At 47.8% G+C, this 70,246-nt stretch overlaps 2 protein-coding genes across 7 annotated transcripts; both read left to right on the forward strand.

Annotated features, from left to right (window-relative positions):
• The first annotated feature begins 910 nt into the window (after positions 1 to 910).
• On the forward strand, positions 911 to 37,429 carry ALKBH3 (alkB homolog 3, alpha-ketoglutaratedependent dioxygenase). Of its 6 annotated transcripts, none has more exons than XM_032840666.1 (10): positions 911 to 1,124; positions 3,730 to 3,875; positions 4,385 to 4,488; positions 5,550 to 5,584; positions 8,974 to 9,021; positions 11,175 to 11,278; positions 13,030 to 13,118; positions 18,320 to 18,529; positions 36,211 to 36,309; positions 37,071 to 37,429. In XM_032840666.1, the coding sequence occupies exons 2-10, from the start codon at positions 3,797 to 3,799 to the stop codon at positions 37,161 to 37,163; spliced, it is 861 nt and encodes a 286-aa protein (XP_032696557.1). In that variant the 5' UTR covers positions 911 to 1,124; positions 3,730 to 3,796; the 3' UTR covers positions 37,164 to 37,429. The 6 variants fall into 6 exon arrangements, 5 of the variants coding, with proteins under 5 accessions (XP_032696557.1, XP_032696559.1, XP_032696561.1 ...); XM_032840668.1 differs by lacking the exon at positions 911 to 1,124 and adding an exon at positions 2,136 to 2,168; XR_004380657.1 differs by lacking the exons at positions 911 to 1,124; positions 37,071 to 37,429 and adding exons at positions 2,182 to 2,290; positions 31,020 to 31,160 and having other exon boundaries at positions 36,211 to 36,298.
• Positions 37,430 to 52,491: 15,062 nt separating this feature from the next.
• CUNH11orf96 (chromosome unknown C11orf96 homolog) lies at positions 52,492 to 58,038 on the forward strand. The gene is made up of 2 exons (XM_032840710.1): positions 52,492 to 52,599; positions 56,308 to 58,038. Exons 1-2 carry the CDS (start codon positions 52,492 to 52,494, stop codon positions 57,460 to 57,462), a joined length of 1,263 nt encoding a protein of 420 aa, XP_032696601.1. The 3' UTR covers positions 57,463 to 58,038.
• Positions 58,039 to 70,246: the final 12,208 nt, after the last annotated feature.

Here is a 70,246-nt window from a genome sequence, read left to right on the forward strand (position 1 = left end):
CTCTCTCCCCCCCTCTCTCTTGCTCTCTGCCAAATAAATACGTAAAATCTAAAAAAAAAAGAAAGGAAGAAGAAGAAGGAAGAGGAAGGAGGAGGAAGGAGGAGGAAGGAGGAGAAGAAGGAGAAGAAGAAGAAGAGGAAGAAGAGGAAGAAGAAGAAGAAGAAGTGGAGTACCTGCCCTAGATTTTACATCCCGTAAGTGGTGTCGTCTGGCTCAGGCAACACGTGGTTAAGCACTGGAGAGCCATGGAGGAGAAGGTCCCACGCCCAGCTGTGTTGTTGATGGAAAGACGCACGGGCTGCGGTGGGAACGCAAAGGAAGTGCCTGTTACACTCTCCAGGGCTTCCAGGGTAAAATTCTAATCCTTTTACTTCGCACATCACGACCTGGTTTCCCAACCCCCTCGCCCTTCCCCCAGCCCCGCTGGGACCCAGTCACTCTTTCCGCAGAGACCAAGGTTGCGGGCACTTAGATGTCTCCGGCTTGGTTTGGGAGCGAGGGGGGTGGATTATGGCCCGAAGGACCTTGGCCTATGAAATGCGTCTTCATTCCCACCTTCGCCATGTCCCGGCTGCCGACCGGGCTCCTATCGCACCTTCAGCTCGCGCTCCGCTCCTATCCCGGCCCTTATCTGCACTTTCAGCGAGCCGGACCTCTCGCCTTAGGGAACACGTAGCTGCCCGGACTCCAGCTAAGGGCGCCGGAAGTAGTGGCGGCGGCGCGTGACGTCAGAGGAAATTCCTGACGCCGCGGCCTGTGGTTGCGAGCGGTCGGAGTCGGTGTTTCCCTGTTAAGGTTCCCCGACAGCCGGTGACGACGCGGGTCTGGGCCCGCGGGGTTCGTTCCAGGACCGGGCGGGTTTGTACCTGCGCGCCGGCTGTGGGGTCCCTGCTCCCCGCTGGGGGGCTGGGCCTTTGGGGACCGCCCCCTGAGGACCCTCCCGCGTCGACCTCCAGGACCGCGTCCCGGGGCTCCTGGAAGAGAAGACTCGAAAATAGGGCAAGTTGCTAGCGCTGCTTGAGGACCAGGCTTTTTCACCGCCGAGGACCTCCTGATCTGCGCTTCAGCCGCGAGAGAGGTCTCGGCTCCGCTCTTTACAGAGGAAGAAACTCGGGCCGGGAAAGGTGACGTCAGCGGACAGGTCATGCGGCCGGGAGCTGCCAGATTTAGATTCGGAGCGAGTCAGGCCGGCGCCCGAGCTCTCGGCGTTTGCCTCCTGCGGGGTTCTCGAGCTTTATGTGGGGGAAGAACCCCGGGGTGGAAGGTGGGCTTGCTTAGCAGTTTCTGGGCCACAACATCGGTTAGGTCTGGGGTGGGGCTCCGGAATCTCTCTTTTCAGCAGCTGGGCCCTGGCCCCTAACAGCGTACTACTCCCCTGGGAACAGAGCGAGAACTACAGCTACGGGTGTTCAGAGCTTTTGACCCTCCCGTTGAGAGAAAATAAATGTAAGCTGCCTCGACACATCTTGTGGGTGTCGAGGGTTGGCATTTGACTCTGCCATTCGCTCTTTTGGGGCAGATGGCCGTCTCCGTCATCTCCCTACCTATTAACGGAGAAGGAATGATAAGCTTATCACCTGGGGAAATTTGTTCAGTGTACCTATTCCTGGGCTCACCCCAGCTCAGAAGGTCTGGGGAAGGTCTGGACATTGGAATGCTAAATAAGCCATAAAACGAGCTTGTCACCTGCGAGGACTTGAAATGTGAAGCTTTCTTAGAGCAATAAAGAACCAGATCATAGGTTCAGAACATGTGGCTTGAACCTCCCTGTGTTGGCCTTTTTAGTAGCTGTGCTCCTGTATTTGCTGTGAGCTAAAATTTTAATGGCAGAAATGCCAAATTAGTATTGCTGAGTATTAGGAGGTGGCTTTTTTTTTTTTTTTTCAGTTGACTGAAAACTGGAAGTTAAGGGGCACCTGGGTGGCTCAGTGGGGTAAAGCCTCTGCCTTTGGCTCAGGTCATGATCCCAGGGTCCTGGGATCGAGCCCCATATCGGGCTCTCTGCTCAGCAGCGAGCCTGCTTCCCTTCCTCTCTCTCTGCCTGCCTCTCTGCCTCCTTGTGATCTCTGTCTGTCAAATAAATAAATAAAATCTTAAAAAAAAAAACCTGGAAGTTAATAAAGTTTGAATGTTAATCTATCTCCTATTGACTTCCCAAGTGTCTCTGGGTGAGCGGCTTAACCTTGTAGTCATCATCTGTGCCCCCTTAGCACCATCTCCCACGATGCTTGTCGCAAAGACGAACACTTGTATCCATCCTAAGATGGATCCATTCTGAGACAGACCATGGGTATTTTTTGTTAAGATTTATTTATTTATTTATTCAACAAGGAGAGAGAGATCACAAGTAGAGAGGCGGGCAGAGAAAGAGGGGGAGGCAGGCTCCCTGCCGAGCAGAGATCCCGATGCTGGGCTTGATCCCAGGACCCTGAGATCATGACTTGAGCCAAAGGCAGAGGCTTAACCCACTGAGCCACCCAGGTGCCCCAACCACATGGGTATTTTTTACTACGCTTCCAGGGAAGTTTGATATAGCCAGTTACAACAGAATATGGAAATGCCCTTGGAAACGGAGTCTGAGCTATTTCTCAGTATCCGTATAGGTGAGAGAATATTACAGTTTCTTTGACACTACTAAGACTAATGTCGTTTATGATAGATCTTAAGAGTTTCTTAACGTGTACTTTCTTGGGAAAGAAGCAAATGTACTGTTAGAAGCAAATGTACATTGGGACGCCTGGGTGGCTCAGTCTGACTCTCGATCTTGGCTCAGGTCATGATCTCAGGGTGGTGAGATCGAGCCCTGCATGGGTTCTGCACCAGGCGTGAAATCTGTTTAAGATTTTCTCTCTCCACGACAAACCCTCCTACATTGTTGGTGGGAATGCAAGCTTGTGCAGCCACTCAGGAAAACAGTATGGAAGTTCCTCAGAAAGTTGAAAATAGAGCTACCCTCTAACCCAGCAATCGCACTACTGGGTATTTACCCTAAAGACACAAACGTAGTGATCTGAAAGGGCCCAGGCACCCAAATGTTTATAGCAGCAATGTCCACAATAACCAAACTATGGAAAGAACCTAGATGTCCATCAAGAGATGAATGGATAAAGAAGATGTGGTGTATATATACAATGGAATATTACACAGCCATCAAAACCCCCCAAATCTTGACATTTACAACAATGTGGATGGAACTAGAGGGTATTATGCTAAGCAAAATAAGTCAATCAGGGAAAGACAATTATCATATGATCTCACTGATAGGAGGAATTTGAGAAACAAGACAGGACCATAGGGGAAGGGGGGGGAAGAATGATGATGAAACCAGAGAAGGAGACAAACCTAAGAGACCTAATCTCAGGAAACAAACTGAGGGTTGCTGGAGGGGAGGGGGGTGAGGGATGGGGTGGCTGGGTGATGGACATTGGGGAGGGTATGTGCTATGGTGAAGGAAAAAAAAAAAGAATTTCTTTTCTACCCCACCGCCAATGCACGCTCATTCTCTCTTGGGGGAAAAAAAAAAAGGTTCTATAAGATTGCAAAAATGAACGTTAAAACCTGCAGTTCTAAATGACTTAGTAGGCTCCTTGATTGAGATGTTGTGATGACAGAAATTAATTTTGTATAGAATCTCCGATTGCATCGAGCTTGAAAGGATTATAATGACTTCCTTAGGTGGTTCACACTCACAATCCTAACTAAAAGCACTTTTTTTTTTTCCCCAAACAGATACCCTCGTGTGGTTTTAATCAGGAATGAAATCTGAAAGCTAAGAGCAGAAGCGTTTTTGGTCAATATGGAGGACAAAAGACAGCGAGCCCGAGTGCAGGGAGCCTGGGCTGGTCCCCCTAAGAGCCAGGCCCCTGCTCAGCCAGGCAAGAACTCGTGGGGATCTTGTGTGGATGTACTTGCATTTCAGTTGATGTTAAGGAGTTATTTAAAGTGTAGCTGATGCCTTGATTTTCTTGATGATCATCTTTTTTTTTTTTTTTAAGATTTTATTTCTTTATTAGAGAGAGAGATCACCAGTAGGCAGAGGCAGGCAGAGTAGGGGGGAAGCAGGCTCCCTGCTGAGCAAGGAGCCCATGCAGGGCTCGATCCCAGGTTGATCCCAGGTCGATCATGACCTGGGCCAAAGGCAGGTGCTAACCGTCTGAGCCCCAGGTGCCCCACTGGTGGTCATCTTTTATTGGCGGTTGAGGTATAGTGTTCCTCGTATTTTGTCACAGCTCTCACACCTTTCATTGTGTAGTGGGATCTCCGACAGACTTTACTAATTAATTTCTAGGTGTCATATCGGTTATCTTCAACTAGATTTTATTAGCCCTTGCTCCCTAGAGCAGACTCTTTGAGTCTGGTTCACGTCTCTTCTTGCTCGTTTCAGCCACCACTGCTAAGAGCCATCTCCACCAGAGACCTGGTCAGACATGGATGAACAAGGAGCATCATCTTTCACACAGACAGTTTGTGTTCAAAGAACCCCAGCAAGTAAGATCTTAATTCTCCTACAGTACTAACAGATTTGCTTGTAAAAGCTATATTCACATAGTAGACACTCCAATAGTGACTGAATAAATTCACTAATGAAAGGAATGTGAAAGGCCTTTACTTATAATGAAATGTGGCATATCAATTCCTTATTATGTCTGAAGATTCTTTATAGTCTGCTCCCAACTGATGGGCAAGTATAATTCCCATTTTGGGGGGAAGGAGGTTATACCGTGATTAGCACTTGCATTCGTTGTCTGAGTTCTAACATGGTTCTAACAAACCATGCTGTCTTTAGTGCTAGTGTCTTTAGCAGATGTCTCCGGATTGGGTTGAAATTTTCAGCTACTACAATGCCTGATTTTTTCGCCTTCCCCCCCCCCCCCCCCGTGGGGAAAAATTGTAAGAAACAGTGAAGATTCACTGTTGTTAATAACATGGAAAAAGCTAAAAATTAGTCATCTTGCTGTAATAGTGATTGTGTAAATAATGATTAAAATTTCTTAGTTTATCTTGTATTTTATTTTTTAAAAGATTTAATTAAATTAATTTGAGAGAGAGAGCATGCATGTGCATGACTCAGCAGAGGGAGAGAGAATCTTTGAGGCCGACTCTGTGCTGAGCACGGAGCCCAAGCAGGGCTCAATCTTACAACCTGAGATCATGACCTAAGCCGAAACCAAGAGTCTGATGATCAACCAGCTGTGCCACCTGGGCATCCCAGTAGGTCTTCTATTTTAAAAAGTCTCCTGGAAAAATAATTAAAATAAATAAATAAATAGTTGCCTGGAAAGAAGGTTTTTCCAGAATTACTGGCTGCTCTGAAAGTGGATTAATTTTACTTTTATTATTTTTTCTTGCCCGTTAGTAACTGTGAAATAGTTCTAAGAAAAGCAGACAAGGGTCTCTGGTAGGATTATAAAAGCTTGAAATTTAAAAAAGGGATAGTTTTAAACTTGACTTATTTTTATCAGAAATGAGAAGATGTGGTAGTCCTGCACATAAGCCTTTCTGAGGATTAGGGATCATTCCAGAAGTAAAATCTGCCTGTTTCCTTGCAGGTAGTACGCAGAGTTCCAGAGCCACGAGTAATTGAGTAAGTAATTTGTTGCCTTTCTGTATTTGTTGCCCACAGGAAAATGGAGAGCCCAGATCTTTCCCTCACTGGGTTTTCCATCTGAAAGAGATAAGGGCCCAGTTACTGTATTAATTTTAGGCTGGGATAGTTGTATCTTAGATGTCTTTAAACTTGGTCCTTTGGGAAGCCTTGCTCAATTTGCTGATGGTGTGGAAAATGCAAGAAGATACTTGTACCTTAAACTGTGATTCTGGTGTGGATTTCCTGATCCTGATTCATTAAGATCTGCAGACAGTAAGCTAAAATATCTCCTAGGTAAAGACAGAGCGGGATTTTTCCTGAGTCATTGAAATACGGCGTTTTTTGTTTTTGTTTTTTTAAGATTTATTTATTTATTTTAGAGAGCACGCACAGGGAGGGGCAGAGGGAGAAGGAGAGAGAAACTTTAGCAGACTTCTCACTGAGCTTAGAGTTCCACACGGAGCTTGATCTCAAGACCCTGAGCTCATGACCTGAGCTAAAACTAAGAGTTGGATATTCAGCTGACTTTGCCACCTAGGTGCCCTGAAACTGGCCTTTTTTTTTTTTTAATAGATTTTATTTATTTATTTGACATAGAGATCACAAGTAGGCAGAGAGGCAGGCAGAGAGAGAGGGGGAAGCAGGCGGCTCTCCGCTGAGCAGAGCGCCTGATGCGGGGCTCAATCCCAGGACCCATGAGATCATGACCTGAGCCGAAGGCAGCAGCTTAACCCACTGAGCCACTCAGACGCCCCTGAAACTGGCCTTTTGAGAAGACTTTCATCAGGTACTATTTTACTAGCAACACTTAACGAAAGAAAGCTGCTAGAAATCTAGAGGGCCTTAAATTCTCGTATAATTGTTCCAGAGCAATTTCATTTCCTCTTAACGTTGATCTGTATATAAAAATGTCATCTTTAATTTATAATTCCTCTTACATTTATCTGTATATAAAATACTCTTTTCCAAAATTAATGAAAGATGCTTTGTGGGGTGCCTGAGTGGCTCAGTGAAGTGGCCAACTTTTGATTTCTGCTCAAGTCATGATCTTAGGGTGGTGAGATTGAGCCCCACTTCAGGGTCTGTGCTCAGTCGGGAGTTGGAGCCTGCTTGAGATTCTCTCCCTTTCTTCCTGCCCAGGAATAGTCTATTAGGCTGCTTGGCTATTTCCAGGTTGACTTGTAAGCCCAGGAAAAATTTGAAACAGGAATGTCGTCGTACTTTTTTATTTTTATTTTTATTTTTTAATTTATTTATTTGACAGACAGAGATCACAAGTAGGCAGAGAGACAGGCAGAGAGAGGGGAGGAAGCAGGCTCCCCGCTGAGCAGAGAGCCCGATGCGGGGCTCAATCCCAGGACCCTGAGATCATGACCTGAGCCGAAGGCAGAGGCTTTAACCCACTGAGCCACCCAGGCGCCCCAGGAATGTCATCGTACTTTCAAAGAGGGTATATAGTTGTGGCCTGGCCACTATTTAGCTATGTAACTAGTCCTTAGGTACATGAAGGCCATCTCTCTGAACTTCAGTTTCTTTGTAACATTAAAGGTTTGGACGATAGGATCATTTAAGCAGAGTCTGGTGGCTCTCACAGTCTTGGATTCGTTTGTGAACACCATGTGACATTGCCTCCATTGGTGATAAAGAGAATAAAAAACCATGAAACTTATTACTAGGTACGGATGGGACATTCAGGCTGAAAAAATGGGCAGTTGTGAATATTCAGGTCAGAGCAAAATGACAGAAGTTCCTGCTTGACCCCAAGGTTTGTTAATTCTGGTTATCTCAAGTTAGCTCCTTAGATTCTTATTTAATAGCCAGAAATGTCACCCATGTTTAAAGTGAGCCAATTTCTAAACATGGCCCAAAACGTATCACACTGAAACATTGTAATTGTAATTTACAATTGCAATTAAACATTGTAATTTACACTCAGGGGTGGGGCGGGGGGGTAGACCATCTAGAGATGTGATAAATGTATATGACAATAACCCTGCCCACATTTTTTGCTCGGAGGCGCTCTCACATTTGCCCAGGAGCCCAGCTCACAGATCACGAACTACTAACGCACATGGCAGAGGGTGATGTGAAAACTGTCCCTTTATGTTCTCTGTAACTGAGCTCTGTCCAGGAAGGGTCTGTTATCCTGGTACAGGAACCTGTGCAGTCTGGATCAGTTTTCTCACTGTGGACCTGGCCATGCTGCACTTCTGGAACAGTTTTGTACTTTTTCACATTTGATTAAATTCTGAGCTTTTACTGCCCATCTACAATGTGCAAGGCACTGGGAAACAGAACAGTAACCTATTCCTTGCCCCTCAGTAGCCCACAGTTTAGTAAATGAAATAGACATGTAATAAGAAATTGCAGTCATGTGTGTTGTAAAACAGTAGAATTATAGTAAGGTCTAGTGGTAGCACAGAGGATGAGATGGTTAACATTATTTGGGCGGATTAGAGGTCAGGAAAGCATTACAGAAGGTGAGGCTGAACTGCGATGTTGAGGAATGAATTAGAATTTTCTCCCAGACTAAAGCTCAGACGGGTTGGATTGAGGGTGCTGGATGGCAGGGAAGCATTTCAGCTTGTAGGAAAGCAGGATTAGAAATACCGTGGTGTGGAGCACCGGGGTGGGCTCAGTCAGTTAAGCGTCTTCCTTGGGCTCAGGTCATGATCCTGGAGTCCTGGGATCAAGCCCTATGTTGGGCTCCCAGCTCAGAGTGAGTCTGTTTCTCTCTTTGCCTCTTCCCCTGCTAGTGCTTGCTTGCTTTCGAATAAATAAAATAAAATAAAGGAAAAAAAAATACTGTGGTGTATTTAGGAGATTCCAAACAGCAGTGGAGGATCATGAGTGAGTGGAGCTGTCAGGAAGTGGAGCTACATCATGGGGACCTTGAATACAATGCTGAAAAGTTGGTGGGGAGCCTTTGAAGGATGTTAATCAGAGTGGGAACCTCATTAGACATGTATCTGAAAGCAGCAGAAGCTCAGAGCTCTGAGATGTATTTGCCTTCTGTAAATGCACCTATTCCAGAGTCTCCAAAGAGATGCTCTCTTTGGTACCCTTTATGATAGATCTCTGGACCCTATCAGCCTAAATTATGGGTGAAATATAAAGGGGTAGAATCGGAATTTATTTTATCCCTGTCTTTGTTTCCATGGCCTGATCCCCTCAGGATTCAGTTCCCAGTGACATCGGTAATCTGCCACCATCTTGCCTTTCATCTCAGTAGTGGAAGAGGTGGGGATGTGCGTCCCTCACAGTGCGTGCTCATTCTGAAATGGTGTAGGTGACCGGAAGTTGGGGAGCTGCAAAGCACAACTCTCCCACTGGGGGAGTTTATTATTTGCCTGATACTAATGAGTCTGTTTTCTTAATTTCTGTAGCAAAGAGGGTGTGTATGAAATCAGCATGTCACCCACAGGCATATCTAGGTAAGTGCATCCTCCCTAGAAAGGGACTATAATTATAGTTGAGTTATAGTCTCTTAAAATATTCTGTTTCCTGACTTGAAATAGGTAACTTCTGCCTCTGAAATTCTTGGGTGTGTAATATCTCTTTTTATATAGCATTTCTAACTTCAGAACATTTTCTTAGCCTCTCCGTCAGGTATGGTAACTGTTACTTCTGTAATTTTTAGATGAGGAAATGCAGGCCAAGGAGATTGAGGACTTTTTCCTAGTGCCACATAGTAACTTAAAATTCGAGTTGATCTAGCCTTCACTTCTATGCTCTGGGTGCTACATTTTATTATGTTACATTATATGTATTACTACATTCATTATCGTATTAATCATATTACTGCATATATTTATATGCAACATATTAAGTTATGTTAACCCTTAATCTGCATGAGTGGATCAGTATCTTAATCTGCATTAAGATAAGTTTTAGTAAAGGTAAAGCATATACAACTTAGGGTATCGATGGCATTAATCATTATTAAAAGCATTTTGAGGCGTACCTGGGTGGCTCAGTTGGTTAAGTGTCCACCTCTTGGTTTTGGCTCGGATCGTGATCTCAGGATTGCTGGGTCAGGTTCAGCATGTAGTCGGCTTGAGCTTCTTTCTCCCTCCCCCTCTGCTCTTTCCTCTGCTTGCACACGCTCTCTCTCTCTCTCTCTCAAATAAGTAGATATAATCTTAAAAAATTTTTTTTAAAACATCTCCTTAATTCAAGAATATACTTATTGTCACTATAAAATAATGAAGCATTTAAAATAAATGTATCTGAACTTGCATATCCGAATGCACTGCTTACGAAGAGCTTCAGAACCTCCCTTTCAAAGCCAGTTTAACAGTCACACAAGAAACCCAGTTGCATTATTTTGGTCGCATCTCATTGTTAACCAGACATGGCTTCAGGTGAGCTTTGGCTCTTTCAAAAACTCAGACACACCCTCAGAGTGAAGTTCAGCAGAATGTTCCAAGGGCTTTGAGAACATTTCTTTTTTTTTTTTTTTTTTTTAAGATTTTATTTATTTATTTGACAGAGATCACAAGTAGGCAAAGAGGCAGGCAGAGAGAGAGGAGGAAGCAGGCTCCCTGCCAAGCAGAGAGCCCGATTCGGGGCTTGATCCCGGGACCCTGGGATCATGACCTGAGTTGAAGGCAGAGGCTTTAACCCACTGAGCCACTCAGGCGCCCTGAGAACATTTCTTAAGAAGGATATCCAAAATGATTTTGAGCTGACTTGGCATTACTGAAGTAAGTGTATATTCAGTGAGAGAAAGAACCCTCATTTGGAAATGTTTATTTTGATAGAGTCATAAATGATCCTTTTCCCTACTTGGCTTAGTCTCAGAAGACAACCAATTGTTAAAATAACACAGGGCCAGGCATTTTATTAATTACTCTACGTTCCATAGTGAGCCTATGAGGCAGATATCATTTTTGTGTTACAGATAAGAAAAACCAAAGTTCAGAGAGGTTAAATAATTTGCCCAAGGTTTCACAGCAGGTGGTGGTAGAACAGTATTTGAATCATGTCTCCAAAAGCCCTCATGCATTATTTTTCCTTTATTGCCTTTTTTATTTGTCCTAACGTGAATGTTTATTTCACATGTGGAACATCATGACCTGGTGATAATTAGGTTCTGCCATGAGAGATGTAAGATGATTTCACCTACCCATGAGGAAACATCCAGATTAACTTCCTTCACTAATGGTTAGAGACTAGCTCATCTTCTCTGTGTGTGTTTTTTTTTAAGATTTTTATTTATTAAAAAAAAAAGATTTTTATTTATTTTGAGTGAGAGAGAGTGTGCATGAGCAGGGGGAGAAGCAGAGGGAGAGAGGGAATCTCAGGCAGACTCCACACTGAGCACTGAGCCCCTGATGGGGGTGCTGGATCCCAGAACCCCGAGATGATGACCTGAGCTGAAATCGAGACTTGGATGCTTAACTGAATGAGCCACCCAGGCTCCCCTCTTTTTTGTATTCTTCAGTTAATAATGGTTTAGTTATTTAGTTATGTTCAGTTGTAATTATTTATATATTTATATAAATATTTATATTTATTTAGTTATATTTTAGTTATATTTAGTTATAATAATGACTTAGTTAATAATGGTTCTTTCTGCATCAAGGGTGTGTTTGTATCCTGGCTTTATTAACTTAAAAGAAGCTGACTGGGTATTGGAACAGCTTTGTAAGGTCGTTCCCTGGAAACAGAGGACTGGCGTCAGAGACGGTAAGTAGATGTCTGAGATCGTACTTGTTGCTGCTGCCTGGTCTCCCTTTCTAGAATGTTTTCTGATACCGTTGCCTTTTTCACTATGCACAGTCTTACGTAAACAGATTTAAAACCTAACAGAGATCCTAAAGATGAGTAGGGATTTGCCAATCAAAAGGGACAAGGAAGAGTATTCTAGGCAGAAGAAACAGCGGACAGCAGGCTCAGAGATCAGAGTGAACAGGGCAGGAGCATGGAGATGGGATTCAAGCAACCAAAGGATGTTTGGTTTGGCTGAACTGTGGTTGATACCTCTCTTTTTAAGTTTGTTCATTACCTTTATTACTTTAAATAGTGACAGTTTTCCTCTTTCTTCATAGAAACTTCCAGAGCTTTTCTTTTTCTGATTCCATTTGGCATATGTTCTTTTATGATCCTTATTACCGGCTTTTTATTCTCATTTTCATTTCATTAGAGGAGTCCAGTGTCCTTTAGTTTCAGCATTTGTGCTCTGGGAGTTTGTAAAGATTGCCTGGCTTGGAACCTGCTCCTTTGTGGGCATCCACAAGCCAACAGTATCTGCTATACCAGAGGTGGCCACTGGAGGACGTCTGTGCTCTAACATAAAATTTCCTTTCTGGCACATGGAACGAATTCAAATTTTCTGTGAAGAAAGAGGCAAAGTATACAGACTTCATTTTTGTGACTCCGACGTCAGAATAGGAATCCACTTTTTCTCCTGACTCCCAGAGTTTCCACAGGAGGGCTTTGGTGGCCAGCTTGGCGTTGATCGCTGGCCTTGCTGTTCAAAGTAATTGTGAATTTAAGCAAGTTCTAGTTAAGTAGTTTTCCGATTCTTGGTTTTCTGATCTGTAAAATGGTCTAATAATAATACCTACCTCGTTAAGGGTGTTGTGATAATTAAATGAGATACAGCATGATAAGTGCTTAGCAGAATGACTGGTACCTAGTAAGCCTTTGGTGAATGTTAGCTGCCTTTGTCATTATTGTTCTTATTGTAGCAGTTAATTTCATTTGTGGGGAAAAACAGCAGATCTGTGAATAACTCCCTTCTCGATAAATTGGACATCAAAAACTTCTGACTACTATCAGCTTTGTGCTGTGGTTGGTCAGAACCCTTTTTTCTTAAAATCAGAAGGTGGCACGTGGATGAACAGTGTGTCGTGTTTTGTGTGGATGTTGGTGCCACAGATGCCTGCCTACAAGGGTTCAGACTCCATAACCTGCATTTTTTAGACCCTCTCTAATCTGAACTGCTCTGCAGTGTGACTCCTCTTTTTTTTTTTTTTTTAAGATTTTATTTGTTAGCGAGAGAAAGATCATGAGAAGGGAGAGGGTCAGAGGGAGAAGGAGACTCCTTGTGCAGGGAGCCCAACGTGGAACTCAGTCCTGGGGCTCCCGGATCATGACCTGGGCAAAGGCTGTTGCTTAACCAGCTGAGCCACCCGGGCGCCCCTGACTCCACTCTTACTTATGTCCTCACTGACACAAACAAGTCATATATACTCTCACCTCAGAGCTTTTGCTGCTATGCTTTGTGCCAGCGTACCTTCTGTTGTCTTCTTTGAACTCTGAGTCACTCTACTCCTGAAATCCCATGTCTTCTAAGAATGTGTGGAACCCTGAGTCAGAGCCATCTTTACTCTGCCTTTGTTTTTCTCGTAGTTTCTTGCACATTGCGTGGCACTCAGGAGGCACACCTTAAATAGCATTAAACCATTTCAAAGGCCCTGTATTTTCTTTCTTAGATGTAACTTACAAGCAACCAAGACTTACAGCATGGTATGGAGAACTTCCTTACACTTATTCAAGAATCACTATGGAACCAAATCCTCACGTATGTTGGAATATTGCTGTTGGTATGGTTTTATAGACTATGTGCTATAAATGTAGAGTACTGTAAAATAATAGTACATTATTTTGCAGAGTTGCATGATGGTTCCTAGTACCAAAAATCCTCTGGGTTCAAAGACTGAGTCTTTGTGCTTATCATTTTCCCTGTGTTTTTTGATCTAGAGATGAACTCTGACAATGAGAAAAAAATTGGAGCTAGAATAAACGGGAACCGGGCTTAAGGATTTCAGAAAAATTAGCCATTTCTTCACATCTTCCCCTTTCGCCTGCTTTTCTGGCCATAACCTTCTGTGTACACCCTGGTACACGTTTGCTCTGGAACCAGATTCTTAGGACTGGCCAGTGAGGTCCGAATATCTCTTTCCATTTCTCAAGCTCTTTTGCCACTTGTGAAAAAAATCTGGTGTTTTTCTTGTTGACTTTGTATTCATTCTGTGGCTGCAGTTCTTAGACTTCGGAAATCTTATCGTGGGTTTGGCTTATTTCTACTATTTCTTTTGTTTTTAAAAATTTCCATGACAGTAGACAAGGAGATTCTAGTATATAAATTAAGCTTGTCCAAAGGATAGAGTTAAGATCCAAGAAATAGCTCCCTGTTTAGTTCCTGGAATCTTGCCTTTGGCAAATAATCTTATGCTTTACTGAACGAGACTTTAAAGAAAATGGAGTTTTGCTTGTGACATTGGGATAAACAGAAGTGTGACACATTTTAGAGCTTCTACTAATTTGTAATAATAAACTCCCACTTGACTAAAATGTTCAGGAACAAAATATTGATGGGAGTGGGAGTGGGGACATGGCTTTTTCACGTGAAAAGATAGCTGCATGCTTTTGTTTGTCGGGCTGCGTTTAGAATGTGACCCAGGGAAGTGCTGAGACCCTTTATAGCTGAGGTTGATTTGGAAACATGAAGAGAATTGAATTAGACCAATCCAACAGATGGCTGGCCATGTTTCTGTCAGAATTAATTTACCTTCTTGTCAACAGTCATAACAGAGAAGTTGAGGATTAAACAGGCTCTAGGGAGGAAGTTCTTTCCCATCATTTTAGTTAATCTTTTAGAACAGGATTTCTCAACCTTGGTATTAATATTTTTTGGGCTGGACAATTCCTTGTTGTTGGGGCTGTCCTGTATATTATAGGATGTTTAACAGTATCCATGACTTGTACGCAGTAGATGCCAGACATTTGCTAGGGAGCAGAACTGCCCTTGGCTAAAAATCCCTGCTAAATAAATGTAAGGCACATCAGATATGCTGAGTAGTATGGCCTCTTATGCTTTGAGGACATTTTGATAACTCTTCAAAAGAATTTTTTAATGACAGTCTTTTTCTTATAATGTATGTAATATGAATTTATTTTTTAAAATTTTAGAAACTACAGATAAGCCTGAAGAATATTAAAATTTTGGGTAATTCTTCCACCTAATGTTTGGTTCTAGTCTTTTTATTTTTTAAAGCAGACTCCATGCCCTACATGGGGTTTGAACTCACAACTCTGAGATCCAGAGTCACATGCTCTACCAACTGATCCAGCCAGGCGCACCTCCCTCCCCGCCCCCCTTTTTTTCATTTTAAGGAAATAAACAGAGACTGTCTATAAAAATACCAATTATGTATACTACATTTCATTTAATTGTATCATTAACATGTCTTAGTATCATTAAGTATTCTTTTAAATCATATCTAATAGCTGCGTAGTAGTCCATAACCTGTATGTACGTAGCATAATTTATTCAAACAAGCTTTTTTGTTGGCTATTAAGGTTGTCAGAATTCTTTTATTTGAATTTGGCTGGCTCATAACTTTGTGTTCCTCAGTTAAAGATTTAGTTTGTTTTTCTGGCACTGTGAACAAAATCAAAAGAGATGCCTCTTGGACTTTTTAAAGGTATATATGCGTGTTGGGGTTCTTGTTTAATTTTAACTTGTTTAATTTTTAAATTATTACCTCAAGCTTAATAACCCAAAGCACAGGAGCAAATTCAGTCAGAGGTTATTAATCTTCTTTTAGTCTTTTTTGAACTAAATCTTCTATGAACCCAGTGTATGAAAATAAAGAAGTGCCTTGACTGGCTGGGAGTCCCACCAGCTTGACCTCTCCTTTCTCCTACTGAATTTCCAGAGACACCTTTGTGGTACCTAAGACTCTACAAAACACTTTTTGAAATCCACTGAATAGGTCCTTTTACTTCTGTGATTCATATTTTCTCATACTCTTTTCCTCAAATGTCTTTTAAGGATAGAATGTCTTCACTGAACAGTGAGATGATGCTGAACTTTAATTTAGACATTCAGTTCTGAGGGATCTGTATATAGAGTATTGGTTGGAGAGTCTAAATTAATCCTCTAGTTCATTATCCCCTTTTTTTCTCCTTACTTCACCACCAAAAATAACCAGTAAAAATATATACCCACTTAGAAACATAAAGCAAACTTGGAGTTATCACAGTACTCAGTCCCTAAGCAAGTCAGGAAAGTGCTAATTAGTTTTTCAGTCACATTGCAAAAAAGCTATCTTCCTCTTTTACATTCTTGTTTTTCTTGCTAAGTGTATAATTCTAGCATCTGATCTTTATCTCCATGAAGATAAGCTCAAAGCCATAAAATAAATAGGAAATACAGCTTGCTAACATTATTAGGAAAGTTCCCTTTGAAATTTATTCTCTAGAACATAGGTTAGTTTAATAACATTTCTGTTTTACTGATCTAAGTTTGGTTTGTTGTTGTCATTGTTTATTTTAAAAAATTCTCTGCTTAGAATGTAATGCTAGTATCCGTAATAAGGAATCCCAGCTTACCACGATTGCTACATCACAGCAAAGCTGAGTGATTCCCACATATGCTTGCTTGGCAGTTTTACCTGACAGTAGTTGTGGGATATACTTAAAATATTCTGTTTTCCTTTGATGAACATCTCTTCCTTCACTAGCATACATAGAACCTGATTTTGAAGGTGTTCTGTAAGGTAGAGTTTTTAAAATAAAATCAGTGGATACCTGGAGGGGTCCATGAAATTCTTTTGGGAAGTGCACAGGTCAAAACTATTTATATCATACTTGGCGAGTGTGACGTTTTCACTCTGTCGAATTTTCACTGATGATACGAAAGTAATGGTGGGTAAAACTTCTGGTGCTTGAGCATCAATCAGGTCATTGTCATCAAACTTTACTATCATGGTATTCTTCACCACCATTCACTTCCGGTTTAAAAAAAAAAAAGGCTGGTTTCATTTAAGAACGTTCCTCAAAGCAATAAAAGTTTTATTAAATCTCAGTGTTTGGGTTCATGTCTCTCTAATAGTTTGATGAAATGGAAAGTATGCATAAAGCAGTCCTGCTACAAGCCAAGTGTGATGGTTGTCAAGGCACAGAACACTTGTGTGATTCTTCAAGCTGTAGCTGAACTGCCCACTTCTATCGTGGACCATTTTTGTTTGGAAGAACAACTAGCAGACAAACTATAGTTATTCCAGCTTGAGTATTTGGTTGCCATTTTCTCATAAATGAGTGAAGTGAGTGTCCCTTGAAGGAAAACAATGGATAGGTTTTGTTACTTATAAAAGTTGAGTTTTCAAGAGAATTAGAGTTTTGGAAAAAGTCATACCCGCCACTTTGATCCTGACCTCTATTACTTAGTCTTTTCTGATGAGATCAGTGCTGATATTAATGGATATGATTTTTTAAGATTGTACAATGAATGTGTCAACAGTAATGTCTGTCTGTATTACTCATTGGATCAGTATTTTCCACATGACCAGTGCTTGATGTTATAGAATCATGAAAGATTAAAAGACTCATTTGAAGTGCAAGCCGGACCAGTAGATTTAAATGTAATTGTTGGTGTGGTTTCCAGTTCCACACTGCAGCCGACCTTTAGGAAATCAGTACTTGTTGAGTTTTTGTGTAATAGCAAAGAATATCCACAATTATTTGGAAAGGCTGGAAAAGACTCCTGCCCTTTTCTAACTACATATTCATGTGAAGCCAATTTTCTTCACATACTTAGCAAAAACAACATATTGTAACAGACTGAATGCAGAAGTAGATGTGAGAATCACCTCTCTTCAGTGAAGCCAAACAGCAAAGAAATTCGCAAAATAGTGCCACTCTCTTGGTGCCAATTTTTGTATTGGAAAATAGAGTTATTTTTTGTAAAATAACATTTATGTTAACATGTCATGGGTTTGTATTTTTTAAATGAATTAATCAATAGTTTAACTTTTTTAGGTTTTAATTTTTAATATGATAAACATCATAGCTGTAACCCATATAAACAGAAGTTCTTTGAGGTCCTCAATTTTTGATAGGAGTGTGAGAACAGCTGTCCTAAAAGGAAGTTTTATTTTAAAAAAAAAAAAAAAAAGGCAAGTTTTGTAAAGTACTTGAGGTTTTGTGGCAGGAAGTCAGAATTCTAACAAGAACTAATACAAGCTACGCTGATTGTAGCTCCCAGCTACAACCTAAGGTCGTGGGTTATAGCTTCCTATACTGCATGTGGCAAGACATGAGTTTCAAAGAGTGGACTGGGTGCTCAGGAGGCAGGGCTGTGGCATCTGTGTAAACTGTCTATAGCTCACGGCCCAGGTGTTTATCAAGGCCCCGTCATAATTCTATTCTGTAGAATGTTTTTTTTCCCTTTGGTTCTATTTTTAGGAAGTTAGCCACTCTGGAAATACTGAATATCTTTTTTTTAAAAGCAATTCTGTCATTCGTGATAAAATAGGAGTCGAATGAAGAGGGCCACCCAGCAGGAAAGTTGTTTCCCTCCTCAGACTTCAGTCTGTATCTGCCAATATCGTGGCAGCCCATCGGCTGTGGCGGCAAGCCGGGCTCCGCACTCCGCTTACCTCCTTACTGCGGACCGTGACGACAGTTGCTGCTTTGTGAGGGTCATGAGTTTCGCACGGACTGAAAGGATGAGATGGGAAGAGAACGTTGGTCCTCGTGACGTTGCTATGCCAAGTTTAGTACCTTAATAAAATCGTGGAGGTCAGCTTGCATCGAAGTAGAAATAATGGGCGGGAATCGACTCCTCTTGCCTGTGGCTGTCGCGTTCCCGTTCCCTGCGTTTTGCTTACTCCATGCCCCTGTTCGTAGCATGACCGATTTTACGCTGCCTCCCGTTTTACCTGTGGCTGCCACCTTGTGTCTGATGGGAACCATCTCTGCCCTTTCTCTTGGCAGTGGCATCCTGTGCTGCACACACTGAAGGACCAAATTGAAGAAGACACTGGCCACACCTTCAACTCCTTGCTCTGCAATTTGTACCGAAACGAGAAGGACAGTGTTGACTGGCACAGCGACGATGAACCTTCGCTAGGGAGATGTCCCGTCATCGCTTCACTGAGCTTTGGTGCCACACGCACTTTTGAGATGAGAAGGAAACCCCCACCAGTGAGTATTCGCTTTAAGTTTTTCCTGCCTTCTAATACTTTGTGAAAAACGTAGCGCCCTGTAAGGCTTCTGTGTTCAGATCTAGAGAACGGGAGTATGTGTTTTATTGTTGAAATGTTTTCAACTGATCGCCTACCCCATGGTTAACATTAGACTCCCTCCCTCCCTTCATTCATTCATTCATCATCTTACCCAGCAGAAACTGCTTCCCAGGTGCCAGGGGCCTGTTTCCATTGGGTGGAAAGGACCATACACAATCCCTGTCCTCATGGACATAGGGGATATTGAAATAATTAGAATTATGATAAATGCTGTGAAGGAGAGCTTATAAAGGGAAGGCTCAAGCTGGTAGATGCGAGATGGGAAAGGAAGATGGTGTGAGGAAGATGCCCCTGGGACCTTGTCGTACGGAAGTCTTCTGCATAGCCGTGTTGCCTCTTTTCTGTGAGGGAACATTGAAAGCATACTCCTTGCCTTCTTAGCCATCTTCTGACATACAGATGAACCTGTAATTCTTTCAGAAAATAGATACTCAAGCCAAATTATCAGAGGTGGTGGTCTGTCCAAGTTTGGAGAAGCAGGGACTAAACTGTGTAATGACTTTAGTTTTCCGTCCCCGCTTTTACCTGTATTACATGACATTTGAGGGACATGAAGACCGTTAATTTTCTTTCTTAAATCCAGAAATTATAGGACCTTAGAACTAAGATAGATAGAAGAATAGTAGGAACTCAAAAGAGCAGACCTCTACCAGATTATCTTACTATCTTTGTGTCTTTTCTTACCAAGCTTCCCGATCATTTAGCTTATCACATTAAAGCAGACCCAGTCCGTGCAGAAGGGCTTATAAGGCTGTGTTTAGAATATGACCTAATCCAGACCAAACAGTTAGTGTGTCAGGGCTCATGTCTGTTCTTCATCAGATAGGCTGCTTCTAAGAACATAGTTAATGGGCCGGGCTCTTTTCCTGGCATGTATTTCAGTTTCCAAGCATGGTATTTTGAAGCATATTGTGTTATTTGCATTTACGCCATTAAGCAGCTTTTGTTGGTGTTATTTCCATCGATTAAGTTTCCTTTGGTCTGAGTCAGCAGGGGGCTCGTCAGTTGCCAGTGAGTTACAGGGTGAACTGGCTCCTCAGCACTGGGAATAGACTTCACAGTTCCATGGGTGATAAGCCTTCTCACACGCCAGGAGTACCACTTGAGAAGCAGACAACCCTACCTTTGCCATATTCTCTTCGGGTATGGCTGTGCTTTATATGTAGCCTTCCACTCAGTTAAAACCCAGTTAAATTATGTGAATAATTCATCCTGCCCTTGGGAAGACTCGTGTTATGTGAATAGCAGAGGAACACCGTGTGTCTCATTTTAAGTTCAGGTGCTCTTCTCAAGCCGGGCCTAAGGAACACCGACTTTTTTGTCAGGCTTGGTTGTGGGAGCCGGGGCAGTAGCAGTGATTGAGTCAAATAAAGTCCCCCTTTCCCTCCTGGAGCTTATGATCTAGCACATGCTGGTGCTGTGCCTTCATGTGGGAGTTCTCCTTCCCCCTCTCTGACTGGCACGTAAGCTGTGCTAGATGCAGTATAATGTTTGGTGTAATCCTAGCCTCTCGTTCTTGGTGGTTTTTTCTTTGTTGCCAGGTATTTTAAGTGCTCAGTTACTGTTTCTTTACACACATCCATTCACCACCACCACCACCCCCTTTTAAAAACATTTTTGGCCTATTTATAGATTTGAAGCCTAAGGATTCCCAAAGCATGCTTTCTGGATAATTAGTTTTACTGTAGAAGCAGTTTCCAGCCATTAAGCATTAGCAGTGTTCTGGTGCTCAGGATACACCCCATTCCATTTCCCCTCCAGGCAGCCGAAGGTCTTCATTTTCTCATATAAAAACATTAGTCATGGTGACCAAGAGCTCTTTCTTGGTAATATACCTGATGTCTGTTAGAGGTTAATGAATGGATGGATAATACAACTACCACACAGCCTTGAAGGCAACCATTTGGAGGAAAATCTCAGTTTAAGAGGGAGACTGCTCATACTGAAGCTTTATCAAGGCTTCTTACAGTTTATTTTGATGAGTATAGTGAACGCACAGGCCATGAAATACTAAAAGTGTGGTACTGTCCCTTTAATTATCTGCCAGTAGCCGGGGAATCTGTAATATACCTATGATGGCTGATTTAATAAAAATATAGACCTCCTAAGTAAGAAAATTCACCTGAGATCTTGAAACAAAGTTGGCTGAGGACACAGATTTGGGAGGAAGTATGAAGGTGTCAGTACTGTACCTCTGGCTATTGACTCCAGTAAGTCTTGGCTTCCTGCATAATCTAAACTATGACTGAGTTTGATATAATTGTATATCTCTTCAGTTCTGGCTTTTGTTTAAGATGGGAAAATTGAAGGTTGATATATTGGAAATGATCATCATGCATTACTGAATACAGTTTAAAAATGGCCCCCCACCCCCCGCCAGAAGCTGTAAGTTCCGTTCCTGGGTAAACAAGACCCAAGTTTAAACTTTTGGAAGGACTCATTTAGGTTTCTTTAACAGATTCCAAAATCTAGGGCTGCACAAATCTAGCTAAAGCAGAAGCACAGAAGCCTTTCTTAGAGTTGACAGCATTAGGCATGTGTGTTAGAGTACATCGGCTCTGTCTTATTATAACGATCCCTTTTCTGAAGGATTGAAAGGAAGTGGTTTTTGCAAATCTGTGTCTACTTTTCTTTCTAAACTCCGGTGAGGGCTCTGAGAACATGACTCATGATTCATACAACTCAAGGTAAAAGCATAAATTAAAAAAGTATAAATTACGTTAGTCTTCTGTGCAGAATTTGTAGGAGTCTGACTTTCTGTCAGGAAACGCTTAGGAACCGAACTTCGTATGCCACTATAGGCTGTAATTTTCATGTCTGTCAACAAGACATTCAGAGTCTGTTAGAGGTTGTAGGAGGGAATCTCTTTCAAAATCTGGTTCGCTTTTACCCGTCAGCAGAGAAGCTGAATACCTGTTTGACTTGAGTCAAAGTTTCTCATCTGAAAGTGACATAGAAGAGTCCTGAGATTTCTGTGTACTTTGTTCAGGTATGCGGTTTTGAGACCGAAAAGCATCTGTTTGGGGCCACTTTGTTGCTGTCGCTTCCTGCCCTCCCCTCCAGCCTGCAGCAGCCGTTCGTTGTGCCGTCTGGCACCTTCGGCCGCTCTCTGTAGCTGCCGATCTTCTGCAAGCCGCCCCGGTTCTGCACACGGCATTCCTCACTGTTCTCCCTGTGCCGAGACGGCGAGGAGCTCTGTTTCCTGAGTCCGAGCGCCTCCTGACTCATGCGGTCGGCTCAGCGGGCCTCATGCAGGCCTCGTCGGGGGTAAACGTTTCACCCCTCCAAGCTGCACATCTCTTCAGTGTCCTCTAGTCCAACCCGGTCCACTCCTGCCCATTCATTTTGATTAAAGTAAATTACCATTTCCTCTAATGACAACAAGGTACTCGGTGGCCGAGGAGACGTGCCCGTCGTCCCATTCACCCCATTCCTTCTTTTGATAATTCAGTTAAAGACAGAGTGAATAGCACCATATCTGCCTACTGGCCGGCGTCAGGATATCCTCTCTCAAGACAAAAGTAAAGCGCACCAAATATACTTCGGTGGACACTTTTTTAGAAACCAAGACCCTTTTTCTGTTCCTTCAAGCTGGGCTCATTAAAGTTTATCTATGCTCCTTGTCCCAGACCCAGTTGTACTTTCCAAAATGCGTCGTGTCCCTGCTGTAAAGATTAGTCTGGTTCTTTTCCCAGCTAGCTTTAATTCTATACTGAAAAACAAGCTGGAAAAGGAACTACAAAAGCCATTTGGCAGGCTGCTATTTCTCTGTCGGTTACCATGGAAACAGTGATGGCTGAGTTGGGGGGATATTAGATAATAGCAGGAAGTTTGTGATGTGCTGGAGGCTTAGATGCCAGAAGCCTTGTTCTTCTAGCACATTACCCATGGATAAGCTCTGTCCTTCATCAGCTGAATCCTGAAAATGTGAAGGGCTTCTGTCCACCTCAGGCTAGTGAGTTGAGGCAAGTTCAGCATTTCTCAAGCCGCCTCTCTCTCTGGCACCTTCTGAAGAACGTGACCTCTGTTCATAGGATCAGAAGAGGTGGTTGTAAAACCACTTCCAGGGGTGCAGGCTCTGAGAGCTCCCAGTGACTTGGAGTTCCTAGTACCTCTCTTGCTCATTGGTTTTTTTTGTCTGCTCTGGGAAGAGCAGAGTATGAAAAGGTCAGTTTGATCATAAATACTGATATTTTTTCAGGACTTTAGAAGAAATGAGGATATCAGAATCCAAAATGCTGTAATACTGACTAGCTTAAATTTAAAAGCTGGATAAGCTACATGGGGCAATATTTCGTGGAGTAGTGACTGACCCTCCGCCTCAGCCAGCACCCCACTGCTGCTGGTCGGTTATCCAAATCTCTTAATCAGCCCTACTTCTGATTATAGCGTCTGTTCTGAGAAGTTACAGGAAATACCGGAAAGAAATTGTTGATGTCCGTCGTCTTTTTAATACATCCCTAAATGAAATCTAGAAAATCATTTTCATTTCCTGTTTCTGTCACTGATATTGGCAAAAAGCACCTATTCACCTCATTTACATTTTCTTCTTTGTAAATAGGGTAATAATTGGTAGCTACTTTATGAGAACAGAGTTGCTGGAAAAATCTGTGAATTTTTAAGCTGTTAAAAATGCTAGATGCCACAGTGACCTTTCAGATTTGGAAATTGGAAAAGGACGTGAAAGGCAGTGAAGCCAAAACCCCAAGATTCCTTTGGCCTGTGAAATGGCATTCATTGAGGGAGTAGAAGGGAGACTTGGGGAGGGTGACACGTGGCCTGTGGACCAGGAATCTTTGAGCTCCTATCTCTAGGGCCATTTAATGGTTTGGAGAATGTGAGTCAGTGGATGGGTAAATGAAAATGTACATGTTTGAGCCCATAAAGCTGAGTAGTTCTCGTAGGACTTGAATTATCTTCAGATGTGAAATCCTCTTGAGAAGTTCTGGTAGGACTTGAATTATCTTCAGACGTGAAATCCTGTGAGAGCTGGAATCATCATTTGCTGCCTTGGGGCCTTGTCTCAGCCAGAATCCATGCCCTGACTGCCCCTGGGAAGAATTAATTTTTGCGGGGCGCCTGGGTGGCTCAGTGGGTTAAGCCTCTGCCTTCGGCTCAGGTCATGATCTCAGGGTCCTGGGATCGAGCCTCACATTGGGCTCTCTGCTCTGCAGTGAGCCTGCTTCCTCCTCTCTCTGCCTGCCTCTCTGCCTACTTGTGATCTCTCTCTCTCTGTCAAATAAATAAAATCTTTTAAAAAATAATAAATTAATTTAAAGAAGAATTAATTTTTGCCACGGATGTAGTGCACTGACAGTCCTTTTAATCTTGGAAGACCAATCTTTTCCAAAGTGATTCATCATATTTGCATGTGCCATGATTAGGAATGCCATGATTAGGAATGGGGTCTGCTTCCAAACTTGACTTTTTTTTTTTTTTTAAACATCTAATGTATTATTTGCCCCAGGGGTACAGGTCTGTGAATCATCATGCTTACACATTTCGCAGCACATCCCCCCACCGCAGTGTCCATAACCCCGCCACCTTCTCCCTACCCTGCCGTCCCCCAGCAACCCTCAGTTTGTTTTCATGAGATGAAGAGTCTCTTATGCTTTGTCTCCCTCCCAATCCCATCTTGTTTCATTTTTTCCCTTCCTGCCCCCCATGACACCCCACCCTGCCTCTCAAATTCCTCACATTGGAGAGATCATATGATAATTGTCTTTCTCTGACTTAATTCGCTTAGCATAATACTCTTTAGTTCCATCCACGTCATTGCAGATGGCTAGATTTTGTTTCTTTTAATAGCTGCATAGTATTCCATTGTGTGTGTATACCTCATCTTCTTTATCCATTCATCTGTTGATGGACATCTAGGTTCTTTCCATAGTTTGGCTATTGTGGATGTGGCTGCTATAAACATTCAGGTGCACATGCCCCTTCGGATCCCTATATTTGTATCTTTAAGGTAAATACCCAATAGTGTGATTGCTGGGTTGTATGGTAGCTCTACTTTCAACTTTTTGAGGAACCTCCATGCTGTTTTCCAGAGTGGTTGCACCAGCTTGCATTCCCACCAACAGTGTAGGAGGGTTCCCCTTTCTCTGCATCCTCGCCAACATCTGTTGTTTCCTGACTTGTTAATTTTAGCCATTCTGACTAGTGTGAGGTGGTATCTCACTGTGGTTTTGATTTGTATTTCCCTGATGCTGAGTGATGTTGAGCACTTTATCATGTGTCTGTTGGCCATTGGATGTCTTTTTTTTTTTTTAAAGATTTCTATTCAATTATTTGACAGAGACCACAAGAAGGCAGAGAGGCAGGCGGGGGTGGGGGTGGGAAGCAGGCTCCCTGCCGAGCAGAGAGCACGAGGTGGGGCTTGATCCCGGGACCCTGGGATCACGACCTGAGCCAAAGGCAGATTCTCCAACCCACTGAGCCACCCAGGCGCCCCTGGATGTCTTCTTTGCAGGAATGTCTGTTCATGTCCTCTGCCCATTTCTTGATTGGATTCCTTGTTCTTTGGGTGTTGAGTTTGATACGTTCTTTATGAATTTTGGATACTAGCCCTTTATCTGATACATCATTTGTGAATATCTTCTCCCATTCTGTCAGTTGTCTTTTGGTTTTGTTGACTGTTTGCTGTGCAGAAGCTTTTGATCTTGATGAAGTTGCAATAGTTCATTGTTTCCCTTGCTTCCCTTGCCTTTGGCAGTGTTTCTAGGAAGAAGTTGCTGTGGCTGAGGTCGAAGAGGTTGCTGCCTGTAAAACTTGACTTTTTAAAATTGTGTCCCAGTGGTAGAAATTTTTTCTCCCCTTGCCATACCCATAAGAACTATTGCTAAGCCTTGTGGTGACGGTCTCCTCTTTCCCAAGTGCTGCTTTCATGGTAGATGACTGCTTGGCTGGGGCAGAAGAGGGCTTACTGAGTTTGAGGAAGGAGAAGCGGGCCCCACTCCAGAGTAGAGTGCGCAGTAGAGCCCCAGAGCAGGTGATGAGGTGGGGAGAGTGGGCAGGGGCCAGATCATGCAGAGGCTTCATGAGCCTCAGGAAGGAGCAGATTTTAAGCCCATTAAGAAGCACTGCAATGTGTGAGGCAGAAGAGTGACATGATTTGATGGATAATTTTACAAAGTCATTTGCTGCCGTGTGGAACCTGGACTAGAGAGGAGCAAGAGCGGAAGCCACGGGACCAATTAAGAGCTTGTTATACCTCGTGCGTACCAAGGCCAAGAAGGACAGAGCTGAACAGATTCAGTGACATGAGCTCAGAGGAGCAGGGATTTGTAAGAGAGACCTGGGAATAAAGGTCTGAAAGTGTTAGTATGTAGTATCTCCTGGCTGGCTGGATGTGAGAGACATGATCACTTTCCATGTGAGAGGGCTTTAGGCATTTGGAATCCTGGAGATAGCAAGGTTTCAATTAGGACATGCAAGTCAAGGGAACCTTCAGAGCACATGAGGTTGGGGATCGAGGGGTGTTCGCTCATCACTGGATTGGAATTCACAGGACACAGAGGAAGGGTATAGGAGGGGAGATCAGGCCTGATCAGGTCACGTCTGGGAACAGTTTGGGAATGAGTTTTGTGTTTTTGATGGAGACTGGAGAACACTGCACTTTTGCTGGGGGCTGGGGTCAGCTGGATGTCAGCCATGGGTGACATTTGTTTCTGGCGCTGCAGTGTTGCGGGGGAGCTCTTTCAAGATAGCAGTTCCTTTAAGTTGCATTTCTTAGAAATATATTGCCAAAGATGGAATCATTATTACATTAAGCCTTCTGGTTTCAAATGTGTATTCAATGTTGCTAGAAGGACTGTAACAGTGAGGTTAAAGCCACGTTTATTTTTGCTGAAATTCAGTAACTTCTTACTCCCACACTGCCCCTGGCACTGTGTTGACAAGTCTGAACAATAGACACTGTCAGCAGTATTTCGCTCTGTTTGCCTTTCCACGTGTTTCCGTCCAGATGGAAAGGCAGGAGTTCTCATGCTAGTCTGGTCCCCAGTGCCAAGTTTTCGCTGCCTACAGAGAGAGCCTCTGTTGCACTGAACAACTGCCAGACCTCCCGGGCAAGACCTTGGTGAGGTTCTGACTTACTGAACTATGGAGGTCACCGGTTATCCCTGGTATAGGATGACCAATCACCCGGGCCAGTCCTCATGCTTCCTTAGTGTCCTCACTCATCTCACCAGAACCTTCCATGCCAAACATCAGGGAAGAGTTGGATAAAAATGCAAAGATTTGTTTGTGGCAAATGAGTTTAAACCTGTTTGGGACAAGATAACCTCAGTGATTTCAAATCTGTATTTTTCCAGCCAGCCTTTTACTTTAGCAGATCTCATTTCAGAAACAGCTGCTTCTCTTTTTAAAGTAATGTATTTCAGATCGATATTGAGGATACAGTCATTTAAAGTGTGGTTTGAGTCAGCAGAGTAATAAGTAGAGATGACATTGTGGGGTCCTAGCTTTATTCTCTTTCTGTAATTTCCACAAGTAATGTATTTTGCTTATGTCAGATTAAAAAAAAAACACGTTGTCACTATGAAGAGTAAGTCCAGCTGTGCTCTTCCTGGGTGCTATAGGAACAACGTTGCAGTCCACATATAGCCACAAGCTTAGATGATCCATGAAGCCCTCCAGAAGCCAGCCAGCCAGGTTCTCAAGGGCAAGGGAACCCCACATTCTGATTGCGAGAACAAGCTGAAAAAAAATTAAAAAAAAAAAAAAAAAAGGGGGCATGGGTGGGGCGCCTGAATGGCTCATTCCGTTAAATGTCTGACTCTTGATACCGGCTCAGGTCATGATCTCAGGGTTGTGAGATTGAACCTTGTCAGGCTCCACACTTACTGGGGAGGTTGCTTGAAGATTCTCTCTCTGTGCTTCTCCCCCCCAATTCCAACCCCCCCATGCACATGCATGTGCGCTCTCTCGCTGTCTCCCTCTCAAATAAATCCTTTAAAAAAAAAAAAAAGCAGAGAGGGAGACGTTATTGGCATAATCATAAGTTGGAAGGTAGGGCAAGTAGAGGGACAGGTGGCCCTCAGCAGCTTACGTAGTGGTGGCCTGGGCTAACATTCGGTTTTCAGTGATCATTTCAGTCTGCAAAAAGCCGTGACTGTACTTGCCAAGCAGCTCCACCATGTATCTGGTCCTTGGACCGGAGAGCTAGGGAAATCCCTTTATATCTGTTACCATCTTGAGAAAATCTTTTCCTTGACTCTTACTAATATCTGGGGTGGTTTTTTCTTTGCTTGCTTGCTTTTGAGCCACAAATTCTGGAGTAAGTTTTCTATGTCTGCAGTTTCCCTTTGCTTACAACTGGACTCACTCTTGAAGCACCTGCCCTGTAGGTCCATCCCCACCGCTTTGCTAATATCCAGACGCCATTGTCTGGAAGAACCTTTCCTTGATCATCATTCTGTTCTTCCTTGTAATATTGGTCCCCAGTATTGGTCCCCGTATCCATCCCCTCTCTGCTTGAAACTCAACCATCTCTTAAGTTTCTTCTCTTTTTCCTGTTGGCTGGGATACTGTGTTACTTTAGCTACTCTCAGACTTTTCTCACTGCTATTTCCCTGCCTCCTTTAAGGATTTTTCCTTTACATTCACCCCTACGATGTGGATATTCAAGATTATTTTTGATTCTGTTATCTTTGTTTAAATTAGTTTTTAGGAGATTATAAAGTGGCTATAGATTGTAAATGCCATATGGGCAAGGTCCATTTTTGTCTTACTGTGTCCCCATCATTTAGCACTCTGTGTGTGTGTGTGTGTGTGTGTGTGTGTGTGTGTGTGTGTGTATTTTGGTTGAATAAGTTAATAAACATGGCTTCAATTGTTCGTTCTTAAGATGGAGTGACTTCTTCATCTCTTATCTCCAGCCTTGACTTTTATCTCAAGTTCAAGTCATCTGTCGTATGTGTTCAGGGGACATTTCCACTTATTTATTTATTTGTGGGGGGGGCACTTCCACTTATAACAGCACATGTGATTTCTGACCTGAAAGTATAAAATCAGATTTATTATTGTTCTCTCAGAAAACTCCACAATTCCACCTGCTGATAAGTCCATTTATGTTCATGATATCACTGTTCTTGGTCAGGTTCACACATAAGATATTTTATTATTATTATTATTATTATTATTAACGATTTATTTATTTATTTCAGTGGGGGAGGGGCAGAGAGAATTCCAGGCAGACTCCTGGGCGAACATAGAGCCCAGTGCAGGACTCGATTTCATGACCCTGAGATAGTGACCTGAGCCAAAATCAGAAGTCAGATACCCAACTGACTGAGCCACTCAGGTGCTCCACATGTAAGTTTTTTTTAGTTCTTCCCTGTTCTCTTAATTATTTCAATTTCCAAATCTTCTTAATTTGTTCTTGAAATGGCTGAAGAATTCATCCCTCACCTAGTGACCATCTTTATCCCAGGCTCTATTTACCACATGTCTAAAATACTAACATGTCTTTAATTCCCATCTTTTCTTTCTCATTTCTCTCTGATACCCAGATGCCAGATATTTTCAGGAAGAGGTCGATCTCTCTCCCTCTCCTCTCTCCTTTGTCTCTGTCCCGCAAATACTAACTGCCCACTTACTGTATGTCAGGTGCTGTGCTCAACTCTGAGCAGACAGCAGTGAACGTGGCAAACGGGGGTCCCCCGGCATGGAGGTCTTAGGAGCTAGACAGTAATCCAGGGAACAGAGAAAGAATTACAACTTGTAGTTAGAGCTCTGAGTTTGGATTGTATTCTGAGTCCAGTCGGAATAAATGAGGTTATGCCATGATCTGGTTTGTATCTGGAAGGATCGCTCAGGCTGCCGTGTGGGGAGTAGTCTGAGGAGCGGCGAGAGCAGAAGACTAAGTAGAGGGGGGAGAGCCGGTGCTGGGCTGCGGGTTTGGACTCAGGTGGTGGCAGTGGGATGAAGAGAAGCGGATGAACTTGAGGTGTGTTTTTGAGGGAGCAGCCGTAGAGGTTGCCGCTAACATTTTAGATACCAGGGTAAGGATCAAGAGTGACTCCCAGGTTTCTGGCCGAGTAGCGGTTGGGTGGATGTGTTATTCACTCAGATGGGGGAGGAGCAGGGATTTTTGCTTTCAACTGTGGCCGTGTTTACAGAGGATTTGTAGATGGAATCAAGAGTTCTTTCCACATGCTAGGTTGCAGATGCCGGAGACTTCTGGGGGGGGAAGTAGGCCGCTGGCTGTTGAGGTCTGCGGGTCAGATGACAGGCATGTGCTAGAAACATCATTTGGGGAATTGTCAGGATAACAACATAAAGTGATGATGATAAATAACAAATGTGCAGACTCTGTGCCTGGCCCTGTTCTGAGTGCGTTACGTTCCGCCCTCCAGTAATCCCGTGACGTCGGTACGGCCGTTACCCCTGTTGTGCAGAGGAGGTAGCCGAAGCACACTGTTAAACCACTCACGCAGCGTGTCCTCAGTAACTGCTCGCTGAGCCGAGTTAGAACTCATCATGGAGGTGATATGGGAAGCTCTGCGGTCGCACGTCATCACTCAGAGCAGGAGCGTAGCTTGGGGCGCCTGCGTGGCTCAGTCAGTCAAGCATCTGCCTTCGGCTTAGATCATGATCCCAGGCTCCAGGGATCGAGCCCCATCGGGCTCTCTGCTCAGCGGGCAGCCTGCTTCTCCCTCTGCCTGTCTATGTTTCTCTCTCTCTCTCTGACAAATAAATAAATAAAATCTTTAAAAAAGAGAGAGAGAGAGAGAAGAGCTAAAGAGGAGCAGAGAGCCAAGATTGAGCTCACTGCTTTTATCACTTTGTTTTCCAACTCAGAAGCCTTTATTTGCTCCTCCTGGAACAAAAGATAAAATAAAATGTCAGTTCCTTAGACTGTCAAATCTTTACATAATCTATGCCCAAGCTCCTTTAGCGTCTTGCTGTTTCCTGTGTGCTTGCACCATTCCATGAGATCATCTCTCTGCCCTACCTTACGCTCGCTCTCCACCTTCGTGTTCACTTAAGTCCTCTCCAAGATTCAGGGACCCACTGTAGTCTTGAAGCCTTCCCTCATGCCTCCAGTGCAGAAACTAATCACAGTTACTGCAGGTCAAGTGCTTCTGGAGAGCTCAGGAAATGAGAAATATGTAGCAGGCTCCTACTTTGTTCTTTCTGCTCATTTGTGTTTTGTTTTCATCAACATCTTCTTAGTAAAATGATGGGATTTTTTTTAAAATAAGTAGCTCATCTACTTTTCAGAGGATCAGAGATGACTTGGAGAATCAAATGTCTCACTGAAAATTGAGATCATTAATTTGGAAGTATATTTTGCTTTGAACTGCCTTTTTTGCTTGAGTTGGGTAACTGAGATTAAGAATATATACTTGAAATTGCATGAGCTTTTCTGAGCTTTCTATCAGGCACTACTACTTGGAATGGCAAAGCAGGATCAGAGGAGCCAGGCAGATTACAACTGGCCTTGATTGGGAGCTTCCAGGCCAGATAGGATGATGAGATGTGGGCATAAAATGAGTCTTATGATGGGTCCATCAGCAGCACAGGTTGGGTGGCTCTTGTGAATCTGGTCCTCAGACTTGTTTATACTGCTTAGCATTTTTAACAAAATTTGATTATTTGGCAAAATTTATTAACTCAGGAGATTTCACATAAAAATCCCATTTATCAGCTTCCCTGGAAAACCTTGAAAATCAGACAGCCCTGAGGGAACAATGAGTCAAAGCTACACCTGTCTGCACACCCCATGCTCTCTGGTTCTCTATGGTCTTCACTCCCTACTGCACTGAATCCTGCCCTCACTCTTCATTTATGCTGCTTGCTGGTGTTTGTGACCCTTACGGATCAGTCAGGGTGCCATGTGATTTGGACAGGAAATGTGACGGGATTTCAGAAGGAATGGAGATCACTTGGAGAGCACAGTATGGTGGAAAGATTATAAGCTTTAGTGCTAGACAGATCTAAGTCAAAATACTAGCCCTGCCTTCCTCCTGCCAGCCTTCTGCCTTAGAGATACGCTTTCCCTGCAGCTCCCTTTGCTTGTGATAAAATGGAAAATAGCACCGCCCTTCCGGGGTTGCAGTGAGCATTAGCGGTGATGTACATGTAGTTCCTAACGTGCCTGGCACCTGGGCAGCATACATTGGTTGATCCTGTCCAAAAAGTCTGGCAGGGTGCCTTGGTTTAAGTATTTGGAAAATGTTACAAAAAGAAGCCTCGGGGTGAGGAGGAAGCCAAATACCAGGTAGATGAAAGAGTTAAGTCTAAAAAAGCGTATACTTTTTTTTGTTAACCAAAAATTTGGAAATGCAGTTGTATATTTAACTTCCCCCAGGATGAGAAAAGACTTGCTAAGCATAAAAACCATGAAAGAGAACCAAAGAAAGGTCAAGAGTTGACTCAAAGTTTTTGGGCTACTCTGTGTTAAACATCAACATAATTAAAGGACAAATAGCAAATGAGAAAAAAGTATTTGCACAAAGTACGATAAAGGGTAAGTATCTTAGGGTCTGTGGTTACAGGTCAATAAGAAAAATGCTAACATCCTGTAGAACAATGGACAAAGAATGTGAACAGAGAGTTCACAACAGAATTAATGCAAATAGCAAATAGGCATGTGAAAAAATGTTGAATGGGGTTAGTAAAGAACTTCCTGTTTGAATAATGAATTGTTAGTTTTCCCCTCAATTTTTTTTTTCATCATTGTTAGTTGGTAATGTTCAGTATCAGTGATCTGACCAGAAGGTCGGTACTGTAGTATTTTCCTGATGGAATAATAAATTGCTACAACCTTCTTAAGAAAGCAGTTTGCTACTATAAGTCAGACTGCTTTAAAGTTTATATCCTTGGATCCCATCATTCCATTTTTGAAAATTTATCCTTAGAAAAATACTCAGAAATGTTTTGCCTGGGATCTACTTGTAGTAGCCTTTGTTTCTTTGTTTCTTTCTTTCTCTTCCTTTCTTTTCTTCTTCTTCTTCTTTTTTTTCTTTTTTTTTTATTTCTTTTTTTTTTTTTGGCAGTACTGGTGTATTAAAATCTCAGTGTCCAACAATGAGTACCTTGTTGCTATATTCTTAACATTAGCACAGTGACTGACATATACAGTGGTCAAAAAATATTTGCGAGTGTAAAGAAGGAAAGATACGTACATATAAAGGAATATTATATAACTCCATTTCTGAAATACCATACATTTGAGGCGTAAAAACATGCTCACAATGTAATGTTCAATATGTAAAGTACATGATTGTATGTATAGAATGTTTCCTCTACATGCATTGCATGAATTCTGGATGATAGGATTATATTTTCTCGATGCTCTTCCTCATTCAGCACATACGTACTGATGTGTGTAATAGGCGCTGAGCATGTTTTGAAAGGGTAAGACAACACTCTCTTCACAGAGTTTATCAGAGAGGAGGAAGGCAGGCAGCAAACCAGTAATTTCCATGTGTCATTTACTTTAGTGAACTCGTGTCACTTTTATTCTGTAGAGAGAAAAACTCTGCTGCTACTGATTGTCAAGCATCAATTGTTGGTTGTAATTCCTAAGGCATGTTTTTGGGACAGGAAAGGAGCAATTACATAAAGAACCTACGCAGAGCTTGTGAAACATGAAGTTACTTTTCCAGTGAAAAGAAACATGTTTAGGTTTCCTGTCTGTTGAGTGGTTAGTAATGACAGAACGACAAATACACCCAGACTTTTCCCCTAAATACCATTTTCCTAACGGAAACCAAATAGGCTGAGGTGGGAGTATAGAATTCGGGAAGGCCTAGGGCTCCTTGGGAATCATAATTGTGTGTTCAAATGAACTGGCTGTGCTTGGGAAGGAGGGGAGAGTGTTGGTCAGCATTAATATAAAAAGTATATATTTTTTGCATTTTTTCATCTGCTTGTGAAATTTTGTGTGGAACACCAAATCATCAACAATATAACCCACCCTACAGACTGACTGTGATCCTAAAAAGCCTCTTTTTTTTTTTTTAAAGTAAGCTCTGTGCCCAGCGTGGGGCTTGAACTCCTAGCTCTGAGATGAAGAGTCACATGCTCTACTCACTGAGCCAGGCAGGCACCCCTGAAAAGCCTCTTTTAACTGGGATCATGGATGGAAAATTTTATCCCAAGCAATGCTTTTTTTAGGGGTGTGTTCTGTTTTGTTTTGAAGAAAGACCTGAGTGAATCAGAAGGGTCACAGAGCCCTGTTTTGATAACTTAACCATGCTTAATGGCTGTGAATGCACTCCTCTAAACAGTCTGACCCTTGCTTCCAGCGTGGCTTATCCATTTATCAGTTTGAGCCTTTATGCACAGCCACGTGAGCTCTGTCGGCCTTTTATCCGCTTCCTGAGTGGAAAAAGTCTCCCTGTGTCTTGGTCAAGTTGAAGGGTAGTTCTGGGCTCTGTTGGCACTCTGGCCTCAAGACAAGAAGGACGCATTTGTGAGCTTTGTGTTGCCTCAGTAGAATCCCTTGCCCTCTTTTCTTTCTCCTTCTGCAGATTAGAATGTGCTCTCTGAGCCCAGGGTGTTGGAGGGGACGGATAGCAAGCAGCAGAGTGATGACATCACCTCGTGCAGTGGGCGCCCTGGGCATCGGTGACTCTTTCAGGGACCGATCAGGAGTGCTGTCTCCCAAGTGAAGGGTCTCCCTCTTTTGCTTTTAGGTACAGCTAAACGTTATACTGGATGTAGTATGTGTAAAAGCAACCCGAGGCTTCATCTCGGGTTGGAAAATGCAGACCTTAGGAACGTAAAGTGGGGCATGGCCCCGTGGAACGTCATTTTCCATCGGGGCTGGTATTTCCCTTTGCGTGTGGAACTCTCTCTCACTTGCTGGCTCAGTTCCCGCTTCATGTTTCCAGGCAGAACTACAGTGCTTACCTCTTCTCTTCCACTGGCCTTGGCGCCCCCTCCTTCCCGGGAATGCTTTTACTGTTCAAAGAGATCGTCGTCGCAGGCTTGGCTTCATGTCTGGGTAGCGCCTTTCCTCTCTACTTTGTTTTGCGTCCCTGCCCTCGTGTCTGTGCCTGAGCTACGGGTGAAGGTCCCACTGCGCTCCCAGAGTATGCAGTGTGCAGAGGGCAAGAGAACATCTGCTCCTCCCTTTGTTGAACCTTGATCTGGTAGCTGACTTTACAGCTTAAATCGGGGAACCTCGAGCCCTCTAAGTCTCATGGATGATGCACTCCCGTCTGTCTCTTTTCTCCAGTAGGACGGGCATCTCCTCTGGTTGGAATCCTTTCTCTCAGAGAGCCTCCTCTTGCTTCTCTGGATGCAGCGGGGCCACCCAAGGACAGGGTCACCTTCCCACCCCTCTCTGGGTGGCTGAGGGGTCAGAGGTTAACGCTGCAGTGCTTACTCGCTCCTGGAAAAGAAAAGGTGGCAGGCACAATTGAAATCAGTCACCGAAACCAAAAGTTGTTTCAAACATTGCTTTTCTCTTCTGCCTGTTAAAGTTATGACTGTGCTCCACGAAGTCCCTGCCAAGGGTTGGGACCTGGAACTTAAACTGTTTATGCAAGTTCATTATTGTTCTGATTTTGTTTTTCCTGAGGGAAATCATTGTAAATAATTATGTTCTCAGAAGCACCCCTACAATAATAAACATAAACACAGTATTGCAGGGAAATCAATCCTGCAGTAACCCAGATGCAGTCCCTTGCATCAGAAGTGAAGTAGACGGATGGGTGGATCTGCCCAGAATGGAAGTGGAAAGATCAGGAAGCTCGGGCCTCAACTCTTGACAAGCTCTTTGAACTCACCCCTTTGTCAGCTGCGAAGGAGGAACGACCCTCACGTACTGGCTGTTTTGCAGGCCGGGCCTGAAGCTTCGTTAGAGCACTGGGCATGAATGAACTTGGAGCTCTCTGGAAGAGAGGGGCGATGTAAATACAAGGCATTTCTGTGTGAAGTGGTCAGGAGTTGTGGTCTGTGCTCCAAGGCTTCAGTGGCCAGTCTCAGTTTGCAGCATTGTTCTGGGCAAGCCAGAACTTCCTTAAGAAAATCTTGCTGTTGACTGTTCTGCAAAGAAGCAAGATTGTATCTCCTAGACACCAGAGGAGCTATAGGAAGAGTTGTAACCAGTTTTAACATAGGCACCGATTAGTGAATTAGCAGAAATTGTAAAAAGGCAATGAGAACTCACTACACCGTGTCTTGTTTAAAAGCCCATTTTTTCCACACAGACCGTGGCAAAACACAGAGCGCAGCATAAAGCAGATGTAAAGAGTTCTTATATAAATAACTTAATTCCTTCACAGGCCGGAATGGGCTCTTCTGCATTTTAGATGCGGATGACAGTATCTGGCACTTCACGCTGTACTTAGCGTGCGCCCGTCTCCGGGTGACCGTCGCAGACTGCGTCAGTGGAGGCTCACAGCAGCCCTGTGTGGCAGGTCCCGTCGTCATCCCCAGACTAAGGTACAGAGAGGTGACACAGCTTGCTCAAGGCCAGACGGCTGCCGCGGACGGAGCCAGTAGATGAGCCCTGACTGTGTCGCTGAGGAGAGGTTTGCACTTCTAGACCATTGCCAGGTTCCATTGCATCCTGATCACACAAGCAAAAAACATGGTGCAATGAATGTTGTTTTCTAGGAAGAGAACGGAGACTACACGTATGTGGAAAGAGTGAAGATACCCTTGGATCATGGGACCTTGTTAATCATGGAAGGAGCAACACAAGCTGACTGGCAGGTGAGAACATGCACGGAATTTGGGTTCACGTGGAGGCGGTGCCCTGACGGCTTCTGTTTCTTTATTTCTCTAGTAAATGTGAAAAGCAAGTTGCTTTTATCATGAGCGAGCGGTGGTACAGTGACCCCATTTTCCAGGAGTTTTGATTCTGACAGTCAAAATGGACCTCTGCAGCAGTGGCATCCAGTAGAACTTTCTGTGACCGCAGAAACATTCTGCATCTTCTGAGGCCCCATGTTGTAGCCACTAGACACACACAGCTATTATTGGTCTTCTGAAATGGGGCTAGTGTGTCGAAGGACTGAATTTTTAATTTAATTTAAGTTCATTACAATAGCTTCAGGTAGCCAGTGGGTGGCTACCGGGCGGCACAGCTTCTCACCTTAGGCCGGGCTCTCTTAAAACCGGGTCTTCTTTAAGGTGTGCAAGTTCATGGAAGAATACTTAGCTTGGGAGCAGGATCTCATGTCTGTCTTTGGTCTCAGTCATTTATGTGTTGCCTTGCGAGATTTGGGAGCATGGCAGGAAGCTGTGAGGAAGAGCAGCAATTAGAAAAGATAAAAACAATACCTCAGTGTGAGGGCGCTGGCTTATTGGAGTGATGGGGGTGGGGAAGGATTTGTTTCAGAGAAGAAAACCTTTCTCCACTAGACTTCAGAGAGCTTACTGATGCTTGTGGGGGGTTGAGGGGGGATGAAGTCAAAATATGTCCATGTCCTCATAAATGTGTTTATGTCAGAATTACTTATATTTCCATTTAGCATCGAGTGCCCAAAGAGTACCACTCTAGAGAACCGAGAATAAACCTGACCTTTCGGACAGTTTATCCAGACCCTGGAGGGGCGCACTGGTGATGGGAGAACTTTGAGAGAGAAGCTGGGCCAAGACTGAGCAAATCTTCCACCGTGAAGGAACTTCCAGAGGCTGGTCCGGCTGATCTAGCAGGGAGGCTGTTCAGAAGACAAGGGTGGGATTTGCTTCCCAGCTTCGGAGTCCTATTGAATGACAGCCAGCGGGTCATATTCATACTATGTTTACTGTGGGAACAGAACCCCTAATCACACCTTAAAATCACAGAGCTTCTTTAGGCAAATTAAAAACTGCTGTGGCTGTGCTCACGGTGGGTTTGTCCTTGAGCAGTTTCTCTCCTGCCCCTCCTGCTTCATTTGAGGCACTGTGAATGGGCTTTGCCTCCGGGGTAAAGGCGCACGTGTTTGTTCCTTGTGACTTCGTGAAGTGGGATATAAACATGTGTCGGTGACCCTGGAGGCCTCCGCAGGCAGGCAGTTGCCGAAACCCAAACAGAGGGGACCTCGCAGAGCCTCGTGGAAGTCGGCCTTGACTGCTCAGCATCTTGGCTTCAGTGCTTTCGTAATGGAAAGCTGCATATTCTAGGAGCACTTTATTTAACCGAGTCTCGTCCCTGGGACAGACCCAGACAGGTTACAGGCCACCGAACGAAGAGTGGAGGCCGCGTCTTGTTACCCAGCCATCTTCGGGCAACAGCCTAGATACTTGTAATCCGAGAGGAAACTGTCCCCTCCGAGACAGAAGTAATTGAGTGATGTCATGAGAAATTTAGGCTGAAGAGCAGCAAATGTCCTGCTAGTGACAGCTGTCCCACATAGATGAGTTTCCCCTAGAGACTGACTTGAGTCATTTAAACCCAAGCCAGTGAGAAGCAGGGGCAGCCCTCTGGGGTCAGACTCGGTTACCTAATAGTTGTCTTTACCTTAAGTTCCGGGAGCCCTGTGACGAAAGCTTTCTTCTGACTCAGTGCTCTCTTAGGCATGAGCTCCAGAGAGTCAACAGTCCGTGATGTCACCAAGGTTCCCAAAACAGAACAGAGTGGCTGCCCTTTCTTGCCTCATAAAAATCACGTGTCTTCTTGACCTCTTGACTTACGAGTACTGGGCTGGATTGATTCCAAACCGAGATAGGGAAAACTCGAGAGAAAGAAAATGGAGTCAAATGGATGAAAACAGGACAAGAGAGTTAGAGTTTCCGTAGCTGCCTGCTGGGAAAACCTACAGAGCTTCTTGCTTTCTATCTTGTTTCCATTCCGTTCTGGAAGACGGATTGGCTTTGGCGTTGGTGGTAGAGTGCCAAAAACTGGCCAGGCTCTTCCCCGGAAGTCAGATGTAACACCAGGCCTGGCGGGCCCTGCTTTCTGACAAACTTTCTGGCTTTTCGCATTGGGGTTCCCCCTCCCCCCGCCACTTTAAATCTTTACTTAACGTGGTTCCACCCACTCGCTCTCCTCAGAAGGACCTGGTCTACAACTGTCCCCTTCCCACCGCCCCATTTTCTCCTTGGAAGGAAACTTTTTTTTTTAATGTTTTACATGTGGATGGCTCCTTTCGGTAAGAAATATTAAACGCTTTATAAAATCTGAGCGTCACACCAAGCCTTTCAGTGAGGGCGATGCAAATCACCATAAAAGCCAAATAAAACCTCTGATTCCTAGCTGTTTTCCTATTAAACAAAACCTGGCCAGGGTGGTACAGACGGCTTCAGTTGTGAGTTTGATGCATGACATTGGGAAATTCTTCTTCCGCTCCCATAGATGAAAGAACTGGCAGATGGTTCCCAGTCTCACGGCATCCCTCCTAATGTAGGGTCATGGCCTCCCCTTGTGTCAGCTGCACATTTGATCTCTTCACTCATCGCTGCCATGGCTGTCGGGGAAATGAGTTCCTACTTGACAGCCGACAGCCTGAGCCACCGGCCGGGCTTCTTCAGCTGAGAGCAGCGGTCTTGGCTTTTGTTCCTTGCTGCCCAATGCTAGATCTACCCCTTATACACACACACCTTTTTTTTTTTAAACCACAAAGATAATGTCCCTTTTGAAATGACAGGTACTTGCCATAGAGTTAAAGTACAGGGTTTAGGACTGCACGGGGACTTTCAGAACCTGGCAAAGGATGCCCAGGGACTGCACTGACCTGTTGCTGTGTTTTACTGGCCTTAGATCCTCCCTAGGAATTAGGGGCTGAGCTGCTTTGCCAACATTACTTGTAAAGCAGAGGAAGCAAATATAACAATGTAGCATGAAGAAAAACAGATTAAGTTTTTGCTTTTTTTTGAGCTTTAATAACCTACCAGGAAGTGTCCTGGAAGCTTTGTCTATGTAATCCCTTATCCTCCCCAAAGCCTGGCCGGGGAGAGGCGCTCTTCCATTGTAGAGACCAGGCAGCTGAGGCCCCCACAAGAAGGGCTAAATGATTTAATAGGACTTCCATGCAGCAGAACCAGAACTCAAACCACAGGTGAATCCTTAAACTGCGTGCTTTTTCCTCTGCCTTGAGGAATTTAGGCAGAATTGTTGAGTGGGCATCCCTGCCCGGCTCACCCCTGGACCCCATTGGCAGAGCGGACCACCCGGCCGCCTTGTTTGTCCTCTGGCTTTTCTTTGTCCTCAGGCATCTGCATCTCCTCTCTTCCTGATCAACGTTAGCAGCTCCTAGTCAGAAACCAGGCTGCCAACTGGACTCCTAGTCGGCCACTTAACTAAGGAAGCTTATTTTGGGGGGAGAGAATCCAGGTTCTGGCAAGTTAGACAAATTCTCATCCAACCTTCCTGTGACCCAGAACAATGTTTCTGATCGTATCCCAGCAAACTCTGAGGGTGCTTGCATGATCCCTTCCTCTGGATGCTCCTCTGTTAGTCCCTCTGGGGGCTCTGGGTGACACCCAAACTCAGCATCAAGTTTCTTCACGACACTTAACGACAGCACTGTTGCAGTCAGCACACAGCCCAAAGAACACAGGTCGGCTTGTACCCTAAAGAGGTCTTCACGACAGGCGGCTTGCCTCAGGACCATGCGCACCCGGTATCCGATTGTATCCTCCATACTGAAATCCCGATTCACGTTGTTGACTAAACCACTAGCTCTGGTGGCATGGACAGTTCATGTTAAGTTTGGAGTTACGTGAGCTCATAAACCTGACACTGCCTGTGGCACTCCATCTCTGCGGCCTCCGTGGCTTATCATGACCTTGCCCTAGTACCTGGTAGGTGTGCCTGGACCTGGACCGCAAGTGGCCCTGTCTCCTGAATCGTGTCATGGCAGCCCCACTAGAGGGAAGCGGGTCCTGTGCTGAGCAGAACACTCCCGTCGGAGGACTGTAGAGAAATCCTCGACACATGACTGGTCCCTGCCCTGCTGGGAATACTTCTTCCTTGGATTCTGGCGGCTTTTACTGGGCTGCAGGATATCCAAGACCCACTTTGCCTTTTCTGGTCATAAACACTTGTGAAGTGTTGAATCTGAAGCCTTGATTGCTTTATTTTTCTGAACGATGCTTTTGAAAAAGCTGAATATTTCCATAGCGATGCATTCTGTTTGTTTAAATCTTTACTTAACATGGTTCCACCCACTCGCTCTCCTCAGAAGGACCTGGTCTACAACTGTCCCCTTCCCACCGCCCCATTTTCTCCTTGGAAGGAACCGTAGTGGGAGAGCCTGGTCAGTTTTGTGCTGCTGGAATCCAGTCTCAGGGCGATTCATGAGTCTGAGGGTCATCAGGGAATGACGTTGATGTTTGTTTATTAGAGCGGAACACAGACTCACGGTGCCTTTTCCCGCTGGCTTAGTACTGCTGCGCTGATTTACAAGTGCCTTTCCCAGCCTGTGAACAGAGTCCCCTCTTGGGCTGGGCTATCTTTTAGGGTTAAAGCTGGTCGAGGGGCCTGGTGTCAGAGAGCGGTACAGGACAGGGTAAGTGAGGCAGGATACTTGCAGCCAGCATTACAGAAAAGATTGCTTCTCAGGTGAGCCAGTGCCATGCTGACCAAGGTATGTGTGACAATGTTGTCATTACAGTTACATCTGTGCTGTCACACACGCACCCCTCCACACACTCCCTGAACACCAGGGACAGTCCCTTTTCTCAGGGGGCCTCCAGAAGTGTGGGCATGTTCAGGCAAGATCCTGGCCTCTGACCCCACTAGCTTTTAACTCTGGACACAAATTGTAGGTTTCTGGATGGGAAGGAAAGAGGAAAGCCAGAAGGGAGTTTCCAGCGTATACTGTGTTGGGTCTGGGATGCCTGGGTGGCTCCTTTGGTTAAACATCCAACTCTTGGTTTCCGCTCAGGTCATGATCTCATGTGTCATGAAATCAATCCCCGCATGGGGCTTGGCACTCAGTGCAGAGTCGGCTTGGGTGTCTCTCCCTCTCCCTCTGCCCCTGCCCCTGCCCCCACTCTTGCACTTGGGTATGCACGTGAGCATTCTCTCTCTCTGAACAAAATAAAAACAACTGTGTTGGACCTGTAACATCCTTAATCTGATTTCTTCCTAAAAGTGACCCTAATGAGGTCGTTTTCTCATTTTTTAATCAGCTGGAGGAGCATGTACCTAGAGGATCAGATCCTAAGATCTGGTGTCCTGGGGTGGGCTGGAAGAGGCCCGTGGGGCTGCTTGTCAGCAGGCCTTCTGTGTTGTCTTTGGGCTTTCCCCAGCCCTGGCCCCAGGCATAGGGGACAGCTGCAGTCTTGGTCCCTTCACCAGAAGCAGCATAGAGACACCAATCGGAGCCTGGGAGCCTCGGAGCTTTTCCCCTGGGACAGGAACCAAAAAGAAGTGGGCTCTGGAGGGGCCGTGCGATCAGGTTACAGTGAGCCGCCTCCTGCAGGAGGGCCTGCCGAGCAGCACACGTGATAATCCGGATGCCCCTGAAAAGGCCGTCAGAACATATGCACCCTCCTAGCTTGATGTGGCTGAAACGTTTCCGGCTGCTGCAAGGGGCTGCCTCCCCCGTCCGTCCGAGAGGCTGGGGCAGGAAGCCACCCGCCAGGCCCTTCTCCAGGTGCTGTGATGGTCGAGTCTGTCCCTATGCCACTGGTTCCCACCCTGCCTTTCCGGGTCTGTACTTGGAGAATAGGCATGAGTGAGGGTCTCCAGGAGCGGAATCCACGCCTCCCAAAACAATGCTGGTTTGAGGGCTCTATCCTCCCTGCCTAAAGAATGTGGGACGGGTGGATAAGGATGCCACAGGCCTGGGGCTGCTTCCCAGGCTCTGGCCCAAGTGTGTTCAGGCTGCAGACCACCCAGGCAGGTCTCAGGAGAAGTGTCTTCCTCTGCCCTTGTTGGTTAGAGAAAAGTTTTCTGGAATGTTTCCCCTGAAAATGTCTAAGGGATTAACTACTCATTTCTTCCCAGCACCCTCTCACGTAGCTTTTCGTCTCCATTCACCTGCAGTGAAGGGGAAGGGAAGACAGTCCAGAGGTAAGAAATCCAGGGAGAGTCTTAATATCTGGCTTCCCTCTCACTGTCCCTCTCTCTCCCGGTCTGCCCCCTCCAGCAGCCTCCTGCCTCGTGCTGGGAGGAGGTGGGCCCGAAAGGAGCGCAGTGCACTCTCGCGCGCGCCTTGCCCTTTATCTCCCCCGAGTACCGTGAGAGTGAAGGTTAGGAACTGCTGTCCCCGTTGGACAGATGAGGAAGCCGAGGTCCAGAGGTGCTTATGCTGGGGGGGCACCTGGCCTGTACGGCAGAACCAGCAGGAAGACCAGTATCGAGTGCCCAGGCCACTGTTCTTTCCACCACTCAGAAGCTGTGACCTCCTTTGAGATTTCTGGCCAAAGGCAGCACTTGGGAACAAGCGGGAACACAGACACACACAGCCCAGAAAGTCACACTGCCTGCGGGGCCGCCCTCCAAGGAGAGGTCTTGGCTGTCTGCGCTGCACTGGTCAGGGGGCTCCATGCGTGGCCAGAGTCCCTGCTGCAGCTGGAGGTGGCCGCCTCCCGCCGAGAATAGTGCAGGCCAAGCCCCGCAGCAGCCGAGGAGGGCAGGGAGCTGGACAGTTTTGGGCAAGACGGGCCTGAGTCAGCCTTGTGAGGGGTGAGCCCCCCTCTTCCAGTGCCGCAGGCGCAGGGGGAATTAGGGAGCAGCCGTGACACCCCACGCCTGCTCCAGCCTCCATGTCTGCCACGGCCTTGTGGGAGAAGCCTCCACTTGAGGCCGGCAGACCGGGGCTCGAGTCCCACTCTGCCCTTTCCAGTTGAGGCCCTTTGGGCCACACAGCCCCTGAGCCTGTTTCCTCAGCCGCGCAGTGGACACAGAAGCAGCCACCTCTCCGAGCTCTCTCGGCCGAGATCACAAACGGCGCACTCCTGATGGTAGCGCGCTTGCTAACGTCTGTCATAGGCGGGCGCCCCACGTGCCCTACTGACCGCCCCCCCCCCGAGCTGCCCCCTGGCTGAGTGATCCCTCCGCAGCTGACGATGGCCCTGTGCCCCCGCCTTGCCTCTTGGCAAGCTCCCTGGGGTGCCCACACCTCTGTTGCCGGCGGGGCTGCAAGGGGAGGCCCAGAAGCTTGTGGGGTGGCTGGGGGGTGGGGGGGCGGCGGCGCGGATAGGGACAAAACAAAATTGTCCCTGAGCGAGGCTGATCACATTAAGATCTGGCTGCACTTAAGCGTCTCCTGGGAAGTTGTTCAGACCAAGCTGACGAGAGCCCCCAGATGCCAAAGTGGCCTCGCAGCAAGGCTCTGCTCCCTCTCAGCAACCCCGCCACATGCTCCCCAGGTGACTGGTCTCTTAATGCCCCGTCCCCCTCGGGGCAGTGTTCGAGCCTCCCCCGCCCTGGGGACAGGCCACCAACCAGGCGCAGGCGCACCCCTGCCGGTCACATTGTTTTCTCGTCCTTGCTGGCAGTTTCTAGATTCTGTACAGAACGCCTTGGCCTGGAAGATTAAACCAGACTGCCAGGCTGGAATTCTGTTTGAGACCGGGGCTTTTATGCCCGCAGATTGTGTATCAGATGTGGCGGGAACGCATAAAAGGAGGACACAGCCCCTTCTATTGCAGAGAGGAGGAAGCCAGCAGGGACTTATTTGCTCTCAAAATTAGTTTTTATTCCGGACTACAAAAGGAGTGTTTTTTTGCAAGAAATTAAAAAGAAAGATAAAAAGGAAAATCCCTTGTAACTTCACTACCAGAAGCAACAGTACTTCACATTTTGCAGTATATTTCTTCTACATATTTGTATCCTTAAAAATGGTGGGGGGCAGCTTCATACTGAACTCATCATTTTGTAGCCTTTTCCCATTTATCAAGAACCTGCGTGGGCGACATTAACCTCTGTCCCGTAACATGGCTCTGAACGGCTGCATAGTATTGTGTGTAGTTGTGGTGTTGGGTAACCGGTCCCATTGTGCTGGGTGTTTAGATCTTTGCTGTTGTCATCGTCGGGGCGGCGTTTGCTATTATTAGTAACTGTTGTGTTGGTTTGGGAACACAGGAGAAGGGATGGTGGGAGGCAGGGTGCTGTCATAGCAAGGAGCCCAGGATTTGGCCTCATTCAGACTTCAGTTCGAATAAAAAGAACAGGTAACGTTTCCATAGAGCCTGGATCTGGTGCCAGGCACTGTGTTAAGTGCTTTATGTATATTAACTCATGATTTATTAACCCTCATAGCAGCCCAGGGACTGGAAGCTATTTTTATCCCCATGTTACTCTTCAAAGAAACAGAAGCACCATCCTGTCACTTACGTGGCCGTCCTTGTGGCTAAACCTTCATGCACATCTATTATTTTTTTCTTAGAATACATTCCTAAAAATGGGGTCCTCGCCTGGATTTGGAAGGCTGTGCCTATTTCTAAGGCCTTGAATTGATCATGTAAATGGCTTTCCAAAAAGGTGGCACCAACTTCTCCTCCCAGTGGTGTCTGAGCATATCTGAAAACTCATGCTGTGCTTTAAGAACCAGTAACAAGCCAGGCCCTGCACTCAGCATTCTCCAGAGCTTCTCTCTGGGAAGGAGAAGCAAGCAAGCACTCGGGACGTCCTGGGGAGCAGTAGCACTGAGGTCAGATGTTGTGTCGTTTGTTGAGAAAACAAGACAAACACTTGAAACACCTCCATGACAAGGTGACTGTGAAGCAAGGGGCCCTGACAGTGAGGGCTGCAGGGCTGGGAGAAGCAGGAGATACAATTTGGGGTGGTGGTCAGGAGAGGCTGCCTGGTGGAGGAGGCCCTGGGAGAACGGGGAGGACTGGGAAATGATGGTGGGGGTCCTGGGTGGCTTGTGTTGAGGCGGGGCTGGGGTGGGGGGCGGTGAACTGGAGGATGGACAGTGAGGGAGGGAGAGGGGCCCAGATCGGGCCTGGGAGCCACGGGGGGCTGGGAACAGTTTTCAGGAGGGGTGAGTGGAGGGGCTGCAGGTGGGAGGACCCACCGGGCAGGAGCCCAAGCAGAGAGATGGGGATCCCCAGGATAGCCGAGGAGAAAAGATGTTGGTTTTTTTGGTGCTAATAACACCCTTTCTTGCCGTAAATGCTGAAGCATGAGTAAAACAGACCCAGGACTCAGCTACAAGATCAAAACACCAGTGTTCTTACCGATAACCCTGGATGGGAGACCTTGGCTTATAGCCATGATCACAGTCAGACTTCTCGCTACTCCTTCACAGAGTCTAGGGGCACCCTGGGGCACATGGGGTACCCTGTTCGGGAACCAGCACAGCAAGCCCTGTCCCTACCAGCTGCCAACCCCCCTGAGTCTGCGAGGAGAGAGATTCCCCTAACCCAGTTCCTCCTCCCAAGCCTTCCTCTCAGGGAAGCCTGTGCTGCCCTCCTGGAGAAAGAAAGGGGTGCAGGAGAAGGGTGGATGCTGCCTTTCTGGTGTTCTGCCCTCCTGAGAGTGGGGCATTCGTTTCCTCATTGCAGAGTAAAGTGAGACGTACTCGCTCCCACCCCCTTGGTGTCGTCTTCCCGCCCAGCCCAGGATGCTTTGGGGGAAGGTGTGCCAGGAATCAGCCCGGCAGGGTAGTGCCCAGGTATACATGTTGGGGCCGTGTAGACCTGCTTCTAGAGCGAGTTGCTCTGCCGATGGCTGCCGGGTCTTTGGCAAGTTCCTTCCCCTGAGTGTTTCCACCTATAAAACAGGGCTGCTGTGAGAATTGAGTGTGATGTGCGTATCTAGGGCAGCTGTTATCAGATGGTGTATAGATGTGAAGGGAAGTCCTGGGCCCTGGAAACTGGGTGGGGTGGGGCTCACACAGGGCCTCAGGCAGATCTCAAAGCCTGTGGAGCTGGAGTCACTTTGTAGAGGGGTCTAGGACAAGGCCTCGGGGGAGAGGGGCCCAGCAGGGCCAGGAGGGACCTGGGAAGTGGCCGCCTAGAGGCATTCGTGGCGTCAGGGGGAGGGTGAAAGGACCCTGGTTCTGGGATGTTCCCACAGAGAGGGAGCCGGGGGAGGAAAGGAGGCAGGGAAAGAGCCGAGTAGGACCAGTCTAGAAGAGGAAAGGCCTGAGGACATCCTGTCACAACACCTCCATGCGAAGCCCGGATTCTTCCTGCTTCTAGCCTGGGAACGACATCGGGTAAGAGTGGCCAAGGCTGAGAGTGTCTAAGGTTGAAAGATGAGCACGGAGTCAGGCCTCTGAAAGCAGCCTGTGGCACTGGGGAGGTAGTGTCCAAGCATCAGGAGACGGTTCTCGTCCTGTGTCCTTGTCCTGTGTCCGAGCCTTGTCCTGCCCTTGGCCCCAGATCTCCATCTGCAGAATACGGGGGTTGAACCAACTTAGTGTTTTTTGGAGCTTTTTGGACCAGAACCCATGGTTAAAAAAAAAAAAAAAAGTTTACACACACACACACACACACACACACACACACCCTGTTTAAAACTAAAGCTTTATTACATGTGTTTACTCTGTGTTTTCTGTACTGTTGTGCATCTATAAAAAATGCTGGCCACGGCCCCCTATCCATTGGTATGGCCCACTAATGAGTCATGCCTCTTGGTCTGAAAACACTGCCCCAGCTCATCTGGAAGATTCCTTTCTCTTCTGGCAGCTCGCAGTTCTGTTGCATTTACTCTGGCCTCATGGCCTCTATCAGCCAAGCCTTTGTGGTTTTCTTCTCAGTATCTGCAAACAGTGGTTTCCAGTCTCAGGTGTGGAGACTCTTGGCCCGAAGGTGCTGGAGTGCGCTGCTCTGAGTGGACTCCTGCCCGTGCTCACGGTGAGAGGCCCCGGCGCATCCATCTGGCCGCGCGCTACCCACTCTGTCTTGCATCCCTGGGCATCGTGAGTTGGGAGGGGCGCCCAGGCCTTCTCCTGCACCTCCACATGAAACGAGTGGGCTTGGATGTCATCCATACTCCCCTCCCTACCCCGCCCAGCTCTACTGCTTGGCCCACAGGACACCAGTCTTCTTTCTGATAGAGCAGTTGGGCAGTGGAGCCTGGCTCCCAGTTAGAGTTCCAGATTCTTCCCCAGACCCAGCCCTCTTCATCTAGTCCTTCCTCCCACTGAACCCCTCCCTGGTCAGGTTCAGGAGCCACTGTCATGGGGATGACTGATGGATGGGAGGAGCTTTGGCAACCAGTGGACCTGGGAGCAAATCTCAGCTCTATCTCTGCTGGGCTGTGTGGCCTTGGGAAAGTTCCCGAACATCTCTGAGCCTGTTGCCTTAACTAAAGCTTGGAGATAGTAACACCTATCTCAGAGGCTAAGCTTAAGGGTGCAGTGATAGGTTCAGGATGCTTTGTTTGTGACCAGCATGAAGAAAGACCGAGGAGATGCCTTCCATGACCGGCGACAGGCAGGGCAATGTCAGAGAGAGGCTGCCTGACGTCGGGTACCCCGGGAGTGACTGCCCCCCGCCATGTCCACAACATGCAAAGAGACCGGGGCGCAGCAAGCATTTCATGTCCACTAGGCAGCCTGAGGCCGTGTCTGAGGAGGAAGATGGGGCCTGAGGAGGACAGACTCTCTGGGCCCCCAAAGTGGGCCAGTAGCTATTCACGAGACTGACAATGTACCCTGTCTAAAGGCCAGGCTCAGAACACATGACGTGAAAGGGCATCTTTTTGACACTGGTTTCTTGGAATCTGTTTAAAAATTCACCCTCCTACAGGGCTAGTTTGGCCTCAGTATGTTTTAATAAATCAGCTAGTTTGGTCCGGGAGAAGGATGGGGCAGTCATGAGGCTTCCATAATCACAGAGTAGTGAGAAGAACTTTCTAGCAAACACCAGAACCAGGGTATCCAAGCAGGCAGTCTTGAGCTGCTGTTTGCTTATTCTCGTGCTGTTGCCTCTTACTAAGGCTGCGGGAAAGTCATCCCTGCAGGCTGTCTCCAGAGCCCACAGCACTTTCCTGTTGGTGCCTACCCCCTCCGGCCATGCTGGTGAATAATTGAAAGGGAGATGTAAGCGAGAGACTGCCTCCGTCCTCTGAGACTGCAGTTCCAGGGTAGCTGTTGTCCGGAGCTTGGGAAGTAGTTCCTCGGAGGGCTACCGGGCACGCTGGCTCTCCACAGCTGCAGAAACAGGGGCTTCCACAGCCCAGGGCCACATGGCTCCCATAGCAGAAGCTGGGAGGCCCCGAGCAAGACGTCCTTATGCAGCTGGGACATGGCAGCGCCCCAGCAAACTGCTCATCTCCTTGCCTCTGGGTCCCCGGCCGGCTCCAGCTGCCCTCTGCGCTGTTTTGGCAATAACCCGAAGACCGTCCTTCCAAGACTGGCACTTTAACCCGGGAACAGAAATTTAAGTCCTCGAGGCTTGCTTTAAGGGGCCACCTGGGGTTGGCTGATGGCTCGGTAAAGGCAGTGACAACTTCTGGCTTTATGCTCATTAGCTGGGGGAATGTCTGTGGGCCTCAGTTTCCCTGTCCATATGTGAAGTGGGTAGTGCCAGATGGACCCATTCCAGAGAACCTGTCTTCCGTGAGATCAATGAGGCTGGGGTAAGGTCGAGGGCTGGGTTCCATCCCAACTCTGCCTCTGCACTGCTACTCGGTGTGGGAACTTGTTCTGTTTCCCGCCGCCTTCTGGTCCTCCATGACCTCATCTCAGAAGATGGCAGAGATATCCCCGCTTTGGCCAGAGAGGGGAGAGAACCCACTCTGCAAAGCTCACGGGCCTCAGATGATGTGGGGTTTCATCCTGATCCATATAGTGATTGTCACACCAGTGGTCCCAAGAGGGACACTCAGACCTGCAAGAAAGCATGTAAGAAAACCAGAAGCCCAGTCTCTGGACAGCCCAAGCCATGCCAGGAAGCAGGCCCCCGGCAGGGAAATGCGCTGCCATCAGCCACATCAGCAGAGACAGGCCTGTAGGCTGGGCATGATTCTTAGGAGTCTTCCTGGGGCTCTGGCTCTGAGTCCCTGAAAATCTCCCTGCTCCCACTCCAGCCTGGTACTCCCTGGGGCTCATCCTGAGAGTGGAGGGTGGCAGGGTGATTCCCCCAGTGGGACCAGCTCTGCCCTGCCACCCCTGGCAGCCTGCCAGCCAGTAGCTCCTGTCCCACCTCACTGTCTCCAGTGAGACCCTGGTGGGATAGTGAGCTCACTGCTGCATGAATGGGGCCACTGGGGTGCGGGTGCTGAATTCAGGCTGAAGGCCTGACTTGGGGAGATCGTGGGGGTGGCTCCTCTCACTGCCTCTCTTTGTCTCTCCCTCTTTGTGTCTCTCGGGCTCTCTTCCTCTCTCTCTCTCTCTCTCTCTCTCTCTCTCTCTCTCTCTCGTGCACACCAACACCCCCTCTTGGAACTTGCTAGGGATTGTCATGGCAACCCTCCAGCAAAATTATCAAAACACTTTTATGCTCACACTCGTACCAGACGAAGTGCTAATTCCGAGTGAGGCAGAAGCAGTTGGTAAAATGCTGGAGTCCCAGGCTTGGTACGGATGGCTCGCTGGCGGGGGCAGAGTGGCCCCAGCAGGAGGTGAGGGTGGGGTCCAGAGGCAAGAAAGGCCCTGCCACAGAGGGTGTGTTTGTGGCTGTCCCCTCCCCACCCCTTATGCCACATTCACATTTGCATTCCACCTACACACACCCAGAAGCATGCACACACGTGTGCGTACACACATACACACAGTGGCTAGACCAAATACACCCATAGTGCAGACTGACCCAAACGGCAACATCTGGAATGACCATCACCTCATTCAGCCCTTGGAGGCATGAGATTGACTTGTGAGTGTAGGGGGGTGAGTGTAGGGGGGAAGCCAGCTGACTAAGGCTTTTAGCCGACCTGTGAAGGTCCTTATGCCAGGATGGCAAAGCAGTCACCGGAAGGGGCCTGACCCTCCTGCCTCCCCCACCCCCACACCGCCCCCCTCAAGGAAGCAGAGGAGCATCTGGGCAGAACTGCCCCAACCTAGTTCTTTCTGCTTTACTGTGTGTCCTCCCCAGCTCACTGCCTCTCTGCCTCCCAGGACAGACTTGGCCTCCCTGCCCCCATCGGACCGGGGCTAGGGTACTGCAGGCTCCCTTGGAAACAAAGCCCTGTTAATAGCTGAAGAACTGGTGATTGCTTTTTTTAATCCTAGGCTCTGCCCAAAAGCCAAAGTGTGGGTGGGGACAGTGGAGGAGGTGGTGGCACGAGCCCCTCCCCAGGCTGCTACCATCTTCCTGCCCCATCTGCTCCCCCAGCTACCTCCTCCGTGGAAGCGAGCCTTCCCCCGCAGCCTTAACCTGGGCTCTTTGCCACTCTTGGGCTCAAGAGGAAGCATCTCCTGCTTGTGAACGGGTCACCTCATCCCTGATCCTCCTGAGGATTTGAAAATGTTAGAGCCCGGTGGGCCCCAGTTCGTGAGTCTGGCCTCCTCACGTCACAGATAGGGAAATTGAGCCTCAGAGGTGGGAAGCAACGGGTTCAAGGCCACAGAGTACACGGGTGATGGAGCAGATACGGCATCGCGCGTGCCCGACTCGGCCGGTGCAGTTCCCGTCCCGCCGGAGGGGCAGGGATGGTGCGGGCGAGGAGCAGGGCTCTCTGGGCCAGGCACACCTACCTGGCTCCTGGCGCTGCACGTAGCACTGAGAGTGACCCCGGTGAGCTACAAAGCACACGAGGCTGTCGGCAGAATGGAGGTGATGGACGTCAAAGGACGCCGTGAGGATGATTTTAGGGGAGGTTCGAGCAAAGCACCATTGGCAGAATGCCAGGCACATAGTGCATCTTCAACAGATGACATTTCTGTGTTGCTCCTCTGTAATCCTAGGGCTACAGGCCTACTAAGAAAAGGAACCATCCTTCATCCCCTTTAATGGCTTTCCTCTGCCCCACTGGGCCTGGGGAGGCAACTTAGCCTGTCCCGGCAAAGCCCACATGGACCCAGCAAACTCAGCAATGCCTGGAGGGCAACGGAGCCCAGGCCCTGACCCCCGGGCAGACCCCTCCAGAGGCCCCAGATCTGCCCACCTCTCCTCGACACATGCAGCTCTCACTGGCTCGCACCCCGTGCCCCCCCCATCTTTGGAGGAAGGTAGACATGGGGCTGGGGGTGCTGTCCAAGGAGGCTAATATCCCGTGCTGCCCCCCAGGACCACCTTTGGGCACTGGTAGTAACACCAGATGATGAAGACATTACTTAGTTGCTCTGAGAGCTTGACCTTGCTGGGTCTGGCTTCCTCCTTTACCTTGTGAGTCAGGCAGAGGATAAGTCACCCAAACCCTAAACAGTGCCCCCCTCCCAGCGGGAGGTTCTTGGTCCCTGTCCATCTCCTCAACCATGCTGGGGGGTGGGGTAGGTTTGAGCATGAGATAATGAACACGAAAAAGAACTGGATTCTCATGTTTCCGCCGCGCCGGCCACTTGTCCAGGTGCTTTCCGTACACTCGTCGTGGATGCCCAGCATTACTTCTGAGCTGAGGGGCAAAAGGGAGTCTCAGAGAGTAGGACCTACTCAAGGTCACAGAATGAGCTCAGGGCAGAGTGGGGTTGGACTCTAGCTTCGTGTTCTCCTGACCCGACGGTGGCCCCTGGCTGACTCCTGTGGATCTGGAGGGCACAGCATGTTTAAAAAGGTCACCTAGGGCTGGGATTGGTCCTGGAGGCAGCCTGAGAGGTAGAGCTGCGGATGGGGGTTGGGGAGGTCAGTAGTGGAACAGAGGAAGCTAGGTCACGTGGGAGTTCAGATGCCATCCTTGAGGCAAAGACCATCTCTCAACCTCCCTTCTCCTCTTCCCAGAATCCCCCTGTGAGCAAGGCCAGACTTGCCGAGGAACAGAAGTGAAGGGGTCCGAGTTGGTTGCTAACCTGGGCACATTGCTGTGAAGCAAGGACCTCTTTTCCTACTTTCACCTCCCTGGGGCTGAGGATGGGGAATCTTCTATCAAGGAAAGCTGAGAGGAGTGACCTAGGGTACCCCAGTCCCTGGCCTGGGGACTTGGGGTCCAGAGGAGCTGTGCATGTTGGGAAGGAAGCCCCGGTGGAGATGGTGTCGCCAGGAGCTATGGGAGCACAGGTCACGGGGAGACGAGGAGAGGATGGCAGTCCACTTGCAAGGAACCCGGAGCTCCTGCTGTGGCCAGCGCTGGCTGGGGTACTGGGAAGGCGGAGGCCGGCAGGCCGGTGGGGAAGGTAGACAACACTGTCGAGGGGAACAAACATGTGAGAAGGCTGTTTAGTTAGTGGTATAGAGTGACTGAGGGACCACTTGGAATAGGGCGGCCAGGAAAGGCTGCTCTGATAGGGCAGCATTTGTGCGGAGACCTCAGTGGTGCAGAGAGATTAGTGGCTTGCCCCAGGGCTCACACGAAGTTCAGGCAGAGCTGGGCTAGGACCTGTCTCTTGACGGCCATTCTAATCATCCTCCTTGTAGAAACATCCTTCTCTTGCATTCTGACATGTTCTTCTGGTTTCCGTCTTAACCCTGTTGGACATTGCTTCTCTGAGGACTGGCTCATCTGAGCCCCACCGCCCGGTGTTGGCTGCTCCCACCCCTTCTTTCTCTGGAAGGTGGCCTTTCACCCACTATCCCTTCTGCACCCCAAAGACTCCCAAACTGCTACTCCATCCTTCACCTCTCCCCGAGTTCTTCCAGTGTCCTGCTTGACCTTGGATGTCTATGGCTCTCTTGGTTAGGACAATGAGTTGATATAATAGAGACCTGAAATTAGAGTAGTTTAAAAATATTCAGTTGACTGTTTTCTCATGTAAGAGCTCCAAGGGAAGTGTTTCAGGTTGGTGGATAGCTCTGCCCCACAGGGTCATGTAGGGATCGAGACGAACAGGAAGGATCCAGGGTCTGTCTGGTAATCACTCTTCAGTAGGTATGGGGAAAAATATGGAAGCTTAGGGTGGGACTTTCCTCTCATGCAAGTGGGACAGAATTCGAACCGTTGACTTCTGCTGACATTGCACAGATGACTCTTTTGACACACGGCCCAACCTTAGCTGCAAGGGAAGCTGGGAAAGGTGACCCAGCTGATGGACAGCTGGCAGTCTCTGCCCCAGCCTCCCTTCTGGATCCATGAGGACTTCCCTGCCCTGGTGGTAGAGGAAGTTCTTGCCCTGGGTCTCCCTGGCCCTTGACTTTGCCCTTGGCAAATTCCCTCTTGCTTATTGCTCTCCACTACCGCCCTATGGGGTATTGAAGTTCTGTCTTCTTCCAGCACATACTTGCAGTGGAAGGATCATTGGCTTTTGAAGTCCAGCCTTGCAGTTTTGTTGATAATAATAATTCCTTCAGAAACTCGGTCTGCCTCTAGTCAGTTCCACGTGCCAGCAACCATACCCAGAGCTCCTTTCCTGTCTGAGTTATTAAGCCTGCCTGCCTTGCCCAACTCCTCTCTCTCTCATTGTAATGAAAGCTATCCTCAAGGCATCTAAAATAATGGACTTGAATGACAAGGCAACAGTGCTAATACAATACTTCGCTGCAGGGGCGATCCCTCTGCCTGGTGTCACAGACAAGCTTGGAGAGAGGCTGCAAACCACGACAGTCTGATCTTCTGCTCTTTGGACAAAACCAGCTGGGCTTTGCAGCCCTGACAATAGCGCTTCTCTGTATTAGCTCCCCTTCTGCTCATCTCTGCTTGCAGACTAGCCAGTCTCTTTGCTGGAGTCTCAGGCTAAAAGCATCATTGAGCAGCCAACATGTGCAAATGTTTTTAGCTCTTTGCAGCCATTTTTTTTGGAATTACAGGCTCAGTGGTTATGTGGCCCATCTTCTCAATTATCACAGGTAATGTTTTTCATAAATGTTTTGTCACAGCATAACAAGGGTCACCAGCTTTCCATCCTCCACTCCTGGTTTCTGTACTCCTTACCACCTGTTGCCAAAGCCAGGGCCATAGATTTTAGGTTTTTATACGTGGCAGCTTTGCATTCCTGGTACCAATTTCTGTATTAGAGTATTGCTAAGCCGCTGTTAAAAGAAAATCCCAAATACAATGGCCTTCAGATTACATAAATTAATTTTTCTCTCACATAACATAGTTCTGATATGAGTATCCAGGCCTCGCCCACATAGGTAGAGGACTTTGATGGCTAGCCAGCAGACTCCACAATGACCCTACCCATCTCCAGCCTTCTCACCCCCCACTGCCACGTCCCCGTCTACCACTTGCTCAGGCTAAATCCATAAAAGTCAACCTTGATTCCTCCCACCACCCCACGTAATCCATCAGCAAGTCTTCTCCTCCTATCTTCAGACACAGCCCAAATATGGCCTTTTCCCACCCTCTCTTCACCCAGTCCGCATCTTCAGTGTCTTGTATCTGGGTGATGGTCTCAATCTTGTAAGTGGGTTTCCTTCTTCGTCCCCACCCCTCTCCAGTCTGTGCCTCCCATGGCAGCTGGAGTGAGCTCTTAAAACATGAATTGAAGCATGTCGCCTGCCCTAGATTCCCCAGTGCCTTACCGTTGCCCTTAGAATAAAATGCTGTCTCCTTAACATGGCCGTCTAGGCCTTCTGTGACTGTCCCTGCTTCTCATTGCCCCCTTCCCACTCTGCTTTAGCCACATGGCTTTTCTCACTGGTTCTTCCCCTCCTTGGTGCATTTGTCCTAGGATTCCCTTTGTCTGAAACACTCTCCTTACGCTCTCACTTGGTCACACTCTGGTTCCTTCTTTGTACTCCATAGGACAAAGGGCTTCAGTGTAAGTTAAGAGGGAGGGCTCAGGAGAGGAGTCACCCGGGTTTGAATCTCAGCTCTGCTGCTTACTAGCTGTGTGACCTTGGGTAAGTTGCTTACCTGTTCTGTGCCTTGGTTTTTCTATCTGTTAAGGACAATAATAAAAGTATTTGTTTCCTAGAGCTGTTGAGCTAACACATAAAAAGTATTAGAGCATGGCCCGTATTAAGCTCGTAGCAGTGATACTATTGTCCCTCAGCATCACCTTAAAGATCGACCACTCTGAGAAGCTTTTCCTGCCCCCGCCTTCTGCACCTTTTTCCATCTGCATCTCTCCCACATCACCCAAGATCAGGGTCTTGTTTTGAGATTTATTGTCTGCCCCACGCACTGGAATGTAACTCCTGAGCTGGGACCCAGGAGGTCCTTAATGAATCTGTTGAACGGCTGTGGAAGGAATGGAGGCCAAATCCCACTGATTCCCTCCTTTCCCCGCGGCCCTGTGAGCCTGACTGGGTGCCTGTGGAAGGGAGTGGGGAAGATGGAGGCAGGGTGAGCTGGGTTCTGTGCCTGCCACCCTTGAGACCCATGTGGTCTGGGGTGGGGGGTGCTCACAGTTCCTTCTTGGGAGTCAGGGAAACCAGGGGACCTGCTCTCAGAAGCCCCAGGGGCACTGGTGGGTACCAGCCCTCAGCACAAGGCAGTAATAGCACCGGCTGGTTCCATCCATCACTAAAGGACTAGCTACTTATCCTCTCTGTGCCTCCACTATGTCGTATGTAAATTTGGGAGAATACCAATTACCTCACAGGGCTGTTACGAAGATTAAGTAGGGTAATATATGTAAAACGAAGCTCCCTGGGTGGTTCAGAGTGAAGCTCTCCAGATTGTAGTTATTATCATTGTTATTAGTGCCTATCCAAGTGTCATTCTTCTGAGCATGAATAGGGGGCTGGTGCCTGGGGGACCTGGGGGCGGGGTTGTGGGGAGACAGAGCGAAGATGGCTAGGGAAGGGGAGAACCGGAATGGAATAATCGGGCTGTGTTTTTATTCGTCCATGGCTCTGTGCGTGTTTGTGTGTGTCTATGGATTTGCGTTTGTCTGGGGAAGGGTGACGAGGATCCAGAGAAGAAACCCAACCTTTTCTCCGAACTCAGTTCTGGGGAGCTAGGTGCCCTGCTGTCCCGGCGCCCGGCTCTCCCCGCTCCGAGGAGGGCTGGGAGCTGCCTCCACCACGCGCCCAACGCAGAACCCGCGGCGGAATCACCAGCGTCTTGAGTGTGTGCATTTGGGATCTGGGAGGGGGAAGGGGACCTGCGCCGCCGCGGCCACCACGGTCGGTAGCAACTTGGGGAATCCCAGGACGGAGAGCGGCAGCCCAGTGTCCGCCGATCCGAGCCCCCCGCCCCCCATCCGCCGGCTCTCCGGCCACCCCGCCCCGCCGCGTGCTCCCGGGGCCTCGGATGCTCCCGGAACCCCGCGGGCGGGGCCTGCCTTCCGGAGCCGGGTTGGCTGGGGGCGGGCGGGCGGCGCTGGGGAAAGGGCCGTTACTTTCCCAGAGCGGCGGGGCGACGTCAGGCGGAAGGGCGCGGGGCGCGCACGCTTTAAATGGCATTCGCTGTCATCCGAGCTCGCGGCCGTGTGGGCAGGAGCGGGCTATATAAGCGGCGGGCCGGGCCGCCGCGGGGCAGACGGTGACTGCCGCGGCGGCAAGCGCCCGGGAGCGCAGCCCAGCAGCGCGCGCCGAGCCCCGCGCCCCCCGACGGGCCCTCCCGCCCGCCCTCCCGAGAAAACGCCGACCCGGGCCCGCGAGGGCCGCCGCCACCCCGCAGCAGATTTGGATCCCCCGCCCGGCGAGCCCCAGGCTGCTGCCTCCCGGGGGGCCCCGGCGCAGCGGCCGCCCCCCGAGAGCCCCGGCGCCCCGCCGCCCGGCCCCGAAGACGCCGGCAGCGCCATGGCGGCCGCCAAGCCCGGCGAGCTGATGGGCATCTGCTCCAGCTACCAGGCGGTGATGCCGCACTTCGTGTGCCTGGCCGACGAGTTCCCGCAGCCCGTGCGGCCCGCCAAGCTGTCCAAGGGCAAGGGCCGGCTGCGGCGGCCGCGCCAGTCCCGCTTCAAGACGCAGCCGGTGACCTTCGACGAGATCCAGGAGGTGGAGGAGGAAGGGGTGTCCCCCATGGAGGAGGAGAAGGCCAAGAAGTCGTTCCTGCAGAGCCTGGAGTGCCTGCGCCGCAGCACGCAGAGCCTGTCGCTGCAGAGGGAGCAGCTCAGCAGCTGCAAACTGAGGAACAGCCTGGACTCGAGCGACTCCGACTCGGCCCTGTGAGGGGCGCTGCCCGGGGACCCGCGAACCCGGCCCCAGAGGGCCCGCGCCCCGGGGGCCCGCGAGGACCGGGACCTCTCGCCGGGCTGCGAACTGCTCGGTGCGCCCCGCGCTGCGCTGCTCCCCGGCCGGAGCGCGCGGGGCTGCCGGGGAGGGGGGCCGCTTTCTTTGCCCTTGTAAATGTTTATTTTTTAACTCTTCCCAGTACGGACTCTGCCGTGAGTGTGTGCGGGAGGCGCGCCCGCGCTGAGTCGGCGCTGGGTCGCCGGGGCTTCCCCGAGAGCCGCTCCACGCCCTTGTCTGAGGGTCTGCAACTCCGATTCCGCTCACCGCTCCGCCGTGCCCCCTCCCCAGCGCTCACCCGTTCACACTCTCGCCAACACACTCTCGCTGAACACTTTTGTAATTGTTAGGCGCGGCTGATGGGACTTGGGGCGCAGCTGCTGCTGCGGCCGGAGGACTGATATTTATTTTTGCATTGCGATGGCTGACGGCGTTTATTTAACGATCTTTTTACTTGGATATGTCTGTGAGGCTCCCGAACGGAGACAAATAAAGTCAATATATTTGCACAGTGCATTTCTCCAGGCTCTTGACTTCTTGAACCTTCGGGGCTCAGGCTCCTGAGACTGGGGGAGGTGGGAGAAGGATGTGGTTGGAATGGGGGGGTGGGATCCCCGGGTAGAGGTAACTCCACAAACTTCAATCACCGGAACGAGGTCGCGCCCGGGGTTCCCCGGGGCCGTTACTCGCCTCCCCAAGTGGATCCATTCCCGGCTCCGAGCGCTCCTGCCTCCCTACTCCGTACCCCATCGCCGGCGTCCGGGATGGAGGGAGACGCCCGCGAGGCGAAGGTCGGCGCCGTGAGGACAGAGAGAACGTTCCTTGGTGAGGTTGACTTCTCAGGGAGGCCGGGTCAGGGTCATCGTCCCGCCTTCACCGCAGAACACCTCACTCCCTCGGCGCCCCTTCCAGGCGGCGGGTGGGGCGCTGCCCGAGCCAGCAGTGGGAGACCTGGGAGGGGATATTTGGGTGGTGGGACCCGACAGAGTGCTGCGTGTCCCCTGCGCTGACTCAGCCCCGTGCCGGGCGCCCCTGCACTGCCCCCAAGCAGACAGCGGCCGTTTTGGTTCTTCGTCCCCTTTCCCCAGCCTCCTTGGCCCTCTTCAGGGCTGTTCAAGGAGAGTGGGGCATGTCTTTGGTCAGAGCCTGAAGGGCGCTTGGGTACCACTGAGTCTTCCCACCCCCTCTGTTTACGGTTGAGAAAACAAACTTAGGGGAGAGGGAGAGGTCACACAGAAAGTAGTGGCGGCGCAGTCAGCTGTCCTGACTCGCGTCCAGAGCTCTCTCCATCATGCCGGTCCCTTTCCAGTGTCTCCGGCAGCTGCCCCGCACCCCTGCCTACACCCTAAACCCTGAGTTGGCAGTGTAACACTATCACCTGGCAGTAGGTGGCGATCTATGTAATAAACAACATCCGGTGGAAGAGGGCAGGTCCCGGCACTTGGGGCCCCCACCCAGCCAAGCCCTCCAGGATTGCTCCAGATCTGACCCACCGTGGCCAGGCCCTGGACGAAGTAGTTCCGAGTTCGGTGCAGAGTTTGGGAGCTTTCCCTCCTCCGCCTGCCCCTTCTCTGGAGATTGCAGTTTCTGTTCTCGGGTGCCCTCTGGTGGTGGGGCTGGTGCTGGAGCTCAGCTCAGCCCGCAGGGCATCTGTACTGCCTCTTGACACCACGCCTCTCCTAGCCCTGGACTCTGCAGAAGAGGGGAGCCGAGGAAGTGAAACAAAGAAACAAAAATAGAACCCGCAGGGCCTGAAAGAATGTTCTCCCATCTGGGAGGCCAGCCCAGGGCCTTGGGGGTCTTTGGCGCTGCTTAGCCCAAGGGAACACACTGGCCACGGCGGTCCCAGGCCACAGCTTTTCTGTGCTTGGGGTTCCTGACAGAAGGCCCTTAACTTCAGCAGCCAGAGCCTGGCCATGCAGCCATGAGTTCAGGCTTTGATTCCAGCAGCATGGCTAGGCTGGTTTGAGCTCCTTGGGGAGAGAGGGGGGTTGCTGAGACTTGGAACGGTACCCCCAACCCAACTCTGTTCTAGTCCCTCATCCTCCTCCCCTGTCTTATCTTCCGTCTTTAGCAGTAGGTTGTGTTTTTCCTGTTTAAGTGGTGGGTGCCCCAAGCCTTCTTGGGAGGGTGGTTCCACACCCTTCACGTTCGAGATCCTAGCTGGACGGCTCCCCTCTGGGCACTGCTCCCCTGCCGGTACCCTTTGCCCCTGAGAGCCTCTTCTGTTCACCTTCAGCACTGGCCCCAGCTGAAGACCTACCTGAAGTGTCTCTTTGGGTCACCCTGGCCAGTCTCTGGGGATTGCCGTGGGATCTGTCACATATCTGATCACTCTAGTTCTTGTTTAGCCTCCGGGAGGGGCCAGCACCCAGTTGGGGCTTCCGAAATGTTTGTTGGGTTAAAATCAATAAAGGGGCAGCAAAGAAGATTGACGCCTATCTTGACTATGTCCTGGTGGGCTTTATTTGTTCATCACAAAAAAAAGTTCCTTATACTCCCACCACCCGGAAATAAATATGTGATTTTGGACATTATGCATATTTCTTTTCTTTTACAAGACAGGTTTATGCTCTAAATACTACTTTTAATCTGCTTTTGACTTACCTGGGTTTGTGTTTTACACCCGTATGTATGGCTCTACTTCATAATTTTTATAAAATTCTCTTGAATAGATGCCGAACACTTAATTAAGCCAATTTTCCTCCCTTTGGTATAAAAATGATGTCCTATTTGTCCCAGTTTCTTAATATCACCCGTAACTAGCAGTGAGTTCTAAGGGTTGGATACAGAAAGATGTTTAGAAGAGGCAGTGACCCCGAGAGGGCCTGGGGGAGGGAGAGGAGTTTGGAATGCTCTATTGTCAGAGCGAGCAGGCTGGGGCAGGGGAGCTGGGGCCCTCTGGTTCTGAGCATGTCCGCCATACACAGAGGAAGAGGGCAGATGAGGGATCGGGGTGCTGCTCCAGGGTCCCTGGGGAACTTGCAGGACTCAGCGGCTCCTTGTGGCTTGAAGGCGTTCCAAGGCAGCACACAGCTCCAAGGAGGCAGCTGGGCTCGGAGGTCAAATGGTGGAAGAGGAGGAACCAGAGGGGGAGAGATGAGCCGAGGGAGCAAGAGAGCATGAGAACCAGCAAGGCAGGCAGGAATAAGGCCGCTTGGGGAGACGGGGAGACTCGGAGACCTCCAGAGAGACGGGAAAGTGCAGAGAGCTACACACTCAAGACTCAGGAGCCCCGGAAGGTGTCAAGAGATGGAGAAGAATTGGGGTGACCGTTGGAGAGAGAGAAGAAAGGCGGGTGGGTGGGGGGAGGGGCCCCCAGAGAGTAGGAGGGAGGGAAGGCGGCTGCAAACGGGCTCTGGAGAACGGGCACTGGGGGAGAGGGAAGCCAGAGACAGCGCCTCTCAGGAGCTGTAGAGCCGGCGTGTGCCTGGGGTGGGTGGAAGCCTTCCCAGCCGTCTGCCGTCTGCCGCCAGGATTTACAGGCTGGTCCAAGGAGCCGCCTCCTTCCTTCCCTTCCCCACCTGGGCCTCAGCCCACAGTCCTAGCCTGGGTGATGAGTTTTCAAACAAGCTGGAGCCCAGGGGAGGTAACAAGTGGCCGTCCCAGGCCTGGCCGGCAGTCTCTTGTAAATATTTCCCTTTGGCCCTCGGGGAGACATTTATCAGGGTGCTTCTCGGATTGGTTTGCAAGCCAGCTCGGCCTCTGAGGCCACTCGCTGCGGGGCGGAGAGGGAAAGCCTATCTGCTGTCCCAGGGAATTGGGGTCTGCTGTGGCCTTGGGATTCTTTCCTCAGGGAGCACGTGTGGAGTATCCCTAGACCCACTGAGCTCTGGCAGAATGGGGAGGGGATAAAGAAAGGCTACCGTTTAGTGGGTACCTCCTGCTGGAACTCGACTTTCGTCCTGATAACATTTCTCCGGCATTTCACACATGAGGAAACTAACAAGGATCAGAGAGGTTCCGTTTCTCTCCCAATGCCACACAACTTGTCGGTGGTGAGCAGGGGGCAACCCAGTGCAGTTTTTTTTTTTTTTTTAATTTCAAAATTTCTAAATCCTGTGCTCTGTCTAGAGTATGAACCCCAGATCTAACCATAACTTCCCATGGCAGCCATGAGAAATGGCCTTGCAGACTTCTTGGGACAGGCACAATATTGATCAGAGCAGCCCTAGCTCTGACATCCATCCCATCCCCTCCCCCCACGAGCTGCTTCCCACCAATGACCATGTGCACAGCTGGGGACACTAGGGCAGAACCGTTCTAGGAGACACCGATTTGTTTCTTGGTCGGCTTTGGTTTGAGGATTTCCCAGTGGGTCTGTTGAAGCTTTCTTAGATTGCCACAGTCATCTCTCCCTGTCCCCTTCTCTCGGGGTCGCTCTTGCATGGAGGCCTGACCTGCTGACTCCCTCAGAACTTCACTGGCTCCTTCTAGTTCATTTCCCACGTGCATGTCTCCTAATGACATCCTTGCACATGTAACCCTCTCTGGGCCTCTGCTTCTTGGAGACTCTAGGCTAGCACACCCTTCTGTCCCCCAGCAGCTTCCTGGGGTTGCCATGCATCTCTCCCAGGCACCCACCGGTACAGGCTGGGCATCATTTTAGACGGTACTATAGAGTACATTCTGGGTATCGCAAAGTTGGCCAAGTAAACGTGTGTCATTCTGGTCTGCTGGCCCAGCATTCTGGATGGGCAATAAGCGCGTGCCTGGGGTGAGAGGGCCAGGGCCTCCCACAGAGACCAGCGTCCTCTCGGCTTATGCTCAAGGCCATGTGAGTCATGAGGACAACCTGCCCATTCAACTCCCAGGCACAGGGAAGAGCCTGCCAATTGCCCACCAACACTGATTTCCTGCTTCATCCAGGGCACACAGCCAGCCTCTAGGTCCCTCCTGCTTGTAGGTCTCTCAATGTGATTACATTCTTGCCAGTGGCGTATACTAGCAAGGGAACTGGGTTCCTCCCAGGTCTTAGCCTTAAATCAAACCCTCCTACCACCCCACCCGCCCCATGCCCTCTTTCCCCTTCCCACAAGTGGGAACATGCATGCGTCTGCGACCCAGCAGTGATTAAACTGCTGAGGCCAATGGCCTAGAGGATGACAGGGCAACAGGACGGAAGGCCCCCAGGCTCCTGGATGACCTTGTGGAACCCAACAGCCTGCCAATCTGGAATGGTCACCATAGACTATTACATGTGAAACACGTTTCCATCTTCATTGAGCCACTAAATCATTATAGACTCTCATTCTTACAGCCACCTTCCCTGACCCTAAATAAACAGAGAACAATACTGGAATACTGGCAGTTTATTACAGCTGTTTTAGCAAAACCCCTACAAGATGAGGCATTGACTTAGTGGTTTTGCTGCAGGTGGGAAGGGTACAGGCATTGCAGGCTGGGAAGTTGGATAGTCTTGTTATACCTTGGAAAAACAGCAATAAAACCATTTTTATGACGCTTGGGAAGGCTGGTCATATACTGGCTGAGCTCACAGCTTTAGGAGAAGTGGTTAGAAAGAGCTGGAATATTAGTGTATACTGGTTGCTGTTCTTTATGACTTTCAATAGATTATTAAAGAAAGACACGAGAGATGGAAAGGAATAGAGAGTATCTAGAAACATGGTGCCCAAGAGGTGAAAGCCCTTTGTTATCCACATAGAAGGAAATCAGTTGTTGAGGCTCAGCCTTTCTGGAAGACCACCCAGGAGGCCCCGTACAGGATCCAGCCCGAGAGCGAGGTTAGGTTAAGGGTATTGTCTTCCCACTCAGACTTATTGTTTTAGAATTCCCCAGAGTAGCCCGAATCAAAGTTAGCTGGGCCAGAGCAGGAAACAAAGTAATAAAACAGGCTTCAAACTCTGCTGAGAAAACATCTTTGGGTGTGGTTATTGGCACCTGGAACTAACTAGAAGCACCTAGACCAGAAGCCTTTTGAAGGCATTGCCAAGAAAAGTAGGAATTGACCGGTGATTACAATTGTTTGAGCCCCAAGGAGGTCAGAACTTTTAACACCTACTTCAGAAGTGGTCGCAGAGGATGATGGGGAAAGGAGAATTTTCCAGAACTGGGTTGACCAGATTAGCCTCATATGCCAGAGCGAGTCCTCACCGGTTGCTACTACAATTCGTCATGTACCAGTAACTTCTTTTTTAAAATTTTAATTCCAGTATAGTTCACATACGGTTATCTTGGCTTTATTCGTGCAATATAGTGATTTAGCAATCTAAAAAAATTTAACCCCTCTCCTACTTTACCCATCCCCATACCCCTTCCCTCTGGTAACCATTGTTTTGTTCTCTATAGTTCAGAGTCTGTTTGTTTGTTTTTTTCCCTCTTTCTTTTTCCCCCTTTGCTCATTTGTTTTGCTTCTTAAATTCCACATATGAGTGAAATCAAATCGTATTTGTCTTTCTCTGACTGCTGACTTAGCATGATATTCTCTAGCTCCTTTCATGTCATTACAAATGGCAAGATTTCTTTTTGCTGGCTGAGTAATATTCCATTGTATGTATCTATCACTTTATCCATTCATCAGTTGATGGACACAGGGGCTGCTTCCGTATCTTGGCTCCTGTAAATAATGCTGTTATAAACTGGGGTGTGTGTATCCCTTTGAATTAGTGTTTTTGTGTTTTTTGAGTAAATACCCAGTAGCACAATTACTGGATCATAGGGCAGCTCTATTTTTAACTTTTTGAGGAACCTCTATACTGTCTTCCACAGTGGCTGCACCAGTTTGCATTCCCCCCCAACAGTGCATGAGGTTTTTTTTTCCTCGTCAACACTTGTTTCTTGTGTTTTTTTGTTTGTTTGTTTTGTTTTTGTTTTTGTTTTTATTTTAGCCATTCTGACAGGTGTGAGGTGGTATCTCATTGTGATTTTGACTTCATCTCCCTGATGATGAGTGACGTTGAACACCTTTGCATGTATACACTTGTGACTTTTCCGTGTTTCTCTTCTTCCCTTTTCCACATGAGAATCTGTGGTTTCCCCATTCCTGTCCACCAACGTATTTGGGTGTGCAGGGAGGGGGCCATTGGGGGGTGGGGTGGGATGGTGTGGATGGAGGAGCCATCTTGAAGTTTACACGTTCCTGGGCCAGGAAGAGCTATATGTGGCTCTAGAGAGGCCTTCCTTTTTCCCGATAAACTGTCTCCAGTAGCCAGTTGGACAGACCAGAGTTGAGACTGCTCATGATCCACTGAAATCCATTTTCTCCATCTTTCTCTGTACGTGACTAGACCAAATCTGTCAGACCCCCTTTGCCGTGAGCATGGCCACGTGCCAGAGTTTCCCGGAATAAGCAAGCAAGCAGGGCAAGACCTGCTGGGCTGAGGCTTTGAGACCGTGGGCATGTCCCTCTTGTTCTTCCCAGAAGAATGTAGGCCTCCCTGCAGTCTGCCTTTGACCCAGCATGAAAGCAAGGCCTGGGGACCTCATGACACTGAGCTGCCTGTGGAGGTGGGATGGGGACTCAAGACGGGCCACTGGCTGAAATGAGCTCCTGTCCTCCCCCAAACCATTGCATTCCCACTGGATCTCTCCACATCAGCTGGGCCTTCTCCTCCATCTGCAGCAGGGCCAGAGGCTGTTCCCCACCAATCTGACCCAGAACAGATTTTCCCACACCAGAAAAATGTCCCATTCTCCTGACTGGGATGGGGACATCAATTTCCCACCCCAAATGGGCTCCCACAGTGGGGGTGGGGTAGGACAACAGGGGCTCAGGACCGGGACAGGAAGCAAACAAACTGTGATCCCTAATAAATCACCCATGGAATTGTTTTTCTAAAGAAACCACAAAAGCCCATAAGTGTTTAGGCCCCAGAACAGCCCTAAAGGAAGACATATTTGCTGACAGCCACTGCAGATGAGGACAGAAGACAAGGGAGGATCTTCCGGAGGACTGAACATCCCCGCCCTGGTCAGGGGTCCTTACAGTTCCTGCCCAGGGCTGGGGAGCATTGCCCATGCTCATCTTCTGTAATTGGTACCTATCACAGTCTTGTTCTCTTGGCTTCACCACTGCCCATTGGTCAGGCGGGTGGGACAAATGAATTGTCTTGTAGCCTACAGGTCCTCAGACCACGAGGAACCACATCTGAACCTGGTAGAGGGGTCTGTGCCTCACTCAGAGATCTGGAATACAGTAACTTTGGTGTCTCTTGGGGAGGAGGGTTGAGTGTGTCCGACTCAAGGGGGAATGAGCACACTCAGGTGTTTAGTGGCTACTGATCAGTAGTGGTCCCCTAAGATCTGTCTTTTATCCCAGGCACGAGACTCAGCCACTCTCAGCCCACCCCACGCCTTGGATTTAGTTTTACCCAGTGACAAATGGCAAGTTTTCTCTAATCAAATGTGAGGGTGAGTTGTATCTGCCACTTGTGAACCCAGGTCTGCGATTGTGGGCTTGCTAGCTCTGTGATCTCACCTCCCTCCTGCTAGGATCAAAGTGGGCATATAGTGGTCATTTGGCTTCCACCAAGCAAAGGATGGCATGGTCTTAGGGGATGACAGCGCCCCAACCTTGAAAGGAACTTAGGCCTCTGACCCACTGAATGAACAGAACCATCTAATGTCCTGGATTGTTACAGGAGAGAAAAATAAAGTTCTTTCTTCTCGCTGGCATGGTGCTGCAACCCTCTCATGTTATAGCCGGCCTGCCTTAGTGACCATACTACTTGGGCAATGAGAGATGAGCTCCAGTCTCCTGCTCACATGCTCTGAGTGTCCTTGCACTGCTGTGGTTAATCTGGTAAATTCTGGGCCATCTGCTGCACAGGCGTTCACGGTTGTATCAGCATTTGAGTGGCAGCTGATACACGATCCTTTCCATTGTGCTTAATTCTCTTTGGACCAAACTGCACTTTGTTTGATACTTAAATCATGACTTCTGCTAATCATTATTTTTTTTTTCTTTGCCTGGTATGGCTTTGTTTGTCGTTTAGTTTCAACCTCTTAGGTGTGTCTCTTGCGTACAGTGGAGAGTTGGATTTTATCTTGAGATTTAATCTGAAAAAAAAATGTGTATTTTAAAAAGTTAGTTAAATACAGACCTATAACAAGTAAAGAGGTTGAATGACTAATCAAAAACCTTTCCACAAAGTCTCGGGCCAGATGGCTTCACTGGTGAATCCTACCAAACATTTAAAGAGTTAAAACCAATACTTCTCAAAATCTTCCAAAAATCAGAAGACAAAGGAACACTTCCCAGCTCATTTGATGAGGCCAGTATTCCTTTGCTACCAAAGCCAGACAAGGAAATGTTCTTAGTCTGGGTGGCAAAGTCAGTTAAGCATCTGACCCTTGGTTTTGGCTCAGGTCATGATCTCATAGTTGTGAGACTGAGCCCCATGGGCTCCCTGCTCAGCTTGGAGTCTGCTTAAGATTCTCTCTCTCCCTCTCCATCTGCCCCTCCCACTGGTGGTCTCTCTCTCTCTCTCTCTCTCCCCCTCTAAAATAAATAAATCCTTGAAAAAAAAAAAAAAGAAAAGAAGCTAGGAGAAAACTACATGCCAATATCCCTTATGAATATAGATGCAAAAATCCTCAACAAAATGCTAGCAGACAGAACCCATCAGCATATTAAAAAGGATTGTACACCAGGACCAAATGAGATTTTTCTCAGGAATGCAAGGATGGTTCAACAAACCCATCATCTTTCCATCATAAAAACATTTAGCAACTAGGAAGAAAAGGCAACTTCCTCAACACGATATGAGACACTTATGAAAAACCCACAGCTAACATCATACCCAACAGTAAAGGACCAAAAGCTTTCTCAGAGATCAGGAACAAGGTAAGTGTGCCCATTCCTGTCACTGCCATTCAACATCGCACTGGAGGTCCTAGCCAGAGCTATGAAAATTCTTATTGAGGAAGGCTTCTTTGTATTTTTCCTAGTGTTTGCCTTCATAATTATAATACTGTAGAGCAACCTTAGTTCCCTGTATATCAGGCAGTATCTATTAATCTCCTAGAATGAGCAATGAAAAATTGGCTCATTCCCCCCATCCCTTCCCTCAATGCAATGCAAAATGATCTCTATACATGTTTAACTTTGTATTATTAACATACCATATTAAATATGCTTCTACTATTTGATTTCTCAGTTCTTGATGGTGTTCTTTAACTCCTAGCTATCACAGACAGGGCCATGAGGAAATGTTCTCTATTCTCATCTTCTTTCTACTTTCTCCTCTCACTTCTCATTAGATACGTCATTCCTATATTATGGCAGCCTGTATACATTTACACAAGCAGATGCCCAGGCTTCCTTTTATCTTCGATCTACTTTTAAACATATATTTCATGCTTGCTCCAGGTCTTCCTTTTGCCGTGGCTTCCCTGGTCACCTCCTGGTGGTCTCAGTTTGTTCTCAGGTAGTTCCCTCAAGAAGGTCCACGCACATGATACTCCCCGAGTTCCCGCATGTCTAAGAATGTTTGTTTGTAGCTTTTATGCTTGAGGAACAACTTGATGGCACATAAAATCCTTACATACCCTATGAGGGTTGTGCCACTGTTTGGCATTGAATAATGCTGGGGCCGGCTCGATTTTGTCCCTGTACGAGTGATCAGATTTGCTTTTTGGTTTTTGTTTATTTGTTTGTTTGCTTGGCCTGGCTGCTCACAGGCTATCTTCTGTATCTCTGAAGTCTGGTAATTTTATCAGGAGAGTTTTGGAAAGGACTGTTCTAGGCCTGTGTTCTCTGGCACACATGGTGTTCTTCATAGATTCACATATTTTATTTCAAGCATGTTTCCCTCAATGCTATTCTCAAGTATTCGTTGTATCTCATCGTTTTGTGTTTCACGTCTAGAGATTCCAATTATGTATTTGTTGGCTCTCTTGTCTTTTTGAAATACCTATCATTTTCTCTCTAATTAAAAAAAAACACTTTTTTTTCATTTTGTCTTATTTGGTCACTTTCCTGTGTCTGTCCTCCATTTTTATTGTGTTGTGCCTGAGTCCTCCACCCAAGCGCATCCTCGTTTCTGAAATTATTTTGTTTTTTCTTATCCCTCCGTTCTTCCAGTTCTCCCTTCATCTCCTCCCGTTGCCTTGCTGTCTCTTCCCAGAGTTGTTCCATTTCCACTTTGGGGGCTTCCTTCCCAGAGACACTTGTTTTAGTAAGATTTGTTCCTTCGTAGAACAATGTTTAGTCAGATTTTTTCATCTATTCTGTGGGAAAATTTTTTTCCCTGGTCATTGTTCTTTATGTGGCAGGCAATGCCGATTTTCCAACCCCACTTTTTTTTTTAGCGTCTTTGTATTGATTCTGTGCTAAGTCAATTAGAAAAAAATTATGTGCCATGAAATGAGTTGGATTTTCATGCCCCGGATATTTGTAGAAGGTTCTTTCAGGGAGTATAGCTTTGCTGGCTCTTTCTGAGTTTTGCTGCCAGTGGGTCATTGTACTATTTTCTCTGGACCTTAGTTGCTTCACCCCACCTCCCACCACCTACAAAAAGCCTTCCCATCCCTACTCTGGCTTCTCAGATCTGTGGCCTGTGTTCATTATTATTATCATCCAAGTTCATCAGTTCAGGTTGGTGGTTCTCAACCGGGAACAGTCTACCCCTTAAGGGATATTTAGCAACGTCTGGAGACATTTTTGGTTGCCACAGTCCAGACTGGGGAATGATGCTCCCGGCATCTGGCGGGTAGAACCTGGGGACGTTGCTGAACATTCTACGGTGTGTCAGCCCATACAACAAAGAATTACGTGCCTGAGGTTGAAAAACTCATCTCTGCAGTGGGCCCTTTGTTAAAGGTGAAGTATTTTGGCCCAAGTTCTTTGAAGTTGGCCACTCCTGGGCTGGCATGCTCTTCGCCTCTCCACCTTCATGGCTTTTGTGTGAAATATTTGTTTTCACCAGTCTTTATGTATTTTTGAATCTGTGGTTTATGTAATGGAGTCCGTGTTATTTTTTTCCATTTATCTTTTCACTTTCTGAACGTCCAGGAAAGAAGAGGGAATTTGCTTCTTCCTGCTTCGACACTCGGACCCAAATCTCTGCGGGATTACTTCAGTCTACAATTTTGGCTTAGATGTTTTTGTCGAACCAGGGAATGTGAATTCAGGTTTCAAAACCACTGGCCGCGCACTTGAGTTTATGAATTCTCAGGGAAAATGCTCGGCTCCTCAACTCAGTGCTAAGATCTCTTTGTAGGTTTTAGTGGGAATGATGAGTGGGGCAGGCGGTGGTGGTGGTGGAGGGTTGTGCTTCTAGTTTCTCCCTAATCTGATGGAGGTCAGCTTTGTGCAGGGCTAGTATCTTCCGTTAGTTTCCCACTTTGGCTTGACCCTTGTTTCTCATCTTTATTGGCCCATCAGAACCAAAGCCAAGGTCACATGATCTGACAAATGCCCTCAAGGTGAAAGGCAGCCCTTCTGCCCTGCCCACCTCTCTGGGCTCCTGATTTCACCTGGATTTTGACTTCAGAATGTTTTATATTTTCTTGCCAGATCCTTGATTAATTTTTTAAAATTCTTATTTTAACCAGCTTTTTTGTTGTTGTGGCTTTCAGCATAAAAATTAGTGAGCATCTCTGGTCCACCGTCCTGCCCCCCCACACAAGTTCTGTCCTTACCCCTCTGAGCCTCTACTTCCTCCTTTCTAAAAGGGGAGTCATAGCAGAGGTTGTCTCCAAACTTCCTATGAGGATTAGTGAGGTAATAAACGTAAACCAACCAGAACGGTGCTTGGCAGAT

The sequence above is a fragment of the Lontra canadensis genome, unplaced genomic scaffold (assembly GCF_010015895.1).
Source record: "Lontra canadensis isolate GAN:19392208 unplaced genomic scaffold, GSC_riverotter_1.0 scaffold115, whole genome shotgun sequence".
NCBI classification, from domain to species: Eukaryota; Metazoa; Chordata; class Mammalia; order Carnivora; family Mustelidae; genus Lontra; species Lontra canadensis.

Bases quoted from the DNA above. Each gene is read 5' to 3' on its own strand.
- ALKBH3 (XM_032840666.1), top strand. From the start codon at position 3,797: ATGGAGGACAAAAGACAGCGAGCCCGAGTGCAGGGAGCCTGGGCTGGT. The intron at 3,876-4,384 runs GCAAGAACTCGT...TGCTCGTTTCAG, and splicing joins CCAGGCCCCTGCTCAGCCAG to CCACCACTGCTAAGAGCCAT. The intron at 9,022-11,174 runs GTAAGTGCATCC...TTCTGCATCAAG, and splicing joins TCACCCACAGGCATATCTAG to GGTGTGTTTGTATCCTGGCT.
- CUNH11orf96 (XM_032840710.1), top strand. From the start codon at position 52,492: ATGGTGTCGCCAGGAGCTATGGGAGCACAGGTCACGGGGAGACGAGGA. The intron at 52,600-56,307 runs GTACTGGGAAGG...CTGGGGAGCTAG, and splicing joins TGTGGCCAGCGCTGGCTGGG to GTGCCCTGCTGTCCCGGCGC.